Here is a 72,089-nt window from a genome sequence, read left to right as displayed (position 1 = left end):
ATAAACATTCATTCATTCATTCATTTATTTATTTATTAGATTTGTATGCCGCCTCTCTCCGGAGAACATATATCCATCCTAAGATAAAATACAGGAAATAGTATAAGGACAAACTAGATGGACCATGAGATCTTTTTCTGCTGTCAATCTATGTTTTTATGTTTCTATCTTTCAGTAGATAGAGAACACATTGGCTAAATGCTGCATCTACGAACTGGGAAGATGTTTTTCAATATATGTCAGTTGCTGGTGTGCAACACAACTTGCTCTTATGTTCTGTTTCCAGAAGCAGAGAAAAATAAAAGGCTTTGGTTATTATCTAATAAAGTCTATGGAGAATTATGCTAACAAGATAAACTTAAGTGTGATTACTCTCTGACTAAGAGAAATTTAAATGATAAAAATCAAATCACTCTAATTGGTTAAACTGAAAATGCATGCTGACTTCTGTTCCTATTCCAAAGAATTATAAACATAGCATATAAATCTAAGTGAATCCTAACTACAAAAAAGAGAAATGGAACAATGCATTAATCCACTCTATAGATTTTTTTTTAAATGCAAATGCAAGAACACTTTCTTCTTAGCTACATTTCTTGTGGCTTCTTAGATTTTCAGAGGTTGAGAATGTCATTCAGACAAAGGAGACACCTTTTCCAATTAGCACTAGCAGAGATAAAAGGGAGCTAATAACCATGATTTCAAATTCTGATTAGTACTAAAACTTACTCCCAGATGAGTTTGTGTAAAATAAACAACTTCAGTTCCTATTCAGGCTTCAATGTTGTCAGCAATTAGATGTGTTGCTTGATTCCATTTCCTAAGCTTAAAAGTACATTTGACATACATCTATAAGGTCAGCATTATGTAGTTGATGCAATATGGCTTGTCTGATTAGATGAAAAGTTAGCAAGCCAATACTGAAGTTCGGGGTGTGCTTGGACGGCCCTTGCAGGAGGACGCCGGGCATAGAAAGGTCATAGGGAACCGGTGCGGAAGTAGGGGGGAACCCCCGGTTTGTATAGCAACCTCAAAGTTCAGGGTGTGCGTGGCGGCCCTCGCAGGAGGACACTTTTTGGGCTTATTGTGGGACTCTGCTGTTAAGTGCCCCCCCCCCCCCGGATTTATGAGTTGCGGGGGTTCAAGTCGGCGTCACTCTGTGGAGGACGCTGGATGGCCCAAGGTAGGCGACATGAAAACGGTGGCCCAAGGTGGGCAGCACAAAAGCAACGTATGGAGCCAGGTTGGCGATGTGGAGGCCCACATCTGGGACTACGTGGGCCCAATGTGGGCATTACTAAGAGGGTGCACTTTGGGGTACGGGGTTTGGTACTGGCACCTCCATGACTGGAGGTACCTGCACAGTGGTGTAGGGGAGGGAAGCAGGTAAGGCTCACTTGAATGTGACCCGTTCCCTGCTGTGGCAGTAAGGGGCGGAAAACTGAAAGAAACAGCAACTGTGTGATCTCCTTTGGGCACCTTTTGGAAGGTGATGGGCCGTTCCCCGCCATGGTTACAAGGCTGGACTGACCCGGATATGGAGGCGAGATGCCCTTGGGGCTCACCCAACGCATGCCCAGAGAAGACAACCTGGGTGGGTGAGCCTTCCCACACGCATGGGCGTGGCAGGGAGCAAGGGAGGGTCAAGTTCAAGGCCAAGGTGACCCTCCTTTGCTCAGCAGAGTGCTTCGCCCTAGAGTTGCTCCAAAATATTTGAATGGTAGGTCTTTTGGTTTAAGCTCTGCAGGTCCTGATTTAAATTAATAAATATGACCCATAAATCCCAGTTATGTGTCCGTGTGCTTACTCCGCGTCCATCGCAAGAGAACGTTGGCCGCCTTATGGCCGGTGGCATTTGTGTTGATGGGGGGAGCACTCAGGACACCGGCGGCAGGACAGGGGGGGTTGCTAGGTGCGCGCATGGTATAAGAGAGGTGGAGTACCGCTCGCCTCCCCTTTCTGCTCAAATGCCACCGGCCTGGCTTGCAGGCACCCACCCGCCCTCCCTTTGCCGCAGTGTGACTAGTGGTTGCCTACGGGGTTCGAGTAGGAATTTTTGGCGGCCGTTACGCTATTAGATTTCGACCATTTTTCCGCCTACTCCACACTAGTAGCTGGGGAGGGGTCGTTTAGTTGGTCTCCAGCATCTAGTTCTATAGGTTTAGGTCAATTCGGCTGAATTGGAACATTTACTTGAGCTCATATCCCTTTGATCACGGGGAGGCGGTAAGGGGCAGAAAATTGGAAGAAACAGCAACTGTGTGATCTCCTTTGGGCAACTTTTAGAAGGTGATGGGCCGCTCCTCACCATGGTTGCAAGGCTTGACCAACCCGGATATGGAGATGAGATGCCCTTGGGGCTTACCACCGCATGCCCAGAGACAGCAACCTGGGTGGGTGAGCCTTCCCACACGCATGGATGTGGCAGCAAGCAAGGGAGGGTCAGGTTCAAGGCCAAGGTGACCCTCCTTTGCTCAGCAGGGGGCTTCGCCCTAGAGTTGCTCAGAAACGATTGAATGGTAGGTCTGCCCTCTTTCAGTTCTGCCTCTGCAGGTCCTGATTTAAATTAATAAATGTGACCCATAAATCCCAGTTATGTGTCCGTTTGCTTATTCCACGTCCACCGCAAGCCCTGGAAGAAGCTTTTGTGGGATACTACAGTCTCTTGCTGGTACAAGATTAGAACTGAAAGAAAGCCAGAGAGTAAGGCTTTTTTTTTCTCCTAAAATCCTTAGAAACTGTTTTGCAATACTTTTAAAGTTTTGAAAATTCTAAAAGATGCTGAGAAAGAAAGAGCTATAACAAGGATACCATATCTGGCCTGTGCATTTTCTATGTAGCAGCAAAGAAGTAGTGGGCTCCTTTAATCTCTTTTGTCCACGATGTTGCGGTTGTCTGGATTTTTTTGAGCCTAGCTATGGCATTCTTGGATATATGAATCAAAATGTAACTTTAAAGGAACTGCATTGAGTTAACTATAAAATCAGATGAAAACGAAGTCTGCAAATATAAGGAATCATGTACATCAAGATATTAATCTTTCCATCAAACTTTATTCATAACATCACAATTACACGGAATTGATCCAGTATACTTGTGTAGCCCACAGACATTTTCACTGGTTCCAATGAAATTCTTCTTGGATTAATTGCATCCAAGAAAATGTGAAATGGAAAATGTTCTTAATGCAATGAATGAAAATACAAAATTACATTTGGCTGAAATCTGGCTTAATTACATTCTCATTTATTTCCTGTAAGCGGGACACAAATAGAAATGTACTTTCATAGTATTTCACTTAATGGTATCATTGGAAAAAATTAGTAGAATACTTCAATAAAAGGTGCACCCATAATGATCATAATCAAGCACTGCACTCATCTATACACGTTGTCCTTGACTTATGATCACATTTAAGCCCAAACTTTCTGTGGCTAAGCAAGACAGTTGTTATGTGAGTTGTGCTACATTTTACAAGTTTTCTTGCCAATTAAGTAAATCATTATAGTTGTAAAGTCAAAAACATGATTGTAAAGTGAATCTGACTTTTCTATTGACTTTGCATAGAATTGAAAGGCTGGCATGCCTTTGCGGAAGGGGCTAGATACCGTGTTTCCCCGAAAGTAAGACAGTGTCTTACTTTCTTTTTATCCCCAAAAGCCCCACTATGTCTTACTTTCGGGGTATGTCTTATATTGGAAAAAAATTGTCGAATTTTTTGTTTTAACCATAAAATTAACATTTATTAACAACCTGAACAGTATTGTATTCACCACAAAACAGCAGATGATACCCCAGTATGCCAGTGTGTGTTTTACTGATGTATGATTAATACTGTGTGCATTACCGTATTTTAAGCAGGAGGCGGCAGTGACAAGTGCAAGGGACGGCGCGGTGACGTATGGAGAGGGGGGTGGCGCGGAAGTGGGCAGGAGGCGGCGCTCATTTGGATCAGACGGAGGCGGCAGACGCGGTGACGTATGGAGGGGGGCGGCGCGGAAGTGGGCAGGAGGCGGCGCTCATTAAGATCAGAGGGAGGTGGCAGACGCGGCGACGTATGGAGAGGGGGACGGTGCGGACGTGGGCAGGAGGCGGCGCGCAGCTAGATGAGAGGAAGGCGGCAATACCCCCGTGTTTCCCCGAAAGTAAGACATATGTCTTACTTTTGGGGTACGGCTTATATTAGCCGACCCCCCTGAAACCCCCGATACGTCTTACAATCGGGGGTGTCTTACTATCGGGGAAACAGGATAAATAGGACACCAGTTATTCAGGTGAGAGGCGATGGTGATCTTTTACAGCTGCTTGGGTACCTCCCAGTTACCTCTATGGGATCCCCTGTAAGCAAGGGGGTGGGGGGCGGTGCTAAGAGATCTATTTAAGGGATAGCACGCCACCATGCCAGTCCTTTTCCCCTTTTGCTTCGCCCCTCAAGTCGGACACCCACCCGCCCTTCACTATGTCCAGTGTGCTTGATAGGGTCACCCACTTGGGGCTGAGTAGGAATTTTTTGCAGCTGGGACACTGTCACGCCTGTTTTTTCACCTACTCCACACTGGAAAGGCAGGAATGGACTTGGTCAGGGCGTGTTACGAGTGTAAATAGTAAAAGGCCAATTAATTCTTAATTTTCTGTATGGTCACGGGGTTAGCAGAAAGGGGCGGAAAAGGGGATGCCAAATGCAACTGTGTGTTCTTCTATGGGCATTTTTTGGGAAGATGATGGACAGCCCCTCATCAGAAACCCAAGTTTTGACCTGATCAGGGGATTAGGGGAGGCTGCCCCTTGGGCTCACAAACGTCATTTCCTGTACCGGGTCAGGGTATCGGGCCCTACGGTTATACGCAACTTCCGGTTCCAGGTCATGGCTTGTGAGCCGTCCCACACGCATGGGGCGTGGCTGAAAGTTGGGTGAAGGTGAGTAATAGCTTCACACTACTTGGCACGGAGCTTCGCCCATAGTTGCCCAAGTATGTTTTGGCAGGAAATTCCACCCACTTAGCGACCTCTGCAGGTCTTTATCATAATCAATAAAAAGTGACCCATTATAACCCAGCTCTGGTGTCCGTGTGGTTGAAATCCTAGGCAAATAGAAAGCAGAATGTTATAAGCCATTTGGCAGAGTTAATTAATGAATTTTGTAGTGCACTGAATTTCTTTCTGGGTGGAAAAAAGATTCTTTGGAGCATGGGGGCCTAAGTGTAGTTCCTGTACAAAATATTTTTAAAACATCAATATCAGTGATATCAAACCAATGGAACACGTGCCACAGGTGGCCTGCAGAGCCATATCTGTGAGCACACAAGGTGTTGCCCTATGTCAGCTCTGATTTTCGGCCTTCTTTTCGGACGTTTTAGCTCTACTCATGATTCAGGAAAGACTTCCATTTGGCCCATTTGGCCATTTTTCGCTCTCCCCAGGCCTCAGGAGGCTTTCCTGAATCCTGGAAAGGATGAAAGTCCAGGGGCTTCAGTGAGGCCAGTACACATGCGTAGGGGGGAGCATGGGGTTTGTACACATGTGCAGGGGAGGGCATTGCATTTTTGGTGTGGGCTCGTGCGCACACGCTATTGTCTGTGTGTGTACTCTTTTGGCACCTGAGCCAAAAAAAGGTTTGCCATCACTGATCTATATATTGGACTAGGGACATGTGGTAGCCTCCAGATAGTCAGATGCAAGCAACCAAAATAACTCCATGAATAGGCCAAAGAAACTCTTCTATGGTTGACATTTATTTATTTATTTATTTATCTATCTAGTTAGTTAGTTAGTTAGTTAGTTAGTTAGTTAGTTAGTTAGTTAGTTAGTTAGTTAGTTAGTTATTTTATTTATTTATCAAAATATGTACAAGATAGCAGGTATTGGTATAAACATAAACAAAAACAAAGTAGGTACCGGAAATTTGGACAATAGGACAGTAAGACAGGGACAGTAGGCACAATAGTGCACTTATGCACGCCCCTTACAGACCTCTTAGGAATGGGGTGAGGTCGACTGTAGACAGTCGAAGGTTAAAGTTTTTGGAGGTTTGGGGAAGAAACCACAGAGTCAGGTAGTGCATTCCAGGCATTGATCACTCTATTGCTGAAGTGTATTTTCTTTAGTCGAGTTTTGAGCAGTTTACATTGAGTGTGAATCTATTGTGTGCTTGTGTATTGTTGCGGTTGAAGCTGAAGTATTCATTGACAGGTAGGACATTGTGGCAGATGATTTTATGAACTACATTTATATCAGATCTAAGGCGACATAGCTCTAAGATATCTAAGCCCCAAATTTCAAGTCTGGTGGAATAAGAATATTCTTGTTTACAAGAATATTGTCGGGCTGATTGTTTCCATTGTAAAACAGCAAATATAGTCTAAGGGTTTCATTTCAGGTGTTTTCTTCCCAAAAACAACTCCATGCTGGAATGTCTCTTTACTCCCCCCTAAAGCCCCCCCATCTCTTTTAGCTATTTGACTCCACCATATGTATGCAATAAGGCATAGATCCAAAATGCAACCTAACCCCATCTTGAAGTGAACCTAATAGTCATGATTTGAATCTCTAAGACGAATCAGTCTCCAGCAGTACAGTATGAGATCTAACTATCCCGTTGCCGCCAAATGGTTAAAGGAATCAACAAACTAAAGCAGATTCACTATGAAAAGAAAAAGGCAATCAGATTTTCCATTTTTTCATAGCATCCCCAGAAATGTTGTGAATAGATATACAGTGGTCCCTCGATTTACGCGTTCTCGATTAGCGCGAAATGCTGCAACGCGGTTTTTCAAAAAATATTAATTAAAAAATAAGTCCGCGTTTTTTTCCCTACACCGCGGTTTTTCCCGCCCGATGACGGCGCCCGGCCGGGATTGCCAACCTTTCCGCCGCTGCCTCTCTTAAGCTCGCCTGGGGGCGGTTGGGGGGTCGGGCCCCGCGTCTCCTGGAGGGTGGCGGCGCAGCAGCCTGCCTCCCCCGCGCTTTACTGCGGCCGCATCGGGGCGGTGACCTGAGGGGGCGCCGCGAGCGGGTTGCGGAGCGGCGGCAGCAACTCCTGAAGGGGGCTCCCGCGCGAGCCAGCCGGGAAATCCTCGCGCCTTCCGCCCGCTCTCCCGACAGGCACTAAACTTCCAACTTCTCCCCGGCGCCGGCCGTGCAATCCAACATGGCAGGGAGCGGAGGCGCGGGTGAGACCAAACGCCGCGGAAAGCAGAGGGGAGGACGCGGGGTCGAGGCGCCTCGGGCCGGCCAGCCCGCGTCGCCGCTTCTCGGCCCGGCGCCCCTCGGGTTGGACTCTCTTTCAGCCGCCGCCGGTCCGGAGAGCGTAGGCGAGGCGGCCCGCGGTTCAGCTTCGGCGCTGGTCCCAGTTGGCGAACTCGGGAGTCGTGACTTTATTTGGAACTCTTTGAGCTCATCCTCTGTGAGGGGAAGGCAATTCTCTCCCTCTTCCAAAGGCAAAGAAAGGCCATTCTGATGGCAGTTCTCCTCCCAATTTTCCTTTGGTTCTGCTGTACTGCCACCATCCACATCCTCCAGTTTGTTGTTCTCATGGCGCTCTGGCAATTCTCCATTCCTTTCGTCCTTCAGAGCTTTTAAGAATGACGGTGAGCGGGGCGAATCGGGCGGGCGGGGGGTAGCGGCAAGGAGCCCGGAAAAATCACCATTGCATTGCCAGCCTCCGAATTTGCGTCGCTCCACCTTCTGCGCATGTGCGGCCAGGGCGCGCATGCGCAGAAGGTGTTTTTACTTCCGCATCCAGTATAACGCGGAAATCGGTTAGCGCGGGAGGTCTTGGAACGTAACCCCCGCGCTAACCGAGGGATCACTGTATCCACTAAATAGTCTCTATCCCATCCCTACCTAGAACTGATGCAGCTCTCAAGCCAAAGGGTTTCAAGTTTCTAGTTTTATTGGATTTATATGCCGCCCCTCTCCGAAAACCGGGGCAGCTAACAACAATCATGAACAATATACAATAAAATCCAATACTAAAAGCAAATTAAAACCCATTAATATATAAAAACCAAACATACATACAAACATACCATGTATACAGTTGTAACGGCCAAGGGGGAGAAAAAGTCTTAATTCCCTCATGCCTGGCGGCAGAGGTGGGTTTTAAGTAGCTTACGAAAGGCAAGGAGGGTGGGGGCAATTCTAATCTCTGGGGGGAGTTGGTTCCAGAGGGCCGGGGCCGCCACAGAGAAGGCTCTTCCCCTGGGTCCCGCCAAATGGCATTGTTTAGTTGACGGGACCCGGAGAAGACCCACTCTGTGGGATCTAACTGGCCGCTGGGATTCGTGCGGCAGAAGGCAGTCCCTGAGGTTTGCCCATATTGCTTTATTTTTAATATGTCTGGAAGTACTATACATATATAAATACTGTGTTCAGTTCTGGAGACCTCACCTACATAAAGATATTGACAAAATTGAACGGGTCCAAAGATGGGCCACAAGAATGGTGGAAGGTCTTAAGCATAAAACGTATCAGGAAAGACTTAATGAACTCAATCTGTATAGTCTGGAGGACAGAAGGAAAAGGGGGGACATGATCGAAACATATTAAAGGGACATGATCGAAATATATTAAAGGGTTAAATAAGGTCCAGGAGGGAAGTGTTTTTAATAGGAAAGTGAACACAAGAACAAGGGGACACAATCTGAAGTTAGTTGGGGAAAAGATCAAAAGCAACATGAGAAAATATTATTTTACTGAAAGAGTAGTAGATCCTTGGAACAAACTTCCAGCAGACGTGGTAGATAAATCCACAGTAACTGAATTTAAACATGCCTGGGATAAACATAGATCCATCCTAAGATAAAATACAGAAAATAGTATAAGGGCAGACTAGATGGACCACGAGGTCTTTTTCTGCAGTCAGACTTCTACGTTTCTATGTAACAAACTTTTGTCTTTTTTACCATGATTTACTATGTTTTCAAAGATAGTAAATATTCTGTCTTGAATCTCTAAGAAATCTTCCAGGGCTGAGCAAGATACAAGTCACACATTTAAGGAGTGTCTGTGAGACCAGGTTATTACACATTGGAATGAGTATTATTCACTTACTCAATTCTCCCCCCCCCCCTAATTTTAGTTGGTGTTACTTTAACACTACTTAACAGTACTTTAACACTATTTTTTTTTCAAGATTTGTGTTCCCTTTAAAGAATTTTCACTCTTTTGTCTGCTAAAATTTCACCATAGTTGCAAAAATGTCCTCAAGTTACAAATATTTACACCCATTCAGCACTGTGAAAAATGCTGAATCGACATGATAGTATATACCAGTGATGGCGAACCTATGGCATGGGTACCATAGGTGGCACGCGGAGCCATATCTGATGGTACTCGAGCCGTTGCCCTAGCTCAGCTCCAACGTGCATTTGTGTGCCGGCCAGCTGATTTTTGGCCCGCACAGAGGCTCTGGGAGGGCATTTTTGGCTTCCAGAGAGCCTCGAGAAGGGGAGGGCATTTTTACTCTCCCCCAGCTCTGTTCTGCCGGGCTCTCTGATAGGAGCCTCCCAAAAATTCAAGGGTACAAATTTCAGACACACACACGTTTGAAAATTCAAAACAATGTTCTTTATCACAAAATTCAAATAAACAAAGCACTCTTTTTGTATTGCAAAGAGCACTCTTCCCAAAACAACAGGGTAGTCTGTACAATTTCCCTTAAGCAGTCATTAAGTACTTAGCTAGCTGCTGTGAAGAAACTTCACACCCCTTCTTCTTCCAACGAAGTGAGACACACACACACACACACACAGGGTGCTCTGCTTTGGTTTCAAAGGCGTGAAAAAGCAATAACGTCCAGCAACACAAGATTCCTGACGAACTCCGATCAGATATTCTTCCACAATGACCAAACCCACATGCTGCTATTTACAGCAGCAGCCCTAATTACTGGAGCCCCACCCAAACACAGGTGGCCTCCCTTATTTCCTGTAATACGTTCTTACTTGGTCTCTTCTACGCATAATTCTGCGCTTGCGTGGGTCCAAAACATCATCATCTGAATCAAAGGGAGATTGACTGCCTGGGCTGTGTGCCAAGCCCTCCTCTGCCGAGTCACTCCCACCTTCTTCTTCATCCGAGGAAACTAAACTCTGAACTGATTCTGTCGGCAATAACACAGGCCTGTGACATGTTGAATTTCCCCCTGCATCTACCTCCCCATTCCCTGGGACAGGAGCTGGGCCAGAGCCAACCACAACAAGCTCCAGGGAAGCCATTGGAGCCTGCAGAGGGCGAAACACAAGCCTACTGGGCCTACCAGAAGTTGGGAAACAGGCTGTTTCCAGCCTCCAGGAGGTCTCTGGAAGGCAGGGTAAGCTTTTTCACCCTCCCCAGTCATTGAATTATGGGTGTGGGCACTCACACATGTGTGATAGCACATGCACATACTCTTTCAGCACCCAAGGAAAAAAAGGTTCACCATCACTGGTATAGACTATTAACTTCCTTGTGGAAGCTCACTAATAGCCTACCTATTGGTCATGCTTCAAAGTCCATCATTTTTATTTAGAAAAGCACTCTGGTCCCAACAAAGGTCAGAAATGCTAAGAAACAATTGTCAGGCCAAAGCCATCATTTTGAGTTAGACTTTGGCCTACTACAAATATAAAAGAACTGTGGGAATTGGGGAGAGATGGTTGCATGAGCCACAACAAATTCTTTCCAGAAATTCAAGGTCATTCTTTGTTCAGCACCAGCTGGAAGTACAGAGGAAGATCATGGACGTTGAGAGAACCAGAGTGGTCCATGTGATGAACTTGTGGGTGTGGAGACAAGGGACAAACCTTAACCTGGGTAGAGAACTGTAGGAAAAGTTAGTATCAGGTTGACCACAGTTCATAACCAATATGGCTCTGTTGTTACATTGGAATTTGGAAGGACTCTGATTTATTTCTCTGATGTTATTTGGAACACCGACAACAATATTTTTAAGTGATTCTACCCCAGGTTTCTTTGTACGCTTAAACAAAACAGTAAACTGTAGTGATTTCAAAGGCATGTAATGAGGTAAGGAGAAATCTAATTGGTTTTGCCATAGAGGTTGTAATTGACTGATTTGCTACAACGACCATTGTGAGAATGCTCACATTATGGTTTCAAAATTTCAGATATTCTCTGAAATTTGCAATTCCCAAAGGTGTTTGATTTCTCATTAGGGATAGCAATAACTATAGAGTCTCTATGTATCCACAAATACAGTAGATTAAATCCAAGTCTTTTTGAATTTCATTGACCTTTATCTAACACAAAGATAGTGTTAGTTAACTAATCTAATTGTTAACTGAGTAGATTCTTGTGCATAGGCATGATTTAAATTGGAACTTCACATATGGTCCTGGTCTTTTGCACATGACAATAATAGCAGAATATTTGCAGATTTAGTAGAGATATACTTTATTGCAGACATTATTATTATTATTATTATTATTATTATTATTATTATTATTATTATGTCAGTACAACACAGCAAACGAGATCACTATGCTGGATTTCGTATTTCATCACCAGTCGGGCGCTTCCCAAGCACCTAGGACTGCATGATGTAGTGGCGAATTATGTTTGCCGATCCCAGTAAAGCGGTCTTTTGCAATTGACAGATGGAGATTTTGTCAATTCTGATGGTTTTCAAATGTCCGCTGAGATCCTTTGGCACTGCGCCCAGCATGCCAAGTATCACTGGGATCACTTTCACGGACTTATGCCAGAGTCGTTGCAGCTCGATTTTTAGATCTTCGTATTTCACTAATTTTTCTAGCTGCTTCTCCTCAATTCTGCTGTCCCCTGGGATTGCGATGTCGATGATCCATACTTTCTTTTTCTCCACAATCAGGATGTCTGGTGTGTTATACTTCAGAATTCGGTCAGTCTGAAGTCTGAAATCCCACAGTAGTTTTGCTTGCTCATTTTCGACCATTTTTTCGGGCTTATGATCCCACCAGTTCTTTGCCACTGGTAAATGGTAGTTCCGGCACAAGTTCCAGTGGAACTTGTTGTTGTTGTTGTTGTTGTTGTTGTTGTTGTTGTTGTTGTTGTTGTTATTATTTATATTTATATGCCACCCCTCTCCGTATGTAGACAGAAGATCTGGCTATTGAAGAACACAAAATTTAACTTCCAATAGATTAACCTAGGTCAGTGATGGCAAACCTTTTTTGATTTGTGTGCCAAAGGAGGGCAGTATGGTCCACGTGCAGCTATGGGTGACCGACACGCGAACATGTCAGAACGAGATTTTGCTTTGTTTGGTGTGAGATTACAGCTGGGCAGATTCAATAGAAGCAATTGAGAAATTTCCTAGCATGGATACCTGAGAGGAGTTCAAGACAATTAATCCCATGGATGTAGACAGATCCTTTACTGCTCTGAGCTCTGCCACCTAGCTGGTCAAGATCTCCTAGGAAGTAGCATTTGATTGGGGTCCAAGCATTGGTAAATGCCAATGTATGAAAATAAGTAGTCCTGCCTTGTAGAGGATATAATAATGGGGCTTTAGTGTTTTTAAATTATTAGATTTGTTCTTACATTGTCTTTGTTATTCTTATGAGCCGCCCCGAGTCTACAGAGAGGGGCGGCATACAAATCTAATAAATAATAATAATAATAATAATAATAATAATAATAATAATAATAATAATAATAATATAGGGAATGGTCCTGCTGGAAAGGACAAAGAGCTGCTACCCAAGCAGTTACTTTTCTCTGCCTTATTGCTATATCACTGGTAAGGCATCTAGCTGAGATAAAGTTCTCCTTAAAGTCATCAGCCTCATTTTCTTTGGGCACCATAATATTATTAAGTAAAATGATATTTTTATGTGCAAGTTAAATATTTCCTTAACTTGAGCAAGTACAATGCCATCATAGAGTCCAAGCACCTTGATAACAACATAACTAAAATTCATCTTTTGGCCCAAGTAAAGCAATCTTTATCCTGAATTATCAAAGTGGTCAAATTCAATTAAGGAAACTATTATATGAGATTGAAATTTAAAAACACTGATCTATACTCTATATTTTTCTGTAGTTCACATTCTTAAAGCTGTTTCAAATATGGGTTGATCTTTAATGACATCCTTCTAAAAAGTGCTTATTTAAAATATCCGAAAAAGCAATTTCAATTTCATATGAAGGGCTGACAATTTGTCATTTTTCTGAATTGCTGAAACATTCATGGTAAGAATAATACAAATACAACTTTCTGGATCTGATCAGATGGATAAATGTATGAATTTATCGCAAATCTTGATTAGGATAACCACATGATTTTTACTTTACTTTCAGCTTTTACTAACCCTAACCCTTCTTGATATTCCTTTCTCATGCTAAATCTAATCAATGTTCCACAATGCAGCCTCATTGTCATTATCATGAGACTGAGACTAATCAGTTCTTTGCTTTCTTGTCCATTAACCCAAAACCACAAAGCATAATAAAAACTGAAATGGCTCTGCAAACTGAAGTAAGTTCATTTGTATTTTGTATTTGTATTTATTAGATTTGTATGTCACCCCTCTCCGAAGACTTGGGGCGGCTAACAACAATATAAAAAGACAATGTAAACAAATCTAATATTAAAAAACAATCTAAAAAACCCCAATTTAAAGAACCACTCATACATACAAGCATACCATGTATAAATTCTATAAGCCTAGGGGGAAGGGAAATTTCAATTCCCCCATGCCTGACGACAGAGGTGGGTTTTAAGGAGCTTGCGAAAGGCAAGGAGGGTGGGGGCAACTCTGATATCTGGAGGGAGCTGGTTCCAGAGGGTCGGGGCCGCCACAAAGAAGGCTCTTCTCCTGAGTCCCACCAAACGACATTGCTTAATTGACGGGACCCGGAGAAGGCCAACTCTGTGGGACCTAACCGGTCGCTGGGATTCGTGCGGCAGAAGGCGGTCCCGGAGATATTCTGGTCTGATGTCATGAAGGGCTTTGTAGGTCATAACCAACACTTTGATTTGTGACTGGAAATTGATCGGCAACCAATGCAGACTGCGGAGTGTTGGTGTAACATGGGCATACCTTGGGAAGCCCATGGTTGCTCTCGCAGCTGCATTCTGCACGATCTGAAGTTTCCGAACACTTTTCAAAGGTAGCCCCATGTAGAGTGAGATATTTTATAGAGTGAGATATTCAAGCCAAATCTCTCCTGCCTCTCCTTTTTAAATAAACTGCAGCATTTCAGAATCAAAATCTGATAAACCAGTTGGTCAATCCAATTCAATACTTGAAAAGATATTACTCAAATGTGATTTTCTTTCATGGCTTGCCTGAAAAGCAGTAGAACAATTTGCTCTTGTCCAGCCCCCCTCAATGGTTAAGTGTAAATATGCCTTGCTTTCACCATAGTGATTATTGCAAAGTGTTTCTTTACCACCTGCTTTTTTTTAGCACCCAAGATGCTGGCCACATATTCATTTGAAGTGGTTTTTCCACTCTTCAACAGCCTCAGTCAGAATGGCTTGCTCATTCTTAGAGGTAGGAGTTCAAAATGTGATTCCCCACTTGCTACCCTGGTGTTTAGTTCTCTCAAATGCAGGCAAATGTAAATAGACATGGATTTTTACACCTCTTCATGCATCTTAATTCCATGTAACACTTAGCTAGTAACAAGAATGAAAAGTCCATTTGCATAAAAGGCATTTTGTTTCTTTACATATGGTGTAACATTAGCAGCCAGCATATGTCTCTATCACTATAAACAAAGCAGTTACATACAGAATAGACACTGAATAAATAATACTTATTTTCAAGATGTTATTTCATTCCCGTTTGAGTAAAGAATGTCTAAAAATGAGGGTTGAAAAAAGCTGAAAAAGAAAGAGATATTAAATGTGAGATGACAATGTTTATTGTGAAGCTTTCAATTCTCTGAAGTTTAATTCTAGGTAAGAGAATAGTACTGTAACATGAAATCTGACAAAGGATGGAATTCTGAATTTCTTGATTTAGGTGTTATTAACAGGTAAATAAAATTGTATACTTTTAAATTATTTTCTTCTTTATATAATTTTTTAAATGCATTCTTATAATATCATCTTAGATTAGAATGAAACTTTTTGATGATGAGAGAATTTGTTGAACAGATAGATCTGTTTATTTTCCAGCAATTAAAGGGAAGCAAATCAGGCAATTAAAATTGGCTTTGTTCCAGTTTAAGTGCAAATAATCCTTGACTTACAACCATTAATTTAGCAACTATTCAAAGCTACAACAACCCTGGGTAAAGTGTGATGACCAGTGCTTGCACTTATCACCATTCACAGCATCTCCTTGGTCATATGATCAAAATATGGCCACCTGGCAACAAGCATATATATACAATAGTTATACCTTCTCTTGCTATCTCTCTCTTTCTTTCTTTCTTTCTTTCTTTCTTTCTTTCTTTCTTTCTCTCTCTCTTTTTTGCTTTCTCTCCCCCCTCTCTCTCCCTCTCTTGCTATCTCTTTCTCTCTCTTACTATCTCTCTCTTTTTTGCTTTCTCTCTCTCTTTTTGCTTTCTCTCTTTCTCTCCCCCTCTCTCTCTCCCTCTTGCTATCTCTTTCTCTTGCTATCTCTCTTTCTCTCTTTTTTGCTTTCTCTCTCTCTCTTTTTGCTTTCTCTCTTTCTCTCCCCCCTCTCTCTCTCTCTCTTGCTATCTCTTTCTCTCTCTTGCTATCTCTCTTTCTCTCTTTTTTGCTTTCTCTCTCTCTCTTTTTGCTTTCTCTCTCTCTCTCTTTTTCTTTCTCTCTCTTTCTCTCTCCCCCTCTCTCTCCCTCTCTCTTTAAACCTCATTCTGGGTTTATCTGTTTGCACTTAGATTTTCCCAACCAGCTTCTGCCAAGCAAAGTCAGTGGGAGAAGCCAGATTCACTTAATGAGCTCATAACTTACTTAACAGCTGAAGTGATTCATTTAACAACCATGGCAAAAAGGCTGTAAAATCAGCCCTAGTGCATTTAAAAACCACTTGAGATTTGCTCAATTTTTACTGGCCATTTTAAGGGCTTGCAAATATGTCTGTTTACGTCATGCTGCTCTCTATGGCCATGTTGGTTTGGATTGTGAAGAGACTGGACTACTGGTTTCTACTGAGACTTACCCAAGTAATACCTAATAAGTGCTTCCAAAAGTAATTGTCAGATATTATGTGGGCCTCTAATATATTTGGCCTTAGCACTGTTATGAAAGTGAACTAGAGTTGTATTTAAAAATCAGAATTAGCTTTCTTTTTTAGAAAGGACTAATCTTAATGTTGCACAAACATAGAATAGAAATAGAATAGAATAGAATTTTATTGGCCAAGTGTGATTGGACACACAAGGAATTTGTCTTGGTGCATATGCTCTCAACGTACATAAAATAAAATATACATTTGCCAAGAATCATGTGGTACGACACTTAATGATTGTCATAGGGGTCAAATAAGACTGGCGCTATATTGCTATTTTATAAATAATGAGTACTTTACAGTTTTTCTACTGGTTCTGCTGAGAAGATATTTCCCATGATTGCACTTTTTTTCTGTTTTTTATTACCTTGAAGAGAGGTTATTCCTATGCCGTATTGCTTGCTTCTGGGTGCTGTGAGATATAACTACTTACTATGACCACATGCTACAGTAACTGTCATTTCTTTTCAGCACAAGCCAAAGAAAGAGCTTACTATTCTTCTCTCTCCCACTTCACTGTAACCCTCTCTTTCATACCTGGGATTTGTCATTTGGGCTATTTTTGGATATGGGTTTAACACTCTTTCTGAAGAGTGCTAGATGTGTGTTTAAATATTGTTTGATTGTCACATAAGAGGCGTAGGGCAAGGCAAGCAGTTTGGCAGATGGCTAAGGCACCTGTTCTGAGCACCTGCCTACCTTTGTTCATTCTTGTATCAACACATATTAAGGGAGGTATTCGATGGGTGATTGTCAAAAGGTGCTTTTGGTAACAAAGTCAGAGGAATTCACAGGTCATTTCTCTTAGATTGTCTCATATTAAAGACTGAGGAAGCTTCATTCATTGGTCTGGTTTCCCAGGCAGAAATATAATCAGCCACAAGGGCAGTGAAACGACTGCGAATGTATTTTATTTCCAGCTATTTGTTTGTTTGTTTGTTTGTCAAACATGTATTGTATGTATAAGCATAACATAAGTAAAAAATAACAATAAAATAGGACAAGGACGGTAGGCACAATGGTGTGCTTAGGCAAGCCCCTTATAGAAATAATAATAATAATAATAATAATAATAATAAGAAGAAGAAGAAGAAGAAGAAGAAGAAGAAGAAGAAGAACAACAACAACAACAACAATAATAACAACAACAATAGAGTTTGAAGGGACCTTGGAGATCTTCTAGTCCAACCCCCTGCTTAGGCAGGAAACCCTGCACCACTTCAGACAAAAGACCTCTTAGAAACGGGGAGAGGTCAACTGTAGACAGTCTAAGGTTAAAGTTTTTGGAGTTTGGGGAAGAAACCACAGAGTCAGTTAGTGCATTCCAGGCATTGATCACACTATTGCTGAAGTTGTATCTCCTGCAGTCGGGTTTGGAGCAGTTTATATTTTGTTTTAATCTATTATGTGCTTGCGTATTGCTGCAGTTGAAGGTGAAGTAGTTAATAACAAGAAGGACATTTTGGTATATGATTTTAGGAACTACATTTAGATTAGATCAGAGGCAACATAGTTGTAAATTGTCTAATCCCAGTATTTCAAGTCTGGTGGTATAAGGTATTTTGTTGCGTTCGTGAAGGACTCTTCTTGTGAAATATTTATGGACTCTCTCGATTGTATTAATGTCTGACATGCATTGCAGGTTCCAGACAGATGAACTGTATTTCAGAATTGGTCTGAAATTAGTAGTATAATATTGCCAGAGAAAAAGCTACGTAAGATTAGATTAACAACTTTTAGTGCCTTTTTGACAATGTTGTTACAGTGAGCATTAGCACTTAGGGCGTTGGATATGAGTACTCCAAGGTCTTTGACAGAGTGAGGGTCACCTACAAGTTTGTTTCCTCTAAATTTATATTTTGTATTCTGATTTTTTTGCCAATGTGTAAGACAGCATTTGTTGGTTGAGATTTGAAGTTGCCAATAGTTTGATATTGTGCTACTTGATCAAGTTATTTTTGAATGGTAGCAGTATTATTGATGTTAAATAGTTTAACATCATCAGTAAAGAGAACACAGTTGTTTTTAATATTATCAAAAAGATCATCTATATAGAGTATGAAGAGGGTTAGTCCTAGGACACTGCCTTGAGGGACACCACTATTGTCAGGAGCAGGATTTGATATGGCACTTCCTATTTTGACCACTTGTTGCCTGTTAGACATGGATGCAGTTATCCAATCATGTAGGGCAGTGATTTTCAACCTTTTTTGAGCCGCGGCATTTTTTACATTTACGAAACCCTGGGGCACATTGAGTGGGGTGGGGGGTGGGGGTGGGGGGCTAAAAAAAGTTTGGACAAAAAAATTCTCTCTCTTCCTCCCTTTCGCTCTATTTCTCTCTCCCTTTCTCTCCCTTCCTTCCTCTTTCTTTCTCTTCCTTCCTTCCTCTCTTTTTTGCTCTCTTTCTCTCTCCCTCCCTACCTCCCTCTATGTCTTTCTCTCCCTCTCCTTCCCTCCCTCTCTTTCTCTCTCTCTCTTGCTTTCTTTCTCGTTCTTTCTTTCTCTCTCTCTCGCTCTTTCACTCTCTTGCTTTCTCTCTCTCTCTCTCTCTCTTTCTCTGAGCTTCGCGGCACACCTGACCATGTCCCGCGGCACACTGGTTGAAAAACACTGATGTAGGGGTCCAGAAATGCCATCGGATTTTAAATTTCAGAAGTACTTTGTCATGTACTCCTGAATCAAAGGCTTTATAAAAATCTATGTAAATTGTGTCTATTCTTTTACCCTGATCAAATTGAGTGGTTCGTATGTTTTTGCAGCGTAAGAGTTGCAGATTACAAGATATTTTTTTTCTGAAACCAAACTGTTTGTTGGAGAGTAGCACTTTAAATTGACAATCTAAGTATATTCTCTGTTTGAACTAGTGTCTTGGCCTCCTCATATAAGAACAGTCTTCCTCTGTTTTATTTGTGAAATATCTAAATACTTATTTCTAAATATTATTTAAATCTAAAAAGTTCTTTCTCATACAGTGTACAGATCCTCCCTGCTTTACTTAACTCTGAATTGCTCTGACTTTTTGAGACATTGATTGACTTTACCAGCCTGAAGTTTAAAAGCTCCTTCTCTATCTCAAAGACTAAATACTATTCCTTCTCTAAGTTGCTGTTTAGAAGGAGGAATATCTCCTGCACATGTTTAACTTATAGTACAATTCCAAAATATTAACAATGGGCATAACATCTACATTGTTACCAATACAGCAACCCCCAGGAAAATAATACAAATGGAACTAGAGCCAATTTTATGTTTGATTGCTTAATACTATTTTATGCATCCTATATGAAGATAATGTGAAGTGAAAGGGAGAAAAGAATTGGCAAGGGGCCGATACTCTCTTGGAGAAATCTTAACCTTTATTTCCTGAACTTGTAGTAAACTATGGAAAATACACAATACACTGGTGTTATTGAAAAATCGGTGGAATTTGGCTATATGCTAAGGTTAAAATTATGTCCATAAATGATTTAATGGTATAATTTTATAATTAAAAAAACACATGAAACCAAAATTAAATTTTGTATGCCAATTCCAAGCATTCATGGACCATGCCTTTTGCTGTCTTTTATAAGTTTATCACCTCACATTTGGTCTACTGTAACTAACTGTATATAGGGCTGCCCTTGATAACTATTCAGAAGTTTCACTGGTTCAACACATGGCAAATCACATAATTATGAGAATATTACTCATGTAACACCATTTCTACATGAGTTACTTTGTCTGCCAATTAGTTTCTGGCACAAGACAAGGAGTTGGTTGTCATATTTAATACCCCGCATGGGTCAGGACCTGGAGACCATCTTTTCCAGGTTGAATCTTGGTATTCCTAACTACTTCTTTACTTTGGCACCGCTAATCCTGACAGGGAAGAATGGCTGTCACTTTTATGACCTTCCAGAAAATAGCCATAATGTAGCTTTTGTAGAAAGGATTTGGTAATTAGCAGCTAAGAAAAATCCACATCATTATTGTCAGTAATTGCTGTCAAAGTTTTTTTTTAAATTACATCTTTGTATTGTTTCATGCTGTGTATTCTCTCTTTTAAACAGCATTGCCTGAACATTAAAGCTAAAGTTAGCTTGAGGAATAATATCAGGAAATTGATAAACTACATGTAGGGATCTCAACCATCTACATTGTGTACATCAGCTTTGGTCCTGAGCGTCTCTGCAGCAGAATAGTTGCTTCAGTGTCAGACACTTCTGCACTTAGCTAGCAATACTGCACTCCAATCCCTTTTAGGTCAATTCCCAAAGGCTCTGAGCAGTTATTATTGAGTTTTTAAAAATAAGTATAAACTTTGTTTGTTTGTTTGTTTGTTTGGATTTATATGCCGCCCCTGTCCGGGGACTCGGGACAGCTTACAGCATATAAAATAACAATATAAAATATCCTAAATCCAATTTTTAAACTAAAACAATATAAATGTAATGTGTCGCAAAGTGACATCTTTTATTTGATTTTGAGAATACAGTGGTACCTCAAGATACAAACCCCTCGTCTTACGAACAACTCGTGATACGAACCCGGGGTTCAGAAAATTTTTGCCTCTTCTTACGAACTTTTTTCGAGTTACAAACCGGCGTTCGGAGACTGCTGGGAAGCCGCGCGGCTGTTTTAAAAGGTGACAGCCGGGCGGCGGGGCTTCCGAGAAGCCTCCCGAACGCCGGTTCGTAACTCGAACAAAGTTCGTAAGAAGAGGCAAAATTTTTCTGAACCCCGGGTTCGGTTCGGGAGGTTGCTGGGAAGCCCCCCAGCCCGGCTGTCACCTTTTAAAACAGCCGTGCCGCTTCCCAGCTGTCTCCCGAAGCCGAACGCGGAAGTTCGGCTTTGGCGTTCGGCTTCAGGAGACAGCTGGGAAGCGGCGCGGCTGTTTTAAAAGGTTGCAGCCGGCCTGGAGGGCTTCCCAGCACCCCGCCGAACCCAGGTTCGGGGTTCAGGGGGTGCTGGAAAGCCCCCCAGGCCGGCTGCGACCTTTTAAAACAGCCGCGCCGCTTCCCATCTGTCTCCTGAAGCCGAACGCGGAAGTTCGGCTTTGGTGTTCGGCTTCAGGAGACAGCTGGGAAGCGGCGCGGTTGTTTTAAAAGGTCGCAGCCGGCCTGGGGGGCTTCCCAGTACCCCCCCGAACCCCGAACCCGGGTTTGGGGGGATGCTGGGAAGCCCCCCAGGCCGGCTGTCACCTTTTAAAACAGCCGCGCGGCTTCCCAGCAGTCGCCGAAAGCCGGTTTTTTGCGGAGTTTTTTGGTTGCACGGATTAATTGACTTTACATTGTTTCCTATGGGAAACAATGTTTCGTCTTACGAACCTTTCGTCATACGAACCTCCTCCTTGCACCAATTAAGTTCGTATCATGAGGTATTACTGTATTTGTTTTTGCTATAAAGTTGTTCCGAGATCTAAATTAGTGGGTTCATTGCATATGTCCATTCAGAAGATGTTGAAGATCGTTCTCTTGCTTAGTTCACTCAGCTTCTGCTGCTATTTTTCTCATGATCTCAGGTTGGACAATGGCAGTGAAAGAACATATTTTCTCAATTGGTGTAAGTTGGAGACAACTTGTCATTAAGCATGCTGCTTCATTGATGGTGATATCAACTTGTTTTGCATTTCTGCCAGCAGCCAACAGTTCAATCCTGACCGGTTCAAAGTTGACTCAGCCTTCTATCCTTCCAAAGTTGCTAAAATGAGGACCCAGATTGTTAGGGACAATATGCTGATTCTGTAATCCTCTGACTACGAAATTATTTATTTATTCATTCATTCATTCATTCATTCATTCATTCATTCATTCCAATACACAGTGAGAGTTTTAGTGGAGATATATATATATATATATATATATATATATATATATATATATATATATATATATATATATACACATACATACATACATACATACAGTGATCCCTCGATTTTCGCGGGTTCAAACTTCGTGAAACGGCTATACCATAGTTTTTTAAAAAATATTAATTAAAAAATACTCCGCGTTTTTTTTTCTATACCACGGTTTTTCCCGCCCGATGACGTCATACGTCATCACCAAACTTTCATCTGCCATTGCTGATTGGCCTAAATGCTATTGCGAAGAGGTATTGCTAAATAGAAGCTGCAGTAGAAAGTAAATTAACCAAAGTTTAATGGAGAAGTCAATGGCTTAGAATGTTCTTCACATTCTAGCCAATGGCATTCTTTAAGAGTCAAAAGCACTGCATTAAGAGGGCTTAACAAGGACAGATAGTTCTCAACGTACAACAATTTGTTAAATGACCAGTACTGAATGGCACTGAAAAAAATTATTTATGACCATTTTTCACATTTTACAACAGTTGCATTGTTGTCATGGAACCTAATCAAAATTCAGATGCTTAGCAACTGGTTCATACATATTTATGACAATTGCAGTATCCCAGGGTGATGTAATCATCTTTTACGACTTTCTGATGGGCAAAGTCAATGGGGGAAGCCAGATTCACTTAACAACTGTGTTACTAACTTAACAACTGCAGTGATTCACTTAACAAGAATGACAAACTGGTCATAAAACAGGGCATTATTCACTTAAATATTTTGCTTAGCAACAGAAATTCTGGGATCAATTATGGTCACAAATCGAAGACTATATGTAGTACCGAAGTTTATTAAAATAAATTAATGAATTCATAGACTCTTATCAACAGAGAAATGTAGACCACTGGCTATAATGATCATTTTAGGCTAGGGTTAGGCTGCCCTAGCCTAAAATGATCACTATAGCCAGTGGTCTACACTGATATTAGTCTGTCATCTTCATGACCCAAGTCAGAGTTTTTCCCTACCAGCCTCTGCTGCCATTATTTCACTAATATTTTAAATCAATCTTCATAGACAGCTAAAGAATTGGCTGTCTTCAAATCCCCAGTACAGCCATGAGAAATAAGAGTCCTTTTAGTCTACTTTGTATTAAATTTCTTCTTAGGCCTAACCATATAATTCTGACTGTACACGCACTGGAATATTCATTCATAAAAAGTAATATCGTTAAACAGAATACAGTAACTACTGTTCATTCTAAAAAGGAATTTGGATTTTAGAGAATTTTTTTTTAAAAGTTCTGTGGTTTGTACTCTTTTTATTGTGAACCTTTTTGTTCCTGCATTATATGCAAACCCAATCACGTAGATTTCTTTTACTCATATCAATATGCTGTGACAAGCCTGACCTGATGAATTGCTAGCTGTCAAGTCATAAGTAGAAGTACTGCAAATGTGACCAGAAACAAAAGTGACAAGGTACAATTGATCCTGTCTTCTTCAAGGAGTATTTTTTTTCTTCTTCCATTCAATCGTGTTTGACTTGAGTGGAAACTGCCTTGAAATGTCACTACAGTTTAATTGGCAAGGGTTTTCAGATATGGTTTGCCATTGTTTGCTTGCTAGGGCTGAGAGAAAGTGACTGGCCTAAAATCACCTAGCTGTCTTTATTCCTAAGGCAGGAGTAGAACTCCCATTGCACCGGATGCAGAATAAGAACGCGGACACAAAGAGCTAGAAGTAACGGGTCACTTTATTTATTAACAAGATTAAATTAACTGATTATTTACTAATAATCAAGACCTGCAGAGGCCAATCATAAAGCAGGGTGGAAATTCCTGATGGTAAACCTTCCTGGGCAACTATGGGCATAGTTGCCACTCAAGGTGAGGGGACAAATCCATCACCATGCTCTAGGCCACGCGCACAAAGCGTGTGTGTGTGTGGGGGGGCTCACTGTCCAATTCCCATCCATTTGCTCAGGCAGGTTCCTGCCCGGAGTTCCTGGCGAGGGCCGCCCATCACCTTCCAAAAGATGCCCTAAAGGAGAACGCGCAGTTGCTACTGCTGCCCATTTCCGCACTTTATCTGCTAAATCCCAGTGTCCAAAGCAATTATAACCAGATTGAAACTAATCTGTGCCACACCCCCTAACCTGTCCATCCTCGCTCTCCAGTGTGAAGTAAGCAAAAAAACAGCCACAATAAAGGTTGAAACCATAAAAAAAATCCTACTTGGCTCCTGAAAGGCAACCCCTAGAGGCACACTGCAAAATAGAGGAGGGCGGGCAGGTTTTCGCTCTTGCTGTGACAGCCAGGGCGAAAAGATTAGATTAGATTAGATTTATTGGATTTATATGCCGCCCATCTCCACAGACTTGGGGCGGCTCACAGCAATGGTAAAAAAACAGTACATAGTAACAATCTAATATTTAAAAATATAAATTACAGTTTTAGATTAAAAAGTCCAAAAAAGAAACCCCAATATATGAAAAAAACAACAACACACAATCGACTCATACACAAAAACTACATGGGCACGCAGCGCACGCCCCTAGCTGTCAAAAAAGCCTCGGCAGATCACCGAGGCAATGGGAAGATCTTGCATGATCTCGGGGATCTATCCCTCATTCCGGCGACAACGCCGGAAGTTGTGCTCTCCCGGCTCCGTCGCAACCTTCGGCCGGCCATTTATTTGGCCAACCGTTCATTTCTCACAGTTTCTAGCCTGATGCCTTAACTTCTCTAACAATGGTTTCCAACCATTTTTTGGTGATGGCCCACCTAAATATCTCAAAAATCCTGAGGCTCCCCCCTCCCATGACATATAATTCTTATTATTCAAAAAGTGAACTACACATGTGGAGGAAGCCTAAAAGGCCATTAACTAGGTTTAAACAAAGTTCCAATTGCCCCATTAAAAATGAAATTGCTCCCCTGTGGGGCATGGAGGCTCTATACCAAACTGGACTCTCTTTCAACAATTTAACTTATTTTTCCGTTTTTCCTTTTAGTCTAAATGATATAATAACCTAAAAAACAAACAATTCTAGGCAGGGGGAGATTCTAACTTACCTCGCTGCCAGTTTGCTTCCTTCCGTGCCACGTGGCCACACCTCATGTACAGTACCAAAAAAATTGAAAAAATCTCCCCCCACAAAACCCCGAAAACAAGATGGTGCCACATGCTCAGTGCCAGAAGCTCAGCTTTTGCACATATGCAGAAGAAAAAAAACTCAAAAAAATTCAAAAAAATATCATAAAAAGGTGGTGGCCTCCACGGACTGGTGCTGACCGATCCAGTACTGAGGCATCATCACCAGTGGGTTGCTACTGATTCAGGCGAACCGGTACGAACCGGGAGGAACCCACCTCTGATTCCATGTTGTATGATGCACATGTTCAGCTTTGTTCTCACAATTTTTTAACAGACAGCACAGGAAATGTCTAGAGCCAAATGACAAATTTCAGCATATACAAAAGGGCTCTCTGGGCAAGTAATACCAGCCAAGCTTACAAGAAAAGCCAAATTTCTGAAACTGCACTCCTCTGTTGCACCCTGCCTTTCAGACATCCTATTGAAGAATAACAAAGAAACAAAAATACATCCTTCTGGGTAAAAGCAGCCACAACAATCGTGCCATTAGCCCCGACCTGTCACATTAGTAACTTTCAAGTGGGAATCAACTACAGCCCTTTCCCCCAGCTGGGAAAAGCTTTATTTAATGAGTAACAATAGGAACATGCATATTTGTCTGCTTTTAGTGCATCCAAGAACTTCTAAGCTCACATGAAAACAACTGCCATATTTTTAGTTTCTATTTGCTGTTCCCTTGAATGTAGCCACTAAGGCTAGTTCTGCATATATACTGTAGTAGTAGGGGATAACCATTTGCAATCTGTTCAGTCCCACAGAACATTGCATATCTCCAATGCTTAGCCATTTCAATCTAAGGCAATGGATTCTTTTTAGATATTTTACACAACCCAGGCATTTATAGTGAACTGTTAAAGCTCTTAATAATAGACAAAACACTCTAGGGAGAATCCTAAAAGACAGCGTCCTGAAGCTTTCCACTTGTAGACATGACAAGCACTTTCAAGCACAATGGTAGACTTGCTTTCTTCATGCCATATTATATCTTGTGTCAGTGCTTACAGCACTTCAAAACAAATGGGTATTCTCTGTTCATCACTTTGAAGGGTCATTTTATTTTCTACTGTACCAACGTATTTAATTATGACGTTGCTATATCATATGACATTCGGTTCTATTTATTCCATCCATATAACTATTTGTCTCACACATATACCTTGTAGAGTGATACCTCGTCTTACGAACCCCTCTCCATACGAACTTTTCATGATACAAACCCAGTGTTTAAGATTTTTTTGCCTCTTATTCCAAACTATTTTCACCTTACGAACCCGAGCAGCTGCCGGGATTTCCCTGAGGCTCCTCGATTCCCTTCGTTTTTCCCAGCACTGCTTTGAATCCCAGCGACAAACTGCATGGGGAAAAGACTCATGGAGCTCAAGAGAGGAGAAAGGTGTGGGAGAAATGAGCAGAATGGGGTGGGCAAAAACGGGAAGGAAAGACTCATGGAGCTCAAGAGAGGAGAAAGGTGTGGGGAAAATGAGCAGAACGGGGTGGGCAAAATCGGGAGGGACCCATGGAGCTCAAGAGGAGAAAGGTGTGGGGAAAATGAGGAGAAAGGGGTGGGCAAAAATGGGAGGGACTTATGGAGCTCAAGAGGAGAAAGGTGTGGGGAAAATGAGCAGGACAGGGTGGGCAAAAACGGGAGGGACCCATGGAGCTCAAGAGGAGAAAGGTGTGGGGAAAATGAGCAGAACGGGGTGGGCAAAAATGGGAGGGACCCATGGAGCTCAAGAGGGGAAAGGTGTGGGGAAAATGAGGAGAAAGGGGTGGGCAAAAATGGGAGGGACTCATGGAGCTCAAGAGGAGAAAGGTGTGGGGAAAATGAGCAGGACAGGGTGGGCAAAAACGGGAAAGACCCATGGAGCTCAAGAGAGGCTCTTTTCGCCTAGCTTCGTTGGGACTACCACCTCTTGCCACCTCTCGCTGTCCCTCCCCCCACTTCCGTTCACCTCAGCTTAGTTTGCACCCCTAGCCCCGCTTTTTTTTTTTAAAGCCTTAATGCTTTGGATTTTCCTAATGCGCTTGCACGCATTATTGGCTTTTCCATTGATTCCTATGGGAAACATTGTTTCATCTTACAAACTTTTCACCTTACGAACCTCCTCCCAGAACCAATTAAGTTCGTAAGACGAGGTATTACTGTACTGTATTGAGTTCTCTCTCTCTCTTTTTTCTCTCTCTCCCTCTCCGCCTCCCTCCCACCCACCTCTCTTCTTTTTCCGTTATTCTTTCAATCATGATTGTTTCTCTATAACTGAGAAGTTTACCTCACAGTGGGTTGCTCCCAGTTCAGCCTGCTTCTGCCATCCACTTGAGATGCTTCTGCGCATGCGCTAAGTGGTAGCAACGGGTTTAGAACCCACTACTACCTCAAATCACACAGTTATATCAATTTTAAATGAAAAACCTCATGGGAACAAAACCAATATGACATTTATATTTTGTGTTAGGTATAAAATCTCACAAGAATTATTTACCTGATAGGAAGCAACATATTATACTGATTTATTCATGTCTTACAAAATACACAAACAAAATAATTTGGTATCGCATATGTATTTCCATAAAGGAGAGGTTTTGAGAATATATGAACCTCGGCAAACAAAATATACATCTCATGATAAATTTATTGTATAAAAATATTGTCTTTGTAATGCTGGGTAACATACCCATGTTTACTTATTTAATAAATAACTAAATTTTTCTAACCAACTCTGCTGGATGGAACCAAGTACTTTTTAGAAATACATTCAGGCAGGTTAAAAAAGCCTATTATACACATACATGATCCCTTTTAAGAGTAAATGGAATTATGCAGAGAACAGAAACACAGTAAGAAATGCTAAATAAAAGAAATGAAAGGGCAGAGATAAGAAAAACTAAATGACCAAACCATCTATTTTGTATTGGTTGCTTACTTTTTTTATTTAATCTAAATGCATTGATAACTCCAATTATTCTTAACACTATCTCTCGTTGTTTTACTACATAAGCTTCTTAAATAAGCCATTTCCATAGTATTTAAATTTACTATTATGATTTTTCTAACATCTCTTTCACTTCCATATTATAAACTGACCAGAATCTTTATTTAGTACACAGCTATTTTTAGTATATTACACAATCTAACTAAACTGAGATCTACAAAACCACCCACTGAAAATTCAGGGAAAACACTAACTCATTAAGTGCATGACCTTCATTGCTTATAAATCATCTTCAGAGTAATAGAAGAGGAATTGCACTACAAGTTTAAAATATGCATATTTTCACGGAAACTTGAGGAAATTGAGTTGATGGCATTCTGTAGGTCTGGTCTACTGATGGAGTGGGATCGGGGATGGGGAGAGGGGATGACTCCAAATTTGGCATCTTTTTGACTTGTGGTCTTTAACTAACAGAATTTCTCAACCAGTATGTTGGCTGAGTTGAAGACCAGAAGTCTTAAAGTTGCCAAGTTTGGAGACCTGTAGCCAGTAATGGGCAGTCAAAATTTTTACTGCCACACTGTGCGTGTGGCTTATTTTGTGGGTGTGGTTTAATGGTCATGTGACTGGGTAGGAGTGGCTTACAACCTTACTAGTGTTGCTCGCTGGGGTGACAATTTGCTTTGCGTTTCCTACGCTCTCCTTCCTGGGTCGCCCCCCTCCCTGCCTCAGGCTGGGTAGCTAGGCAAACGGCTGCTGCCAGAAGCATAAATGCTACCAGCGCTGCTTCCACCCACGCCTTCTGCTTACACCTCAGGTGGGAGTTGGCCGTGAGGCTGCAGGGGAGGCGGGCAGGAGAGAGGGAAGCTCATCCAAGGCCAGGAAGGAGGAAAGAGGAAAAAAGCAAGGAGCCCAGACGCAGCAGCAGAGGAAAAAAGGAGAGCCCTGCTAAGACCAGTAATCCAGGAATGACAGCCGCCGATCAGCTGGAGTTGCGCATGCAGCTTCATTTCCGCCGGTGGGACCGTGTTCCACCCCGTCCTGCCTGCTGCCCACCCCTGCCTGTAGCCTACTGTAAAACTGTAAAACTAAGCTATGAAGTTTTAAAGTAGCAAATCTACGTGAGTGAGATTCTTTGGCAGTTGTTTAAACTGAAAATAAATCCTTTCCGAGCAGAATTTTCAGAGAAATATTTAGCAAACTTTATTGAAATGAATGGTATGGGTTAGAAGAATTTCAGCAAACTATTTTTAAATTTAGAATCAGAATATATGTCCATGTAATCAGGATAAATAGTTTCTGACTTTCCAACAGCCTTCCAATGAACTGAACTTCCAATGAAATGAGATAGGTCCCTTCTAATAGGAAGGTTTATTGTGATTGTTTCACTTAATTACTTCCTTAAGGTCTATCAAACAGTTTTCCTTCTCCAAAAATGCATTAGATGAGGCAAATCTAAACAGGGAAGGTATTCATGCATTCTTCCATATAGTCACTGGATATCTTTAAGTTCTTTATTATCTCATGTCTTAAGTATACAACATAAACATTAGTGAGCTAACCAAATTGGACTCGTAAAATTATAAACAGTGATATCAAACTGAAGATCAGTCCAGCTGTGAGGTCAGGAAACACCATTGTAGAAAGTTTCAAGTGAACAACTTGTTCTTAAGAAAGCCCTGAAGCTTCCTCAGCTCAACTACTCCACCTATTCCTGTCTAAGGGCCATAGTTACTGGGTGCAATACTTCTAAAATTCTGAGTGGTAGATCATTAGTCATTGTATGTCTGGAACTTAAAGTATCAGGAAAACTGTCCGGTGCTGCGCATATATTATTTATTTATTATTTATTAATTTGACTTCTATGCCACCCAATCCTGAAGGACTTAGGGCAGCTTACAACAGTAATAAACCACAAGACAATAAAAAGAAGTCAAATATAAAACTAGGTCATAAAACATAAATTAAAACCCTAATAAACATAATAAACTAAACCAACATGCATACTAAACTTTCATAGAATTTGGACATTGATGTTGTTGGTTCATGGGCCCCAGGCCTGTCGGCAAAGCCAGGTCTTCATGGCCTTACAGAAGGCCAATAGGGTGGTATAGATATCCACGAGGAGTTGATTCCATAGAGCCGGGGCGGCAACAGAGAAGGCCCACCCCCGCGACCCTGCCAGCCTGCATTGTTTGGCTGACAGGACCTGGAGGAGGCCAACTCTGTGTGTTCTTTTTGGTCTCTGAGAGGTATGTGGTAAGAGGCGGTCCGGTAGATAATCTGGCCTTGAGTCATACAAAGCTTTACAGGTAATAATCAACACCTTGAATTGTGCCCAGAGGAAGACAGTGCAGTTCATGGAATGTAGGTGACAGCTCTCATGGCTGCATTCTGGACAATTTGGAGTCTCTGAACACTCTTTAAGGGTAGCCCCATGTAGAGCGCATTGCAATAATCAAGACGGGAGGTGATGAGGGCCTGAGCGACTGTGAACAGAGCCTCCTGGTCCATGTAGGGCCACAACTGGTGAACCAGACGAACCTAAGCGAAGGTCCCCCTGGCCACAGCTGAGAGGTGATGGTCAAGGTTCAGCTGTGGATCCAGGAGGACACCCAAGTTGTGGACCCTATCTGAGTAGATCAATGTTTCTCCCCGCAGCACAATGGACAGACAGATTGAATAGTCCTTAGGAGGAAATGCCCACATCTACTCAATATTGTCTGGGTTGAGCCTGTTGGCCCCCATCCAGATCCTTACAGCTTCCAGGCACCGGCATATCAGATCCACCGCTTCACTGAATTGGCATGGGGTGGAGATGTATAACATGGGGTGGAGATGTATATTATCAGCGTACTGATGATACCTCACCCCATACCGGCGGATGATCTCACTGATTACAGAATCTATGATCACAGATTTCCAAAGTCACTCGTTTTTTGGTTATTCATTTCATTTTTTCAGCACTGGGATTGCAACTCATTCATTTTTCCATCTCAGAGCTTTAGCTTTTTCAGGGAATCAAAGTCATGCCTGACAGATCCATGACTACAATCACGCCAACAAGAGAGGAAGAGTAGTCTTTTGCAAATGGCATTTGAGAGTTTACCCAAACTACTATGCACAATTTCTACATTCCAGGTTCTTCTCAACCAGCAGATCTTAAAGATAAGATTGTGTTCCTTGTTAGAGTAAATGAAATTGGTTTGCATTAGCATATCATCTAACAATTGACTTAATGAGCAGAAAAAAAGAAAGGAAAAAAAATTATGTTCCTTTTCCCAGGCTGCAAAATGCTCAGTAAAGGAACTATTCAGCTAGAGTTTAATTTCTTTCTGAAGAAAATAAGTGGCTATAAACAATCAGGAAAAATGGTTATAATTACTGGCATTAATTTAAACAGTTGTCTACGAATGTTTCTGCCCAGGAATGTACCTCAGATTTACATGATAAGAGAGAAAAAATTACCTTTTTTATTTCCCATTTGTTTTTATATATGAAATTGTGCAGAAAAATCATATGAATAATTAGCCTACTTCAGACAAAATGGACCTGATTCCACAATAGACTCCTTTTACAAGGAATATGCAAAGTAAAGATTGCTTTCCCACTTAACCTCTCACTATTTCTGCATGCTGAAAACTTTTGTGTGCTACACAGATCTCATTGAAATTATTGACTGCACAAACATTAACTAGCTTTAGTGTATGAATCAGAGTGTATTGTGTTCCTGCTATTACTTAGAAAAAGGTACTGCTGTTGTTATGGAAGAAGAGAACCTAAATGTAGATTTAAGCCAATATTTAGTATACAGTAATACCTCGTCTTACGAACTTAATTGGTTCCCGGAGGAGGTTCGTAAGGCAAAAAGTTCGTAAGACGAAACATTGTTTCCCATAGGAAACAATGTAAAATGAATTAATGCGTGCAAGAAAAAACAAAGCAAAAAAACGCCGCCACCCGGCTGTCACCTTTTGAAACAGCCGGGCGCTTCTCAGCGTTTTTCCAATGCTGAGCCCGGAAGTTCGGCAAAGGTTCGGGTTCGGGTGGCCACCGAGAAGCCCTGCCGGCTGTCACCTTTTGAAACAGCCGGGGGGCTTCTCGGCGTCCTCCCAAACCTGAACGCCAAACCTGAACTTTTGCCAAACTTCCGGGTTCGGCGTTTGGGAGGCCGCCGAGAAGCCCCACCGGCCAGGAAGGACGTCTTTGTGATGTCAAAGCTCCGCCCATGGAATTCCCTATTGGGATTCCCCATCTCCTTTCCAGCCTCCCGACTGGCCCGACAGCTCCGTGTCTCTTTTGAAAAGCTAACAGCTGGGCGGCAGAGCTTCTCAGCATCCTCCTGAACCCGAACGCCGAACCCGGAAGTTAGGCAAAAGTTTGGGTTTGGCGTTCGGGTTCGGGATGATGCCAAGAAGCCCCCCGGCTGTTTCAAAAAGCGACAGCAGGGCGGTGGGGCTTCTCGGCGGCCACCCGAACCCGAACTTTTGCCGAACTACCGGGTTCAGCGTTCGGGCGGCGGGTTCGTAAGACAGAAAAAGTTCGGAAGAAGAGGCAAAAAATTTCCAAACCCCGGGTTCATATCTCGGATTGTTCATATGGCGAGGAGTTCGTATCACGAGGTACCACTGTATATGGAAATCGCTATGGGTGTGGGAAGAAATTAAAGTGACAATTGTATACTTTTCCCTGAGGGTCAAGCCAATCACATTGCCCCAAAATCCTGGCAAAGACCTTAGGCAGCAATGGAAAGTGCCTGAGTTTAAGTCCAGACACTTCATAAGTCTATGCCTGCTTGTTCTGGAGAATTAAAAATTATGCACAAAAGACAAATAGCAATGGGGATGTGCTTCAGTCTCACAACCATCTGGGAAGACTAGACTATTGGCAAATAAATCCAATAAACTTAAACTTAAAGTATATTCAGGAGACCCTGATCTAGAGAATAAAGGTATTTGATCATGGGCAGTAACTGCAAAACCAGCCCTAATGTTTGGGAGTACTTTATTTATTTATTAACTAGATTTGTATGCCGCCCCTCTCCGTAGACTAGGGGCGACTAACAACAGTAAAAAGACAATATGAACAAATCTAATATTAAAAGTAATGTAAAAAACACCAATTTAAGAAACCAATCATACATACAGACATACCATGCATAAATTTTATAAGCCTAGGGAGAAGGGAATATCTCAATTCCTCCACGCCTGACGACAGAGGTGGGTTTTAAGGAGCTTACGAAAGGCAAGGAGGATGGGGGCAACTCTGATATCTGGGGGGAGTTGGTTCCAGAGGGTCGGGGCGGCCACAGAGAAGGCTCTTTCCCTGGGTCCCGCCAAACGACATTGTTTAGTCGACGGGACCCGGACAAGGACAACTCTGTGGGACCTAACTGGTCCCTGGGATTCGTGCGGCAGAAGACGGTCCTGGAGATATTCTGGTCCGATGCACACTTTCTTGACATGAAAAGCTTTATGAGTTAGGATCTTCATGAGGCATTAGCTCAACTTGTGGCTAGTTTAGCAACTATACTGTCTGTTGTAAATCCTCCTATTAATGATTGTGAAATCATTTCCCAAAATTTATTACATTCTGTTTTCTATTATTCTACTCATTCTCAGTTACGGAGCACTTCTCTAGAAAGGCTCACATATTCTTCTCCAGTACGGAATGGGACGTTTAGCCTCCTCCACTTGGCCGAGCCTGTTCCGTCCCCAGCCTTCCGCCCCCCAGCCATTAGTTGCTGCCTTTTCTCCCTGGCCCTTTCGCCGAACAGGTCTCAAAAGCACATTCACCCTGACCTTTTGGACGCAGGGTGACACTTGACCACTGGCCAATAAGAGGATTTGTTACTTTTCATTGCCTTCCACTCTGCCTGCTTTTTTTGGGAGCGGGAGTTTTATATTTTAATGTAATCTCGGCCGTATTTCATTGACTTCCCCTGCTCCTCCTTTCTTTTTTTCCAGTTTTTCCCCCACTCAATGTGTCCATGCTTGCCTTTCCCCCCCACCCCAAAACAATCTCTTCCCAACAGGTTTCCCTTCTTTATGAGCTCAATGTGTCCTTGCCTTCCTTTTTACCCTACCCCAAAACGATCTCTTCCAAACAGCTTTTTTTCTTTATGAGTTCAATGTATCCTTGCCTTCCTTTTTAAAGGAGAGAAAGCTGTTTGGAAGAGATCGTTTTGGGGTGGGGGAAAAGGAAGGCAAGGACACATTGAGCTCATAAAGAAGAGAAAGCTGTTGGGAAGAGATCGTTTTGGGGTGGGGAAAAAGGCAGGCATGGACACATTGAGTGGGGGGGGAACCTGGAAAAAAAGAAAGGAGGAGCAGGGGAAGTCAATGAAATATGGCCGAGATTACATTAAAATATAAAATTCCCGCTCCTTCTTTTAAAAAGCAGGCAGAGTGGAAGGCAATGAAAAGTAACAAATCCTCTTATTGGCCAGTGGCCAAGTGTCCCCTGCGTCCAAATGGTCAGAGCGAATATGCTTTTGAGTCCCATTTGGCGAAAGGGCCAGGGAGAAAAGGCAGCAACCAATGGCTGGGGGGTGGAAGGCTGGGGACGGAACAGGCTCGGCCAAGTGGAGGAGGCTAAACATCCTGAACCCTCTCTGGTAATATCACACTACTAACCAGAGCATACAAAACATTTGCCAGACCAATCTTTGAATATAGCTCCTCTGTCTGGAACCCACACCGCATATTGGACATAAGTACATTAGAAAGTGTCCAGAAATACTTTACGAGAAGAGCCCTCCATTCCTCTACTCGCAACAGAATGCCTTATGCAATCAGACTTGAAATGCTAGGCGTAGAAAGCTTAGAACTACAGCGCCTTCAGCACAACCTAAACATAGCTAATAAAATCATCTGCTGCAACGTCCTTCCTCTCAATTACTACTTCAGCTTCAACCACAACAATACACGAGCACATAACAGATAGAGACTCAAAGTGAACCGTTCCAAACATGACTGTAGAAAATATAACTTTAGCAGCAAGCGGTTAATGCCTGGAATTCACTACCTGACTCTGTAGTTACAAAAAATTGAAGTAAAAAGATAGCGGTGCCCATACGATTGGCATTGGCCACACACAAATTGCGCAATCTGGTGGCCGCTAGCATTTCACCGTCCCCTATTATACCAGTAGCAACCCACTACTGACTGAGCTGCATGCTTCTATCATGGCATTGGACCAGATTACCTCCGGAACCGCCTGCTACCGCCCAAATCCCAGCGACCGATAAGGTCCCACAGAGTTGGCTTTCTCCGGGTCCCGTCGACTAAACAATGTCGTTTGGCGGGCCCCAGGGGAAGAGCCTTCTCTGTGGCGGCCCCGGCCCTCTGGAACCAACTCCCCCCAGAGATTAGAACTGCCCCCACCCTCCCTGTCTTTCGTAAACTACTCAAGGCATGGGGGAGTTAAGATATTCCTTCCCCCTAGGCCATTACAAGTTATGCATGGTATGTTTGTGTGTATGTTTGGTTTTATAATAAGGGTTTTTAGTTGTTTTATTAATTGGATTGTTACATGCTGTTTTATCATTGTTGTTAGCCACCCCGAGTCTGCGGAGAGGGGCGGCATACAAATCCAATAAATAATAATAATAAAATAATAATAATCAATGAGGAGAATTCTCAAGACTATCAACAGATCTTTTAATTTCCTTCTTAAAATTGAATAGATATATGGTTTTCATGAAGATCTCCTCTGAAAACAGCAGTTTTAACTCAGTCAAAGCTGGGAATGAAAGAACAAGAACATTGCACAATAAATGAAGTTCTGGAGAAAATATGGGAGGCCTGACCATTTTCAGAAAACAGTAAAGGAGAATTCTAATTTTAGAATAAAACTCTGAACTGATGCCAAGATCCTGTCATTGAGGAAACTGCATGCATGTCTCAGAACAAAACATTAATACACAGAAGTGTGGGATGTTCCCAAATGTACATTATTTCAGAAATCAAGTCAAATCAGTGCAGAAGTGAATTAATACTTTAATGCACAGACTTACAAGGTTGTCTGAAAAATTGAGTACAGAGGGGAAAAGGTTTATTCCATTTACAGAAGCAAAAGTCTATTGGGGTCAGTGCTGGTTATCTGGAATGGCTGTAATGCCATTGATCCTTTTCTATCCTTGACCTCACTTTTCATTCTTTATAAATTCCTACTTCTGTTAAAATGTATATTGATTCCAAAGCTAAAACTGAAGTGTGAGTGTAGGATTTTTGCTGTCAATTTAGGGACAAAATTTGTTTGAAATGCTAATTTGTATGAGATGTGGATTCAATAACCCTGTCTTAATGGCCAAACTACATCGTGTTACACTCATAATTCAAAACATTAATACTATAGTTTATAGTATAGTTATCAATTCTTTTACCTAGGTCAGTGTTTCCCAACCTTGGCAACTTGGAGATATCTGGACTTCAACTCCCAGAATTCCCCAGCCAGCATTGGCCAAGGTTGGGAAACACTGACCTAGGTGTTAGATATTTGCCTGGGTGACCTACCCAGACAGGGTAAAAGTCAAAAGTTCAGATTTGTTTATTGCATGTTGATTGGTTGCCTTCTTTTGGTGCTTAAAATGTATCTTTGTAAAACTGCCCTGTTGCTGGCCTAGATTGTATAAATAGGAGAACTGTCATTGTATAGAGCTCTCAATACTCCATTGCTTCTTCACTGAATTGACTTCCTTGTCCTGTTAACAAAATAAACCTTGTTTGATTCAACCTTGCTTTGAGAGTTATTACATTGGCGACGAGGAAACCGACCCTCCGTGTGCTATCATGGCTACTCCATCGGTAGTCCAGCCACCTGAATTCTTTGACCCAGAAAGAATGACCTGGACAGCCTACATGGCGAAGTTTGAAATATTTGAGATGTAATTTATTATTGTAGGACAGTGATGGCAAACTTTTTTTCCCTCGGGTGCTGAAAAAGCGTGGGCGTGCGCTATCGCGCATCCGCAAGTGCCCACACCCATAAATGCCTGAAGAGAACAAAAACAGCTTCCCCCACTCCCCGGAGGCACTCTGGAGGCCGGAACTGGCCTGCTTCCCAACTTCTGGTGGGCCCAGTAGACTCGTATTTCACCTTTCCTAGGCTCCAAAGGCATCCTTGGCGCTGGGGGCAGGTAAAAATGCCCTCACCCATATCCCCCAGAGGCCCTCTGGAAGCCCAAAACACCCTGCCAGAGCCTCTCTGCAATCCAAAAATCAGCTGGCAGGCATACACATACACGTTGGAGCTGAGCTAGGGCAATGGCTTGGGTGCCAGCAGATATGGCTCCGCCTGCCACCAGTGGCACCCATGCCATAGGTTCGCCATCACTGTTGTATGATAAAAGAACCTTAAAAGCCTACTAAAGTTCTCTTCTCATCGCCCACCCCATCCTTTATAGCAAACAAAATCAAGGCAGAGTCTGAACCAGGGATACTGTTGGAAAAAAAACAGGCTGAGATTGATACTTTGCTTTGCCCCATGCTAGAGCCTTGTTATATTTTTAACTAAAGGATATCTATGTGAGTGACATAGGGGAAGGTTTGGTAGGGAAGTTTTGCCTATTTGCGGATGACTCTAAAGTGTGCAATAGGGTTGATATTCCTGGAGGGGTCTGTAATATGGTAAATGATTTAGCTTTACTAGATAAATGGTCAAAGCAATGGAAACTGCAGTTTAATGTTTCCAAATGTAAAATAATGCACTTGGGGAAAAGGAATCCTCAATCTGAGTATTGCATTGGCAGTTCTGTGTTATCAAAAACTTCAGAAGAGAAGGATTTAGGGATAGTGATTTCTGACAGTCTTAAAATGGGTGAGCAGTGTGGTTGGGCAGTAGGAAAAGCAAGTAGGATGCTTGGCTGCATAGCTAGAGGTATAACAAGCAGGAAGAGGGAGATTGTGATCTCCTTATATAGAGCGCTGGTGAGACCACATTTGGAATACTGTGTTCAGTTCTGGAGACCTCACCTACAAAAAGATATTGACAAAATTGAACGGGTCCAAAGACAGGCTACAAGAATGGTGGAAGGTCTTAAGCATAAAATGTATCAGGAAAGACTTAATGAACTCAATCTGTATAGTCTGGAGGACAGAAGGAAAAGGGGGGACATGATCGAAACATTTAAATATGTTAAAGGGTTAAATAAGGTTCAGGAGGGAAGTGTTTTTAATAGGAAAGTGAACACAAGAACAAGGGGACACAATCTGAAGTTAGTTGGGGGAAAGATCAAAAGCAACGTGAGAAAATATTATTTCACTGAAAGAGTAGTAGATCCTTGGAACAAACTTCCAGCAGACGTGGTTGGTAAATCCACAGTAACTGAATTTAAACATACCTGGGATAAACATATCCATCCTAAGATAAAATACAAGAAATAGTATAAGGGCAGACTAGATGGACCATGAAGTCTTTTTCTGCCGTCAGTCTTCTATGTTTCTATGTGGCTATTAAATAGAGCAAGTTTGGAAATTATCAAGGAAATGTTTTTAGGCATTAGAAGACAAGCAGCCGTTCAGCCACATCTAAAACCTCAATGTGAAAAACACCCCTTAAATTTTGCTTGAAAAACAATTGGCAACAGGTACAGGTTTACTCAAATGCATCACTTAGCAACCTGTCTCTCACATTTGCATCAATTGGAGCAGCATCAGTAACTACTTAGTGAGTCTTTTTGCCCTCACTGTCTGTTTGTTATTTTTCCTGGAGACAAATAATATTTGCTGAAATCCTGAAAAGTCAAACAGAAATATTTTGCTCTCCACATGGCAAAATAGATAACACCTTACTAAGTGGCTAGAGGCATAGCATGCTTAATTACCTAATTATAAAAGAAGCTTCTCCAGACAGAGTCAAACTTGTGCCTGTGTTTATGCGTAAGAACTCACACATGGGAAAGTTTACAACTTAAGGTGTTTCTCAACCTTTCTAATGCCGCAACCCCTTAATAGAGTTCCTCATATTGTGGTGACCCCCAACCATAAGTCTAGTGCCAATTCTCCCAACAGAGCTTTAAGCTGATTGGCAGGAAGGTCAAAGGGACACCCCCACTGTAAACGCCTGATTGGCCAGGTTGTAAAAATATGTTCCAAGACACCAGAATAGAAGTTTTAGTTCCTAACACCATGTAAAATTTGTCTTTTCCCATGGTCTTAGGCGACCCCTGTGAAACAGTCATTCGACCCCCAAAGGGGTCCCGACCCCCAGGTTGAGAACCACTGGTCTAGAATATCAAGAAAGAAGCAAGGATACCTATTAGATTTCATTATTTAGAAATGAGATGGGAGGACTGTAACTAGCATCATTATTCCCTACAAATTCAATCATTTTTAAAGTTAGAGCAGGGGTATCAACTCACAGCCTGCAGGCCAGATGTATCATGTGCTGGCCACACCCATCCCATTTTAACCAAGTCACAATACATCATGTGACGACAAAGTGGTGAAGGATATCCTTTAATCAAGTGGTCCTAGCTCAACATTCAAACCACTTCATATGCTTAAGGAAGGCATGCAACAAGCGAATCTCCCTTTATTTATTTATTTATTTATTTTATTTATTTGTTCGATTTTTATGCCGCCCTTCTCCTCAGACTCTGAGCGGCTCACAACATGTTAGCAATAGCGCTGTTTAACAGAGCCAGCCTATTGCCCCCACAATCTGGGTCCTCATTTTACCCACCTCGCAAGCATGGAAGGCTGAGTCAACCTTGAGCCGGTTATGAGATTTGAACCGCTGACCTACAGATCAACAGTCAGCTTCAGTGGCCTGCAGTACAGCACTCTACCTGCTGCGCCACCCCTTTGTATATAGAAAGAGGAAATAGAAAGTGCTGTGTTTGCTTAGAAACAGCCGGCCGGTTAGAGCTGTGCGATTGGCGTCCCTATCCAAGGTTCTGATAGGGCGCGTTCCATAGTTACTTTGTAAGCGGGAAAGCTACTGTGTATATGATTGGTTCCTGCCTCAGCCAAGGCTTGCTATATAACTCTGTTTGTGTTGTTGGATTTCTTTAAGCCTGTACCTGCCTGTCTGGCATGCATTCCGTATTAAAGTGATCTTTACACAGGGCCTCCTCTGTTTTACTGGCGACGAGGATTCTCGCCATTTCTTCAGGAATTCTATGCTTGGACTTTGGACGTAAGTGACAATGTCAGTGCAGCTTACTTTCGCCCCCTTCAATCCCCAAGGGGAGACATGGGATTCCTATGTTGCCCGTTTCGATTGCTTCTTAATTTCCAACGGGTACACGGAGATTTCCGGTGACAGGAAAAGATCTTATTTCCTGGGGTTTTGTGGCCCCGAGATGTTCGAAACGGCCCGAGCATTGTTTGCCCCTACTTCAATCCACGATGTGTCCTGGGAAGACTTTCTAAAAACCTTGCAGGATCATTATGCCCCGGCTCCGTCTCGGTGTGCGAGGCGCTATAAATTTTACCAGCGGAACCAAGCTGAGGGGGAATCTATAAATGACTATGTGGCCGCCCTGCGCCGAGCGGCACTTTATTGCGAGTTTGCAGACCTGAATGATTATCTCCTAGACAGGCTTGTAATAGGGGTAAGAGACGGTCGGCTTAAACGGCGTCTCCTGGCCATTAGGGATTTGACATTTCAAGCGGCGCTAGCGGAGGCTCGTGCGTTTGAGCTGTCAACGCAGTCGCTGGCAGCCATGGACAGCACCGTCAATGTTACCCGAAAGACTACGGTACCCACTGATAAGGCCACCGTTCCCCCAGAAGAGGATGGCAGTCATGAAGCAGAGGAGAAGGAGGTGTGTAAATTGGCAGTGAATAGGAGCCGGGACGCTCCTGTCACCCGTCCCAGGCCACCCCTGGCACCTTGTCAGGGCTGTGGGGGCAACCATCTGAGGTCCTCCTGCCCTTCCCGTGATGCCGTGTGTTGGCATTGTGGTGCCAAAGGGCACCTTTCCAGGGTCTGCCGTTCACGCAGAGTTTCTACAGCCACTAGCCGAGAGCAACGGGAGCCCCAGAGTTTTATTCCCCGATGGCAGAAAAAATTTCCCTCCAACCGGCGTGAGGATTGCAACGCTATCTATAGTCGGCCACGTTTGGCTACCACTTTCGTGAAGGAGATGTCCAGTTCAGCGGAGAAGATCTCGTTGGAGGTCCAGTTGGGCACTTCGAGGTGCCCTATGCAAGTGGACACTGGATCTGCCCATTCCTTAATTTCCTGGGCAACATTGAAGCGCTGTTTTCCAGCTGTCAGCAGAGGTCGCCTGTCTCCATGCTCTGTGCAACTCAAAGACTATCAAGGGACACCAATACCTATTGTGGGGGAGGGCCGTTTTCCAGTCCGTTACAAAACTTTCGTGGGCAAATTGCCTCTTATTGTTATTAATGGGCCTTTCTCTAATCTTTTAGGTTTGGACTGGTTCAAGGCTTTGGGACTCTCTGTGACTGGGGTAAATGCTGTAAATGACATGGGGAGGTTTGAGATTTTGGCGCGGGAGTTTCCTACCGTATTTGATGGTCAGTTGGGCTGTTATAAGGGAACCCCGATATCATTCGGTTTAAACCCACAAGAACCGGCGGTTCGTTTGAAAGCCCGCAGGGTGCCCATTCCCCTCCGGCCGAAAGTTGATGAGGAACTGGACAAACTGATCGCCCAGGGGGTGCTGGAGCCGGTGGATCAGGCTAAATGGGAAACCCCGGTAGTCATTGCATTTAAAGGGGATGGGGGAATTAGGCTGTGTGGGGACTACAAATGTTCCATTAACAAAGCGTTGGCACACCATTCATATCCGTTGCCAGTGGTGCAACAGCTGCTGCACACCTTGGGAAAGGGTCGGGTGTTCGCGAAGCTGGATTTATCTCAGGCTTATCAGCAGCTTCCCGTTGACCCCCTGGCTGCAGAGGCGCAATCAATCATCACCCATCGGGGGGTTTTTAAGTGTCACCGTTTACAATTTGGGGTCTCTATTGCCCCAGGACTATTCCAAGGCCTGATGGAGAGGTTGCTATATGGGCTCGATGGCACGGTGCCATACTTCGATGACGTCCTGGTGTCGGGGAGTTCCACGGACGAGTTGATGGAACGAGTAAGGAAGGTTTTGTCCAAGTTCAGGGACGCGGGGCTGAAGCTAAAGGAAAAGAAATGTGTTTTCGGTGTCCCAAGGGTGGAATTCCTGGGCTTTATTGTTGATGGGGAGGGAATTCACCCCACCCCTGAAAAGACACGGGCGATTAGGGATGCCCCCAGGCCACGATCCAAGGCTGAGCTACAAGCCTTTTTAGGACTTTTAAATTTTTACGCGGTATTCATCCCACATAAGGCGTCGGTGGCCGAACCTTTGCACCGGCTTTTGGACAAGCACTCGAACTGGCATTGGGGAGGAAGGGAGGAATCGGCATTTAATGGGGTCAAGGACTTACTGCTGTCCAATAATGTGCTGGCCCAATACTCTCCAGGTTTACCTTTAATCTTGACCTGTGATGCTTCACAACATGGGGTGGGCGCTGTCCTTAGTCACAGGCTGCCCAATGGAGCCGAAGCCCCTCTGGCATTTTTCTCTCGCACATTGGCGCCAGCTGAAAGAAATTATGGTCATATAGACAAGGAGGCGCTGGCACTTATTGCGGGGGTCAAGCGGTTCCACGATTATTTATATGGAAGACAGTTCGAATTGGTCACAGACCACCAACCACTGCTGGGGCTTTTATCCGGAAACCGTCAGAGTCCAGTAGTCCTGTCACCAAGGATGTCACGCTGGATCATCTTTCTAGCGAACTATAGTTATACATTGACCTATAAGCCAGGACGCCACATAGCACACGCTGATGCCCTGAGCAGATGTCCGCTGCCTGATGTTCTCGTCGACCCTGCTCCGACGTGCTCCGTGTTTGCTCTATCTGAGAGTAGAATTCCCATCTCTGCAACCGAAGTGGCTGGAGTGACCGGCCGGGATGCCATTCTGTCCCAAATAAGGCAATGGGTTTTAAGAGGATGGCCAGCCACAGCCCCTGCTGATGTGTTTGTTCCATTTTTTAGATGTCAGTCAGAGCTCTCTGTAGAAAAGGGGGTGGTGCTGCGAGGAAGCAGGGTGGTAATTCCGGAAACCTTGCGGGGCCAGGTGCTGGCAATGTTGCACAGAAGTCACCCTGGTATCGTGCGCATGAAGAGTTTAGCTCGGGACTATGTGTGGTGGCCTGGGTTGGATAAGGCGGTGGAGCTAAGGGTCGCTGGGTGTGCAGTTTGCCAGGAAAGTCGCCCTTTCCCTCCTCGAGCCGAGCCGCTGGCATGGGAGCCGCCTGCTGGTCCCTGGGCTCGCATACACATTGACTTAGCCGGTCCCTTTATGGGACAGACCTTCTTAATCGTTGTGGATGCCCATTCGAAATGGGTGGAGGTTGTCCTGCTCAGATCTACCTGCGCTCAAGCTGTCATAGACGCCCTACTGACTTTGTTTGCTACTCATGGGTTCCCCGACCTTCTCGTTTCGGACAACGGTCCCCAGTTCACAGCAGTGCACTTTGAGTCATTCCTGGCATCTGCTGGCATCAGACATGCATTAAGCTCGCCTTGGCATCCGGCCAGTAATGGCCAGGCGGAACGGGCAGTTAGGTCTGTAAAAGACGCCCTTAAGAGGATGCCACAGGGTTCCTGGCAGGAAAGGCTAGCAGATTTGTTGCTAGCGCAACATTCCACCCCGTGTGTGGCTACAGGTAAAACCCCAGCCGAACTGTTGATGGGTCGCAAGCTCCGCATCATTCTTGACAGACTGCACCCATGGTATTCTCAAACGGTGCAGTGGCCAGTAACCCCAACCCGACAGGTGAAAATGGGTAACACTGTGTTTGTTAGGGCTTACTCAGGAAGTCAGAATTGGGAAAGGGGAACCGTAAGGAGAGAGCTGGGGCCTCGATCTTTTGAAATCGAACTGGAAGATGGAAGGGTTTGGAAGAGGCATTTAGACCAGATCCGGATTGACAGGGCGAGCGATGGTCAAAAGGAAGGAGAGGAGGAGCAGTCTGGATCGTTTCTCAGTCCGTTGCAGCTGCCCGTCAGACTGTCAGGGGAAAACGCATCTTCGGAATCTTTAAGGGGTGAGGAAGTTCGGATTTCTGATGAGGGAATGCAAGATTCAAATTTGGAAAGGATTTCCGAGCAGGCGGGCATGCCCCGGCGCTCAGAGAGAGTGCGCTACAAACCGGCATATTTAAAAGACTATGTATGTGTCAATCAAGGGGTTAGGAGTGCTGTGTTTGCTTAGAAACAGCCGGCCGGTTAGAGCCGTGCGATTGGCGTCCCTATCCAAGGTTCTGATAGGGCGCGTTCCATAGTTACTTTGTAAGCGGGAAAGCTACTGTGTATATGATTGGTTCCTGCCTCAGCCAAGGCTTGCTATATAACTCTGTTTGTGTTGTTGGATTTCTTTAAGCCTGTACCTGCCTGTCTGGCATGCATTCCGTATTAAAGTGATCTTTACACAGGGCCTCCTCTGTTTTAGAAAGTAAATCAGAACGTAACACCTGCAGAAAACATGATAAATGAGAAGAAGCAAACTAATATACATAAGCATCTTTAGCAGAAGGATCCCAAGACATTCAAAACAATTATTTGCCTTAGAGGAATTATTTTTAAGTACTATTTTAATAACTAAATTAATTTCTCTAGGTATCTGGGCTAAATAACCTGTAATCTTTTAAGCTATTCCCCAGAAGCAATATTTGTCAGAAAAATCACACAAATCCTTACTTTAAAGTCCCGTCCCCCCCGTACTTTGGAGGAAAGACAAGTGAATACAAATTTTTTTCTTTCAAATATTTCTGCCTTCCTTTTCCTAGGATAGGAATGGCAAACCTTCTTTCATGCATGAGCGCTATTGCGGATGCGCAAGTGTCCACACCCATAATTAAAGGCCTGGGGAAGGCGAAATGGCCTCCCACACCCCCTGGAGGCCCTCTGGAGGCCCATTTTCACCCTCACCTAGCTCTAAAGGCTTTCCTGGAGCCTGGGGAGGAAATAAACACCCTCTCTACCACCCCCTGAAGACCTTATGGAGGCAGAAAATGCCCTCCCAGAGCCTCTGTATGAGCTGAAAATCAGCTGACCGTGTACACATTCGTGCTGGAGCTGAGCTAGGGCAACGGCTCGCGTGCTGGCAAATATGCCACCTGTGGTCCCCGTGCCATAGCTTCACCATCACTGTCCTAGGATATACTTTAAAAATTCTTGGAGTAATGGGATTGGATGAGAAAGTAGAAGAAATAGGCTCAAATATAGATTTTTATTGAATGGAAAATTATGAATAGGAGTTCTACAGCTTGGCAGAAGACATGGTTTCAAAACTCAGTCTCAAAATTCACTAGATGACTTTGGATCGGTTACGATCTCTTAATCTAAACTGTGTCTTAGAGGAATGGTTGATCTATACTGTACAGTGATACCTCTACCTAAGAATGCCTGTACTTATGAAGTTTTCTAGATAAGAACTGGGTGTTCAAGATTTTATTGCCTCTTCTCAAGAACCATTTTTCACTTACAAACCCAAGCCTCCATAACTGTAACTAGAAAAGGCAGGAAGAAGCCTCCGTGGGGCCTCTCTGGGAATCTCCTGGGAGGAAACAGGGCTGGAAAAGGCAGGGGAAAGCCTCCATGGGGCCTCTCTAGGAATCTCCTGGGAGGAAACAGGGCCTCCACCCTCCCCAATCGCACGCATTGTTTGCTTTTACATTGATTCCTATGCGAAAAATTGCTTCTTACAAACTTTTCTACTTAAGAACCTGGTCACAGAACGAATTAAGTTCGTACGTAGAGGTACCACTGTATTCAGAAATTGCAATTAAAACAGAATGCGGATTTAAAAGAAACAGAAAACAAAAACAAAGTTGAGTAGAATTGAGTAGTCTAGAAGATCTTATTGCTCAGACAAACCTAAATTATTCATTCCAGTTAAATAGGTATTAATGAGCAATCTATTAATCAAGATGAAGATACTAACTTTCCTGAATCAAGGAAGATTCTGAAAACTAGATCTTTGTCACAAAAGGCAGTGTATATACTGTAGATCAAAAGCTATTTGAGCATCACTTGGAAGTACAATAAATAAATGTGACAGGTTAGGAGCTATTTTAGGATAGAAATAAATGGATATGTTTTTTATGAGTAATCTTCTGTTAAAAAAACTAGCAGTTGCTGCAAAAAGCTCAGAAGTGTTTACCACTTTAGGAATGTTTATTTCACCCTCTGGTGGATTAGACTTTTTGTGGTATTATTCTATAGTCCAACAGTTTTCATTTTAAAAAGAGTTCAGAATCCCTTTGTATTCTTAAAAAATATTAATGATCCCAAATAAGTTTTGCATAAATGGAGTTATGTTTATATGGGATTGATAGTTATTGTTAAAATTTAACTTGGAGATTAAAACTATTTTGAAATTAGAAATTTTAAATTTTAAACATTTTTAATTCAGCTTTTAAAGTTTTTTCATCTTAATGAAAAAGCTATATTTTCTAAAACAAACAAATACAGTAGTGAGAAGAATGGTATTGTTTTACATTTTTACAAATCTCTTTACATGAAGGCTTCTACTTTCTTATATCTGTTTCTGCATATATGTTATCATATGTTGTTTTAATTGAAGTATACAAAGAAAACCGAGCCACATACAAATATGCTATTCGAAAAGGATTATTTTAACAATCTTCTTAGATTATTGTAAATTTTCTTATTTGATACTACAGTAAAACTTGACAAGTGATAGTTTCTTAAAGATTAGTTGCACTATAAAATTGCAAACCATATCAATGAGCTTTTCATATTGTTACATTAAAATCCATTGGAATATTTTGCATTTTGAGTTAATCATTTACTCAAGCAAGCTTTTTTTTTTAAAAAAAAAATCATGTCCTGGTCATATGGAACCTACTGAATTATATAACCATGAAGAAAGAACCTTGAAAATCTTCTTGTCCAACTCTCTGTCCAAAGCACTCCAGACAAATGGTTGTCCAATTTGTTCTTGAAAACCTCCGGCAATGGAGCACCCACAACTGTGGGAGGGGAGCTGTTTCACTGATTAATTGTTCTCATTGTCAAGAAATTTCTCTCTGGTTCCAGGTTGGATCTTTCTTTAATAAGCTTTGACCCATTATTTCTTGTCCTGTCCTTAGATGCTTGAGAGAATAAGTCAACCCACTTTTCTCTATGAGAGCTTTTCAAGTACCAAAAGACAGCTATCATGTGACCCCCTAATCCTTCTCTTCACTAGGCTAGATATACCTACCGTATTTTTCAGAGTATAAGACGTACCGGAATATAAGAGGCACCTTAGTTTTTGGGGAGGAAAATAGGTAAAAGAATCTGCTTACCAGGTATTCATCTGACTAGTGCCCTTAGTTTGGTCAGCTTCAGCACATTATTTTATCCCCTGGTTAAGGGCTTAAAAAAATTATTCTGGAAGAGTAATAATGAAAGAGTTGGTAAGCCGGTAAGAGCTGGGAACATCATTAGCACCTGGTTAGGGCTGGAAAGAAACATTTGGAGCAAGTTAGACCAATGGGGAAAAAACCCTGCAAAGACTTAGGGCTTGGAAAACATTCTTCAGAGAGAGTAACAATGAAAGAGCTTGGGTACATTAATAGCACATGGTTAGGTCTGGAAAGAAATATCTGGAGCAAGTAAAACAATGAAACCCCCTCCCACCCACCCCACACACAAAGACAGGGTTTGGAATACATTCTTGGCAGAGAGTAACAATGAAAGAGCTCATAGGCCAGTAAAAGCTGGGAACATTGTTAGCAGCTGGTTAGGGCTGGAAAGAAACATTTGGAGCAAATAGAGAATGAAAAAAAAAATCAAAGACAGGGTTTGGAAAACATTCTTCACAGAAAGTATCAGTGAAAGAGCTTGCAAGCCAGTAAGAGCTGGGAACATCGTTAGCACCTGGTTAGGGCTAGAGAGAAACTTACTCAGAGTCTGTTAGAGTAATGAAAAAAATCCTGCAAAGACTTAGGGCTTGGAAAAGATTCTTTGCAGAGAGAAACAATGAAAGAGCCTGCAAGGTAAGAGCTGGGAAGATCATTAGCAACTAGTTAGGGCTGGGGAAAAATCTAAATGTATATTTTATTTTTTGTACGCTGAAAGCATATGCACCAAGACAAATTCCTTGTGTGTCCAATCACACTTGGCCAATAAAATTCTATTCTATTCTATTCTATTGTTTGGCTTGGAATCCTGTTGGGATTCCAGGCCAAACAACAGAGCTTGGTTGATGGGATCCAAAATTGGTAATTTCCATTGAAATGATTGGAACAGGTCCCATTGGGATACCCTCAGATATCCTGAATAGATGAAATAAAGAGCTTTAAAGGTAATGACCAACACCTTAATTGGATCTGGAAGCAAATTGACATCTGAGTGACCACCAGAACTGTCTATGCTACTGCAATCTCTACCACCAGTAGCTTTCAAATACTCTTTTATTTATCATTAATTTATTTATCACATTTATTTGCTACTCATCTTGAGTTCACGTGATTCTGAGTGGGTAACCCATGTAGAAAGTGATGCAGAGGGCCTTTCCACTTCATCATGCAGAATATTAAAAAGGGTCACAATTTCATAAAATCCGTCATTTTCACTGTTTTATCAAGAACATTCTTAAATGAAATTAATGCATGGCAGTGAAGAATGCAATGATTACCAGTACAATTTTATTTATTTTTATTTATTCATTTGTCCAATACACAAATACATAGGAAGAAAAATAGACATGTGATAATATAAAAGAGGGTGAAGGTGAACTTAGAGGAGAGGATATATGAAAGGAAGAGAATATATAAGATAGGTGAAAGAAAGGAAAGACGACTTCCGGTTTGGTGGAGATCGCGGCGGGACGTGTCTGGCAGGGCTCTGCCAGGCGATCCCTTCTACCCCCTCCGAAGGTCGCATCTGCGATCGGATCGGGCCCGGATGGCCCGATCCATGAACAGGGGGCTCTCCTCTGCCCGAGTACCCATCGCCAGGACTCCGGAGGCAGCGGTTCGCCCCGCAGCTTCGGAGACGGGAGAACCGCTCCTCTTTGCTTAAGAGGACCGGCCAGCGCCTTCTCCCCTCACCCAGCGGGAAGAAGAAAAAATTTAAGAAGTGAAAGTACAAAATATCTTCATTGAAAAAGAATATAGCAGAGAAAGGACCTAAGGTAAAAATTTCCATTGTGTTTCGTGTTCAAAAGCAGAAGATCGTGAAAGTTTTAAGTAAAAGTCTTTTTTTCTTCAGGGCGAAAGTGAAAGTTTTTCCCTGTTTGAACTCATCCGCAAATAACAGCCGGACCTAATTTTTTTTACTTTTACTTTTCCATCTTGAACGTGAACTTTGGAACCTATAAAATAATTTCCTGACTTTATAGTTTAACAAAATAGCTTAAATCTGACATGACTATTTAGAAAATTTTAACTGCTAAAGGAAATTCCTAGTGATGATCAGAATTTGTTTTTGATAGACTCTTAAAATCATAATGTTCTGGGCTTAAATTTTGAAGCGGAGGAACACAGTCTTGCTGCCTTTTTTTTCTTTTTCTTGTTGCTCTTTTTCACAACATGAAATAATTTAATAACTATGAACTAAATGGAATCTAGAAGAGATTGAAATCACTTCTTTTTTGGATTACTTATTGTTGGATTAACCTATTTGGATTACTTGCTGAGCCTTTCTGGATTATTTGCTGACTCCTTTTGGATTATTTCTTGAGAATTCTTTTGTTTAACATCTGCCCTGCTGCACGGAAATTAACTTGACTCCATCTTGGGATCTGTTTCTTTGTTCCTGCCTTGAATTTGGAAAATAAACTGACTTCATTTCGAATACAAGCAAGCCTTTGATTTGTCTTACTCTTTGAACCCTGAATTGAAATCAAATACAACTTCACCCTCTGAGACTTGGATCTTCATCTCTACTCTCTAGCAAAATTACAGGATTTATAAGAAGAACTTAAGTATACAATATTGTTATTGTGTCTTTGAATAATTATTTGTTTTCTTCCTGACTTCCCTTTGACTTTCTTTTCTATTCCTGGGTATTTTTATTATTAGAAGAAGTTTAGTTTGAACTATATGCATTGTTAATAACCCTTGGGTTCCTGCTCTATTTTAAATAGTTGAATTAAAATATTACCCTCCTTCTTTCCCCTTTGAACAACTCTTTTCACTTTATTTTTTTTCCCCCTTATCCTCTTCCTTCCCTCCTCCCAAAGTTTCCCCTCCAATGCTTTTCCTTCTGTTTTCTACATATAGCTGATATTCCTTCCCTTCTTTTATTTCTTGTCTCTCTCTTATTTGCAAAGGTTAATACCTGTTCTTTTTTCCTGTGGCACTAAATAATAATATTTTTTTTTCTCTTTTGAATTATGTTATTAATTGAATTGCTATTGAATTGGTATAGTTATATTATAAGGGAATTTCTCTTTTTAACAAAATACACTGAACAGATTTGGAATTTATAGTAATTTTTTTCTTTTTCACTATATATAAATTGAAATCAATTTTAAAATTTGAAATAGTGGATTCTAATTTGATAATGTCCCATACTTCAACCCTTGTTAAAACAGCAAAAAAACAAACTACACCAACTACCCTCTCTCCACAAGTGTCACCGCATTCTTCTCCCTCGCACCAGGTGTTAACCATGTCCACCAAAGATAAAGACAAAGACAAAACAATGCAGTCTAACCTTGCAACTATACACGAGACTTTAAATACTTTGAAGGACTTCATGGTTAAATCACAAGAAGACGCCACTCAACAAAGAGAGGCCATAAAGGAGGAGGCAACACAACAAAGAGAAGCCATAAAGGAGGAGGCAACACAACAAAGAGAAGCCATAAAAGCTGACTTGGCAGAATTTAAAGTGGAGATGGCCCAAATGAAAGCTGACATGGGCGAGATGAAAGACCAGATAAAGCAGATCCAACAAACACTCCAAGAAAGTGATGACCGAGTTAAAAAAGTTGAAGAGCAATCTGATAAAAATGAGAAAAGAATGGACTATCTTGAAGGGAGAGCTGATGAAAGATACAGAAGATATGATGAATCAATCATCCAGCTGGAGATGCAACGAGCTTCGTACGGACTTCGATTTCAGAATATAAAAGAGGAAAAAGATGAAGATTTAAAAATGACTATGGCGGAAATTATTGGAGCTATACTCCAAGAGGACCCTATAGCCTTACTGAAAGAAATCGATGAAGTATACAGAATCTCGAATAGCTATATCCGTCGACACAACCTCCCAAGAGAGATACATATTAAGTTTACAAGAAAAGCGTTGCGAGATGAGATACTTCATTATTCAAGAAACTCCCCGCCCCAACGACATGGAGTAGAAATAAAGATACTAAAACAAGTTCCAAGAAGTGTCAGAGAAAACAGAAGAGATTATCACTTTTTAACTAAAATTTTGATCAAAGAAAATATCACTTACCGTTGGCTTATTCCACAAGGACTTTCTCTGACATGGCGCTCTACAAGGTACAAATTGGAAAACGTAGAACAAGCCATGTACTTTCTTGAAAAGAGTGGCATTGGCCACTCCGATCACACAAGTAAGCAACAAGTGGTCCAACTACAACCAGCTCAACAGCAACCAGGGGAAAAATTACCAACTCAGCAAGAAGAAGATCGGGGGGCTACTGCTCAAGTAATAGAGCAGGACCAAGGTCCTAGAACAGTTCAACCTCAGCGAGAAACCAAAAAACCCATTAAATGACAACAAATAAAGACTTAAAAATCTTTTCCGTAAATGTCAATGGACTTAATGAACCAAGAAAAAGGAAGCAAATTTTTTCTAAAATTAGAAATCAAAATGTTCAGATTGCAATACTACAAGAAGTTCATATTAAAAAAGATAACCAAAAATTACTGTTGAATCCCAAAATTGGAAAAATGTACGCTGCATTAGCAGACCAAAAAAAAAGAGGTGTAGTGATGTATGTTAAGAATTCTATAAATTCCAAACAAATATATAAGGATAAAGAGGGTAGGATACTGATTGTACAAGTTGATATTGAACCTAGACCTCTAGTGGTTGTCTCTATTTATGCTCCCAATGAAGATCAAATGACATTTTATAAAAATTTACACCAAATAATAATAGATTTAGCTATTGACAATGTATTGATAATAGGTGACTTCAATGCTATCGCGAATAGACAATTAGACCATTCAGGAGGGGGAGGTAATAAAAAAAGGGGAAAAGGTAAAAAAACAAGAAGGAATTTGCTACCTAGTACTTTTCAAAAAATGAAAGCGGAATTATTACTAAGTGACATTTGGAGGGAAAGACACCCTCACAAAAGGCAATTTACCTTCTACTCCAACCCTCACAAAATTTGGACGAGAATTGACATGTTATGGGCACCAAAAACGGTGGCAGAACAAATAAGAGAGGTCGAGATAGACGTTAATACATGGGCTGATCATAACCCAATAGTGGTCTATATGACGATGAATAATAAACAGAACAACTGGCGGATGAATAGGTATATATTAAATGATAAGAAATATAAGGATTGGATTGAAAAGGAATTAAAAATATTTTTTGAAATTAATAAAACATCAGACACTACTCCACAGAATTTATGGGACACAGTTAAAGCGTATATAAGAGGTTTAACAATATCTTATACAGCAAAACATAATAAGGAAAAGAAATTAGAGTACTTACAATTAACAAACGAACTAAAACAATTAGAATCTTTATCGCAGCAACATATCAAGAACAGAGATCTAAAGACAGAAATGAATGTAATTAAACATAAAATTAGAGTTATAGAACAAAACCAACTAACTGAAAAGATCAAAAGAGCAAAGCAACAATATTTTGAACACGCAAATAAACCCGGCAGATGGCTAGCGTATAAACTTAGAAAACAGAGTCAATCAAAATTAATCCAAAAACTAGAAGACAAAGATGGTATAATAAAATATGATACAGAAGGTAAGGCAGACATTGTGTATAATTTTTATAAAGAGTTATATGCTAAAGATCATGTTATTGAAGATGAAGTTTTTAACTATTTAAAAGCTTCAAATTTACCACAAATAACAGAAGACCAACAGGCCACCATGGATGGACCAATAACAATGGAGGAACTCCTAACAACAATTAAAAAACAGAAAAGTAATAAGGCCACAGGTCCAGATGCCATACCTGCAGAATGGTATAAGATAGACAATGAAACAATAAGAAACCATATGTTAGAAACCTTTAATTTATGTAGACTTGAGGGAAAAATCCCCAAATCTTGGTCAAAATCACTGACAACCTTAATACAGTGATCCCCCGCTCGTTGCGAGGGTTCCGTTCCAGGAGCCCCCGCAACGAGCGGGTTTTCGCGAAGTAGCGATGCGGAAGTAAAAACACCATCTGCGCATGTGCAGACGGTGTTTTTACTCCCACAGCGCTAGCGAGGAGCCGAAGATTGGGGGCGGCGCGGCTGTTTGCCGCCGGCATGGGGGGCTTCCTAGCAGCCCCCCAAACCCGGGTTGGGGGTCCGGGGGGGCGCTGTCTCTCGGGGCTTTCGTGCTGAGTCCGGGAGCGAACTCGCTCCCCGACTCAGCTGGAAAGCGCCGAGAGACAGCGTGGACAGGCCCGTTCCTTGGCGCTGTCTCTCGGTGCTTTCGTGCTGAGTCCGGGAGCGAACTCGCTCCCCGACTCAGCTGGAAAGCGCCGAGAGACAGCGTGGACAGGCCCGTTCCTTGGCGCTGTCTCTCGGCGCTTTCGTGCTGAGTCCGGGAGCGAACTCGCTCCCCGACTCAGCTGGAAAGCGCCGAGAGACAGCGTGGACAGGCCCGTTCCTTGGCGCTGTCTCTCGGCGCTTTCGTGCTGAGTCCGGGAGCGAACTCGCTCCCCGACTCAGCTGGAAAGCGCCGAGAGACAGCGTGGACAGGCCCGTTCCTTGGCGCTGTCTCTCGGCGCTTTCGTGCTGAGTCCGGGAGCGAACTCGCTCCCCGACTCAGCTGGAAAGCGCCGAGAGACAGCGTGGACAGGCCCGTTCCTTGGCGCTGTCTCTCGGCGCTTTCGTGCTGAGTCCGGGAGCGAACTCGCTCCCCGACTCAGCTGGAAAGCGCCGAGAGACAGCGTGGACAGGCCCGTTCCTTGGCGCTGTCTCTCGGGGCTTTCGTGCTGAGTCCGGGAGCGAACTCGCTCCCCGACTCAGCTGGAAAGCGCCGAGAGACAGCGTGGACAGGCCCGTTCCTTGGCGCTGTCTCTCGGGGCTTTCGTGCTGAGTCCGGGAGCGAACTCGCTCCCAGACTCAGCTGGAAAGCGCCGAGAGACAGCGTGGACAGGCCCGTTCCTTGGCGCTGTCTCTCGGGGCTTTCGTGCTGAGTCCGGGAGCGAACTCGCTCCCCGACTCAGCTGGAAAGCGCCGAGAGACAGCGTGGACAGGCCCGTTCCTTGGCGCTGTCTCTCGGGGCTTTCGTGCTGAGTCCGGGAGCGAACTCGCTCCCCGACTCAGCTGGAAAGCGCCGAGAGACAGCGTGGACAGGCCCGTTCCTTGGCGCTGTCTCTCGGGGCTTTCGTGCTGAGTCCGGGAGCGAACTCGCTCCCCGACTCAGCTGGAAAGCGCCGAGAGACAGCGTGGACAGGCCCGTGCGGCGAGAATGAACGGCGTGGGCGGGCGAATGGCGGGCGGCAGCGAGGAGTTTGCGTGGGCGGTGGGGAAACTCCTCGCTGACGCCAGCAAGAGGGGGAAGACTCAGGGAAGCCGCCCAGCAGCTGATCTCCCGGTTGCCATCTACGCATGCGTGCCCACGGGCACGCATGCGTAGATGGTATTTTGACTTCCGGGTTGAAAAATAGCGAAGTACCCTGTTCGCAATGGTTGGGGACGCAATAAACGGGGGATCACTGTACATAAACAGGGTACAGAACCAGAAAAAATTAAAAACTATAGGCCTATATCATTATTAAATGTAGACTATAAGATTTTTATTGCCATTTACGCAGAGAGACTCAAAAGAGTTATAAATGGAATAATACACCAAGACCAAAATGGGTTTCTTCCAGGGAGACAAATTAAAAATAATATTAGAACTGTAATAAATATACTAGAGTACTATGAACAACACCCAGACAAGATGGCATCTTTAATGTTTCTAGATGCTCAAAAGGCCTTCGACAACGTTAATTGGATATTTATAAAAATGCAATTAAATAAAATGAGATTTGGCCCAAAATTTGTTAACCTAATAGATACCATATATTCAAAACAAACAACGAATATAATACTGAATAACAGTCAATTACCAACACTTGATATAAACAAGGGAGTTCGCCAAGGATGTCCTATATCACCATTGTTATTTATCATGACTCTTGAAACTTTATTAATTAAAATAAGAGCGGACCCTAAAATAAAAGGTTTAACCGTAGGAGATGAAACCTATAAACTCCAGGCCTTTGCAGATGATCTAATGTTCATAATTGAAGAACCGACTACAACAGTTCCTACTTTACTACAAACCATTGAACAATATGGAAACGTAGCAGGTTTAAAGATAAATAAAAGCAAAACACATTTCTTGACCAAAAATATGAATAAAATACTAGAAACTAAATTAGAAAGTATTTCTGGAATAAAAACTGTAAAAAAAGTAAAATATTTAGGAATAAATTTAACAGCGAAAACAATAACATTAAAAAATGATAATTATATAAAATTACTAGCAGAAATTAAAAAAGATTTAGCAATGTGGAATAATTTGAAAATATCTTTTTTAGGAAGAATTGCAACAATTAAGATGAATATTTTACCCAAGGTTTTATTTCTTTTTCAGGTAATACCAATAAACCCAGGGGGAATCTTTTTAAAAACTTTAACAAACCTAGTTAAAAAATTTATATGGCAAGGGAAAAAAGCAAGGATAAAAATGAATTGCTTAGAAGATATTAAAGAAAGAGGAGGATTTGGCCTTCCAAATTGGAAACTATATTATCAGGCCGCTGCATTAACATGGCTTAGAGATTGGATAATCTTAGATAACAAAAGAACACTTAACCTAGAAGGACATGATTTAATGCTTGGATGGCATGCATTTTTATGGTATGATAAGGACAAAAACCATTCATATTTTAAAAGGCATACATTAAGGAAATACTTATTAGAAGTATGGAAAGACATAAAGAAAAATCATTTTTTAAGTATCCCTGAATGGCTAGCTCCTTTAGAAGCAATAACGCATCCAAAGTCTATAAAGGACAAGAAAATAACTCATAGATATAAAGAACTATTAAATGATCAGATGAAGCTTAAATCTAGAATTGAACTACAAGAAGAAGGGATAATAATAGACTGGTGGCACTACGCCCAGATCCGATCTAGATATCAGAAGGATAAAACTCTTTACATTTTTAATAAAAGTAAGAATCCTTTAACTACTTTAATTACCACCAATTCAACAAAAATGATAGGGAAAATATATAAATTACTTATCGCTCATAAAAATATAGAGTTGACTTTAAAAGATACTATGATAAGATGGTGTAGAAATATTGGCAAGGAAATAGATATAGATACATGGGAGAAAGTGTGGATTAATAATTGGAAAATGACTAAATCAGTTTCACTAAAAGAAAACCAAATTAAAATGTTTTATAGATGGCATCTCCCACCAAATAGGATAGCAAAAATGTTTCCCAAAACATCCCCAATATGCTGGAAATGTAAGAAGGATATAGGAACTTATTATCACCAATGGTGGACATGTGGTAAAGCAAAAACATATTGGAAGATGATTGAAAAAATATTAAAAGAAATAATAAAGCAAGATATAGATAATACCCCGGAATTTTACTTACTAGGTGTTACAAACCAGACCTACAAGAAAGAAATTTTTTATTTAATTATACACATATTAACCGCGGCTAGAATAATATATGCGCAGAATTGGAAAGGGGAGGAAATCCCCAAGGAAGAAGAGGTTATAGCCAAAATATTAGATTGCGCTGAAATGGACATGATGACAAGAAGATTAAACGATCAAGAGGATACTAAATTTTATGAAACATGGAACAATGTTTATAAATGGATAGATAAGAAAAAATAAGACATATAGATTGATTTTTAGTTGTTTTTTTTTGTATTAGTTTTTACCTAGGTGATAACAATATTAATATTAGTTTAAAAGTACTTTTTGACGATTATGATATAGTAGTGTATGTACAAGTATAAGCAACATACCAAGATCTTTGATGTATAATAGTTGAAATTAGCTTAATTGTTTGGATTGAAGGTTTGATATTATTTTACTATAGTAACTACGATTATATTAAAGGTATTTTTCGGCAATTATGTTATACTAACCCTATTTGATACCTACATCGAAATTAAGATTTGTAAAACTTTAACTCAAATTTATTAACTTTTTTTCTATAATAGTTAACATATATTTAATTATGTATTCTTTTTCTACATTTGAATGTATACTTTCATAAGAAGCGGGGGAAATACACCCCCACTTTATGTTTATTGTTTGTATGTATTTGTTTGTTTTTATGAAAATTAATAAAAAAATTATAATAGAAAGAAAGGAAAGACAATTGGACAGGGGACGAAAGGCACTCCAGTGCACTTATGTACGCCCCTTACTGGCCTCTTAGGAACCTGGAGAGGTCAATCATGGAGAGTCTAAGGGAGAAGTGTTGGGGGTTAGGGGTTGATACAATTGAGTCAGGTAATGAGTTCCACGCTTCGATAATTTGATTGTTGAAATAATATTTTTTACAGTCAAGTTTGGCGCAGTTCGTTTTAAGTTTGAATCTGTTGCGTGCTCTTGTGTTATTGCGGTTGAAGCTGAAGTAGTCATTGACTGGTAGGACGTTGCAGCATATGATCTTCTGGGCTTAAAGTGCCCACAGTTTCACCCACTTTTGCAGATCCAGGATATCCATGAAATTCAAAAACCTTTTCCCATTGCCTTGAATATTTTAACACTACTTGTTTTTACTCCCAAGCATTCATGTAAAAAAATCTTTAATAATTAATTGGTGCTGCTATCAATGAAACACAAGCAAAACAGAAAATCCAACTATGTCTGGCAATTGGTGTTTTTGTAAGGCAAAAGTACATTTCTGCAGATGAGATATTAACTCAGTCATGTTTGCAGCTAAATCTTTAATTCATTCAGTTAATGAATCATTGGAAAGTGGCACTGAGATGACGTTTTTTTTACTGACTTTTCTTCCTCATTGAGGAATGTCAAGGGTATCAGGTTTTATTAGTCTGTCAACTATTGTACAGATTCTCCAGCCACTGCAAGATAATAACTTATTTTGTAAGATGCTTCAGTGGCTTTTCATGTCCAGTTTGAAAAGCTGTAACAAATGGTCTTTAGCGTTTAAAGAGCAGATCATATCTACATTTAAAACATTCTTCATTTTTCTTTAAATTCTGATCTCAAAATGACATCTCAAATTAACTAGCACCATTATATGCGTTGAAGATGTTTTGTTATGCATGAGACATAATAAAGTGAATTACGAAAATCAACAAAACTATGGGCAATATAGCTTTCATGATATTTTTTGTGTCTTGTTTATAAACACAGAAACATAGAAGATTGACGGTAGAAAAAGACCTCATGGTCCATCTAGTCTGCCCTTATATTATTTCCTGTATTTCATCTTAGGATGTGTTCTGCCGGCGTGTCCCAGCCACCCGTAATTACAGACAGACACACACCACACGATAGAAGGAAAACTAAAAGTCTTTATCAACAGAAAAGCAGAAAAAACTCGCTTTTTAAATGTCAAAGGGATTTTCTGGTACATACAAGGCACAGGTTAAGTGCAATCCAATGTCTCATCCAGTAACTGGGAAATTGAGTCCAATTCCAAAGTCCAGAAAGTCCACACACAGTCTTGAACAGGGAAACAACAAAACCACGATCTTGACGAAACGCTGAATCAGATAAACTTCCACAAGGCTAAACCAGCACGCTGCTCTTTTTATCTGTAGCACTAATTAAAGCAGCCCCACCCAACCACAGGTGGCCTCACTTATCTCCTGTAATAATCCTTCAGTTGTTCTTTCCTATGCATCACTCTACGCATGTGTGGGTCCGTCATACGTTCTTGTTCAGAATCCAGGGATGATAAGGGGCAGGAGCTGGGCCAGAGCCAACCACAACAGGATGGATATATGTTTATCCCAGGCATGTTTAAATTCAGTTACTGTGGATTTACCAACAATGTCTGCTGGAAGTTTGTTCCAAGCATCTACTACTCTTTCAGTAAAATAATAATTTCTCACGTTGCTTCTGATCTTTCCCCCAACTAACCTCAGATTGTGCCCCCTTGTTCTTGTATTCACTTTCCTATTAAAAACACTTCCCTCCTCAATCTTATTTAACCCTTTAACATATTTAAATGTTTCGATCATGTCCCCCACTTTCCCTTCTGTCCTCCAGACTATACATATTGAGTTCATTAAGTCTTTCCTGATAAATTTTATGCTTAAGACCTTCCACCACTTTTGTAGACCATCTTTGGCCACATTCAATTTTATCAATATATTTTTGTAGGTGAGGTCTCCAGAACTGAACACAGTATTCCAAATGTGGTCTCACCAGCACTCTATACAGAGGATCACAATCTCCTTCTTCCTGCTTGTTATACCTCTAGCTATGCAGCCAAGCATTCTATTTGTTTTCTATATCGCCTGACCGCACTGTTCACCCATTTTGAGACTGTCAGAAATCACTACCTCTAAATCCTTCTCTTCTGAAGTTTTTCTAACACAGAACTGCCAATACAATACTCAGATTGAGTATTTCCTTTTCCCCAAGTGCATTATTTTACATTTGGAAACATTAAACTGCAGTTTCCATTGCTTTGACCATTTATCTAGTAAAGCTAAATCTGCCATATTTTATTTATTATTTATTATTTGGATTTGTACGCCGCCCCTCTCCGAAAACTCGGGGCGGCATACAAATATTACAGACGCCTCCAGGAATATCAACCCTATTGCACTTTAGAGTCATCGGCAAAGAGGCAAACCTTCCCTACCAAACCTATCCCTATGTCACTCACAAACATATTAAAAAGAATAGAACCCAGAACAGACCCTTTTGGCACACCGCTTCTAACCAGGCTCTGCTCAGAATATTCGCCATTAACAACAACCCTCTGATATCTACACTTAAGCCAGCTGCAAATCCACTGAACTATCCAAGGATTAAGTTCAATCTTCACTAACTTATCTATCAGCTCTTTATATGGAACCGTATCAAAGGCTTTGCTTAAGTCCAGATAGGCAATATCCACAGCACCACCTTCATCCAACACCTTTGTGACAAAATCAAAGAAATCAATGAGATTAGTCTGACATGGTTTGCCCTCAGTAAAGCCATGCTGGTTTGTGTCCAATAGGTTTTTTAGTTTTTAGGTGCTGATTTATCCTCTTTTTGAGTAGAGTCTCCATCATTTTAACTATAACTGATGTCAAGCTAACTGACCTGTAGTTACCAGCTTCTTCTTTACTGCGCTTCTTGTGGATAGGCACAACACTGGCCATTCTCCAATCATCAGGAACATCTCCTGTTAAAAGGGATTGGTAAAACAAATCAGTCAGGGGGGTAGCAATCACAGATCTGAGTTCTTTAAGAACTGGAGTGGATGCCATCTGGACCCATTACATTATTATTATTATTATTATCATTATTATTATTATTATTATTATTATTATTATTATTATTATTATTAATTAGATTTGTATGCTGCCCCTTTCCGAAGATTCGGAGCGGCTCACAGCAACAGAACAGTACAAATCCAATTATTAAAACAATTTTAAACCCTTAATATAAAAGCAATCATATTTATATTTAATCATTCAAGTTCTACTAAGACATCAGCCTCTGAGATCACTTGAGATGAATCCCTACAGCTGGAAGCAATGCTATATCCATCCATAGTATTATATTGTAAGCTGTCTTCTGAGAAAATCAGGTAACTTACTTCTGAAAAAATAAGTTCCTCCCAGTTTTAACAGTAGATTTCTTCTTTCCATGAGTCAGAGATCTCTCTGATATATCAGTTTCATTTTTGTCGGTATTGTGAGACATAGATTGTACAGCTGTGGGCAAGAAAGTGAATTTTCTGATCTATCTTTTCTATGCCAACAATACATCCTTAAATATAAGAAAAATATAAATTTTAGTATTATTTAGTCAATTAAATGATTAATTTATTTTAATATTAGTTAATAATATTTGTATAGTTGCTTTGGATAAGTAAGATAGGCACCGTATCAGTTCAATAAATGAATGCTTATATATGTTTTAGAAATATATATTTTTGAAAACAATGGAATTTTTTCTTATACTATTGCAAAATAAGGCAACAAAGTATTCATATTTTGTTGTGTTTCGGTCAACCCCATCAGGTAGACCAAACCAAGGATCAACTTCAGAGGAAATTTAGACTATATTTATCGAGACTGGCTATAATACCAAAATGTTGCAATTGTGTTGTGCTGGGAATCATTCCCTTCATATATCCATGTAACTAGGGAGGTAACTGTCTGAGCCACTTACACAGATTTTATACTTCCATTCATCATAAGGTATGTTTTTCTAATTGTTGCTCTTGTAGCATATCTGGCATATCTCTTTCAAGATCATCTTCCTTACTTTCAACAGTTTTTGTATGGATACAAAAAAAGGGGGGATTTCAAAATTGGGATACAGTGTTCCCTCGATTTTCGCGGGTTCGAACTTCGCGAAAAGTCTATACCACGGTTTTTCAAAAATATTAATTAAAAAATACTTTGCGGTTTCCCCCCCCCCTATAACAAGGTTTTTCCCGTCCGATGATGTCATATGTCATCGCCAAACTTTAATCTGCCTTTAATAAATATTTTTTTAAATAAAGTTTAATAAAATAAACATGGTGAGTAATAATCTAAATGGTTGCTAAGGGAATGGGAAATTGCAATTTAGGGATTTAAAGTGTTAAGGGAAGGCTTGTGATACTGTTCATAGCCAAAAATAGTGTATTTACTTCCGCATCTCTACTTCGCGGAAATTCGACTTTTGCAGGCGGTCTCGGAACGCATCCCCCCGCGAAAATCGAGGGAACACTGTATTCATATTTTGTTGTGTTTCGGTCAACCCCATCAGGTAGACCAAACCAAGTGTCAACTTCAGAGGAAATTTAGACTATATTTATCGAGAATGACTATACTGTAATACCAAAATGTTGCAATTGTGTTGTGCAATTGTGTTGTGCTGTGTTGTAACTAGGGAGGTAACTGCCTGAGCCACTTACACAGATTTTATGCTTCCTGTCATCATAAGGTATGTTTTTCTAATTGTTGCTCTTGTAGCATATCTGGCATATCTCTTTCAAGATCATCTTCCTTACTTTCAACAGTTTTTGTGTGGATACAAAAAAAGGAGGGATTTCAAAATGGGGATATATTTATTTATTTATTTATTTATTTCTTTCTTTCTTTCTTTTCTTTCTTTCTTTCTTTATTAAATTTGTATGCCGCCCCTCTCCGTAGACTCGTAGATATATACCCTGTTTCCCCGATAGTAAGACACCCCCGATTGTAAGACGTATCGGGGGTTTCAGGGGGGTCGGCTAATATAAGCCGTACCCCGAAAGTAAGACATATGTCTTACTTTCGGGGAAACACGGGGGGTATTGCCGCCTCCCTCTCATCTAGCTGCGCGCCGCCTCCTGCCCACGTCCGCACCGTCCCCCTCTCCATACGTCGCCGCTCCGTCCCCTGCACTTGTCACTGCCGCCTCTGCAAATTTACTCAGGCACGTCCCTACTCCAAAGAAACCTCCCCCCCCGCCCATCACAGAAGGTAAAATGCATATACACTAAAAAAACACATTTTACACAGGTTTTTTAGCTGTCAGTGCCCCTTTAACAATATAAGACATACCCCGAAAGTAAGACATAGTGGGGCTTTTGGGGATAAAAAGAAAGTAAGACACTGTCTTACTTTCGGGGAAACACGGTACTATGATCATAGGTTTATTGAGATTACATCAGCGATAATAGAAGCTAGCAAGTAAGAGCACGGTAGAAGTACTGATAACAAACTTAATAAATCCTGAAAATGTGCATATTTATACCCTAAAATAATATACATTAGGAAAATTCTAGAAAACATAAAAGACATGAACAAGTATTTCATTAACTGCCATGGCCTCAGAGTTAGACTCAGCTGAACATGGACTGCTTCAGGCAGTCACTTGCCCTCCTGGCAATTCCTCCAGGAATCTCTGCACTCTGTTAAAGCAAATGACTCATGAACAAGACCCTAAACTAACTTAAGGAAAGATTGGCAACAGCTGTGCATGTTAAGCAGGAAGCCAATTTAAACTTCAGAAACAGCTTTCTGTTGGTAAAAGGAACTTAGGTATCAGGCTCTGGGTATTGTGATCCTCTTGGATCCATTTATTCACTATTACTATCCAGTTATTACTGTCATTCTGGTGCCCAAGAAACCCCCCATCAAGGAGATGAATGACTACAGACCAATCCCCTTGATATCTGTAGTTATGAAAACCTTCAAAAGTTAGTGCTGGGCCACCTGAAAGCCATCACAGATTTGCCTACCATGCAAAGAGAAATGGCAATTAGACTTATATGCTGCTTAGTGCTTTTACAGTTCTCTCTAGCAGTTTACAGAATCAGCATATTGCCCCCACCAATCTGGGTCCTCATTTTACCCACCTCGGGAAGGATGAAAGTCTGAATCAACCTTGAGCCGGTGGTGAGATTTGAACTGCTGAACTATAGCTAGCATTTAGCTGAAGTACCCTGCAGTGCTGCACTCTAACCACTACCTCACCCCCACTCATTATTGGTAGATAATGCTGTCAACATGGCATTGCACTACATCTTACATCATCTTGAATTCCTAAAGAACTATGCAAGGGTCCTCTTGGTAGACTTCATTCTACATTGAACACCACCATTCCTGAAATCCTCCTCTTTAACTGAGTCATCTAGTTGTGCCTGACCACACTTTTAGATGATGGATTATAAACTTTTCAACCAATAGGAAGCAGCAGAGAATCAAGGGAAAATCACACTGAATATCCATTCAATTAGCACAGGAGGCCCCCAATGCTGTGTGCTATCTCCCTTACTTTTCTCTCTATATATCAATGACTGCATCTTGAAGGATCTTTCTGTTAAAATTCTGAAGTTTTTAGTTGATAGAACTGTCATTGGTTTCATTCGAGATGATGAGTCTGGGTCCCGTCGACTAAGCAATGTCGTTTGGCGGGACCCAGGAGAAGAGCCTTCTCTGTGGCGGCCCCGACCCTCTGGAACCAGCTCCCCCCAGATATCAGAGTTGCCCCCACCCTCCTTGCCTTTCGCAAGCTCTTTAAAACCCACCTCTGTCGTCAGGCATGGGGGAATTGAAATTTACCTTCCCCCTAGGCTTATAGAATTTATACATGGTATGCTTGTATGTATGAGTGGTTCTTTAAATTGGGGTTTTTAGATTATTTTTAATATTAGATTTGTTTACATTGTCGTTTTATTGTTGTTAGCCGCCCCGAGTCTTCGGAGAGGGGCGGCATACAAATCAAATCAAATAAATAAATAAGCACTCTTAAAACAGAAGAGATAATGGTAGATTTTAGAAGAAGTTCTCCTCTTCTATTACCACTTACAATATTAGGCAACACAGTATCAACAGTAGAGACCTTCAAGTTTCTAGGTTGTATTATCTCCAAGGACTTGAAATGGACCCCTTAGAACAATTATTTAAAAGGTGCAACAAAGAATGTTCTTCCTGCGTCAACTCAGAAAGCTCAGATTGTCTGAGGGTCTGCTGATACAGTTCTATAAAGGAATTACTGAGGCTGTCATTTGTACCACAGTAACTGTCTGGTTTGGAACAACAACCAAATGGGATAAGTACAGACTTCAACAGTTAGAACTGCAGAGAGAAAAACCCCGCAACCAGCCTGCCTTCCATTGAAGGTCTTATTGCACGAACCAGAAAGAAGCTGAGAAAATATATTCAGACCCCTCACATCCTGCACATAATCTATTTCAACTTTCCCCCGCAGGATGGCGTTATAGAACATTGCATGCCAAAGCAACTAGACGGAAAGATCCTTTTTTCCCCCTCGTGCCATCACTCTGGTGAAAACTTAATTCCCATAGCACTGGCTTATTTCCCAGCTTCTCATCTTTCCTACTATCTTTTTTATTGGTTTCTTACGATTATCAGTTGTTTCTAACAAATGATTAATGATTGCAATTATGATTTATGACCTATGACATATTACTTGCTGTTTATAAGTACACTGTGAATTTATCCACCACAGACAAATCCCTTGTGTGTCTAATCACACTTGGCCAATGAAGAATCCTATCCTATCCTATCCATGACCATGACTTGTTAACTGACTAAGACTTCGTGCCTCCTTTTGGCATTGTAAATTTTTGGCTTAACTTGAACTGCCTGATTTGGAATTTGCCTTTGCCCAGCTAAGTTCTTATCTGTAGTTATTTGCTGCTTCCCAGCTTCTGCCGCACGAATCCCAGCGACCAGTTAGGTCCCACAGAGTTGGCTTTCTCCGGGTCACGTCGACTAAACAATGTCATTTGGCGGGACCTAGGGGAAGAGCCTTCTCTGTGGCGGCCCCGACCCTTTGGAACCAGCACCCCCCAGAGATCAGAATTGCCCCCACCCTCCTTGCCTTTCGTAAGCTCCTTAAAACCCTCCTCTGTTGTCAGGCATGGGGGAATTGAGATATTCTTTTCCCCCCAGGCCTAAACAAGTTATGCATGGTATATTTGTGTGTATGTTTGGTTTTTAATAAGGGTTTCTTAATTATTTTAATATTAGATTTGTCATATGCTGTTTTATTATTGCTGTTAGCCGCCCCGAGTCTATGGAGAGGGGCGGCATACAAATCTAATAAATAAATAAATGAATGAATGAATAAATAAATAAACAAACAAACAAACTGTTGCTGCCTTGCTTTCAGTACTTGTAGCAAAAAGTCTTCCCCTTAATACTCGGTGTACCTAGAAACTAGGTATAAATAAGGGTTTCTTAATTATTTTAATATTAGATTTGTCATATGCTGTTTTATTATTGTTGTTATCCGCCCCAACTCTATGGAGAGGGGTGGCATACAAATCAAATCAAATCAAATCAATCAATCAATCAATCAATCAATAAAAACTGTTGCTGCCTTGCTTTCAGTACTTGTAGAAAAAAGTCTTCCCCTTAATACTCGGTGTACCTAGAAACTGGGTTTGGTCCTGAAGAGGTGCTAAGAAAACTGGGATGTGAAATTAGTTGTCAGAGAGATAATTTTACCACATGCCATAAAGCAGTGATGGTGAACCCTTTTTGGTTCAAGTGCCCAAAGGGTGCCTGTGTGCACAACAGCGTGTGCATGCCTGCCCACACCCATAATACAATGCACCCCCCGCACATACATACAACCCCTTCTCTGCCCCCGTGCCTGCAGACAACACCCCCCCCGCACTGCCCTCCCTATGCATGCGCAGAGGCCTCACCGAAGCTTCCGACCTTCCGGTAGGCCCACGATAAGGTCCCACAGAGTTGGCCTTCTCCAGGTCCCGTCGACAAAACAATGTCGTTTGGCGGGCCCCAGGGGAAGAGCCTTCTCTGTGGCGGCCCTGGCCCTCTGGAATCAACTCCCCCCGGAGATCAGAACTGCTCCCACCCTCCTTGTCTTTCACAAATTACTCATTACTATATCGCCAGGCATGGGGAAACTGAGACACCTCCCTAGGCTTTTATATTTTATGATTGGTATGTATATGTTGTTTGGTTTTAAATGAGGGGTTTTATATGTGTTTCTTTTTAATATTAGATTTGTTCTTTGACATTGTTTTTACTACGAGTCTTCGGAGAGGGGCAGTATACAAATCTAACAAACAAATAAAATAATAATAATAATAATAATAATAATAATAATAATAATAATAATAATAATATGATCCACTGGAACTTGTGCCAGAACTACCGTTTACCAGTGGCAAAGAACTAGTGGGATCATAAGCTCGAAAAAGTGGTCGAAAATGAGCAAGCAAAACTACTGTGGGACTTCCGACTTCAGACTGACCGAATTCTGAAGCATAACACACCAGACATTGTGATCGTGGAGAAAAAGAAAGTATGGATCATCAACATCGCAATCCCAGGAGACAGCAGAATTGAGGAGAAGCAGCTAGAGAAATTAGTGAAAAATGAAGATCTAAAAATCGAGCTGCAACAACACTGCCATAAGCCCGTGAAAGTGGTCCCAGTGGTACTTGGCACGCTGGGCGCAGTGCCAAAGGATCTCAGCAGACATTTGAAAACCATTGGAATTAACAAAATCTCCATCTGTCAATTGCAAAAGGCCGCTTTACTAGGATCGGCAAACATAATTCGCCACTACATCACGCAGTCCTAGGTGCTTGGGAAGCGCCCGACTGGTGATGAAATACGAAATCCAGCATAGTGATCTCGTTTGCTGTGTTGTACTGACATAATGATAAAGATGATGATGATGATGATGATGATGATGATGATGATAATAATAATAATAATAATAATAATAATAATAATAATAATATTGCCCTTCCCAGGGTTCAGGAAAGCCTCCTGAAGCCTGAGGCCAGGGAAAAATGGCCCAATGGAACTACCAGAAGTTCATTTCCAAATTTTCGGTTGGGCCATTTTCTGCCGTTCCCAGGCTTCAAGAAGCTTTCCTGAATCCTGGAAAGAGTAAAAATGGCTGAAAATCAGCTGTCTTGCGTGCCCTCAGATATGGCTCTGCGTGCCACCCATGGCACACCTGCCATATGTTCGCCATCAGTGTCATAACATCTATGGAAAACTCCACTGTACACATGTGGGAGAATGAGAGTGAAAAACTCAATACGTTAATATGAAAACAGTTTTAAGATTACAGACCTCTTAAGGATCTCAGGGACCCTCAAGGGCGTGCAGACTGTAATTTAAGAACCGCTATTATAGTTCAATCCAACAGCTTTGTGATTTTATACCATTCACATTTGAGTCTTGAGGGTGACGGATATTGTTACCGGTACATTTTTGGTCTTAGCAAGCATTGCTGCTCTTTTCAAGAAAATCAATTTTAATTTAGCCTCACTCTGCTATGTATTTATGACAGTATATGAGATTTCAATGTAGGTCAAGTCATTAACGTTGGCTAGGATAACTATGCAACATTTGCTATGAAAGGTAAGAATAAGGGAACTAAAGCCTTTATAAAGGAATATTAACCCTTTATAATAATGTAACAGGAAGCAAAGTGGGGGGAAATTAACATTTACATAATTTATTTTTTTAACAAGGTAAATGAGTTTTTAGAAATCTTTTTAATCTGAAACAGAATAACAGAGTTGGAACGTCACAACTTCTGGAGGCAAGTTGTTCCATTTATTAATTATTCTGTCAGAAAATTTCTCTTTAGTTACAGGTTGCTTCTCTCCTTGATTAGTTTCCACCCATTTGTTTCTTGTCCTGCCCTCAGATGCGTTGGAGAATATCTTGACACTCTCTTCTTTGTGGCAGCCCGAGATATTGAAACATTGTTAGCATGTCACCTCTAATCCTTCTTTTCATTAAACTGGACATACCCAGTTCCTGAAGCTGTTCTTTATTAATCGTATTTGTTGCTCTTCTCTGCACTCTTTCTAGAGTGTCTCCATCTTTTTTATACCAGTGACCAAAACTGGATGCAGTATTCGAAATGTGGCCTTACCAAGGCATTATAAAGTAGCATTAATACTTCACATGAGGTGTATAAAAGTAGCATTAATACTTCACATGAGGTGTATAAAATGAGACAGAAGGAGGCGAAACAGATAATATATGCTGCTAAAGCCTCAAAAGAGGAAGAAATTGCCAAATCTGTAAAGAAGGGGGATAAAACCTTCTTCAGATATATTAGTGATAAGAAGAAGAAAAACTGTGGCATCACGAAACTTAGTACCTGGAATAATACATGCATTAATGGGAATAAGGAGATCGCTGACCATTTCAATAGCTACTTCTGTTCAGTTTTCTCAAAAGACACCGTACAAAATAATACTATAGAGGGATATAGCATTGCTTCAAGGTGTACGGATTCAGCTCCAGTGATCTTAGAAGCCGATGTCTTAGAAGAACTTGAACGATTAAAGATGAATAAGGCAATGGGTCCAGATGGCATCCACCCCAGAGTTCTTAAAGAACTCAGATCTGTCATTACTACCCCCCTGACTGATTTGTTTAACCAATCCTTGTTAACAGGAGAAGTTCCTGAGGATTGGAGAATGGCCAGTGGTGTGCCTATTCACAAGAAGGGCAGTAGAGAAGAAGCTGGTAACTACAGGCCAGTTAGCTTGACATCAGTTGTAGTTAAAATGATGGAGACTCTACTCAAAAAGAGGATAAATCAGCACATAAAAAACAATAACTTATTGGACCCAAATCAGCATGGCTTTACTGAAGGCAAATCATGTCAGACTAATCTCATTGATTTCTTTGATTTTGTCACAAAGGTGTTGGATGAAGGTGGTGCCGTGGATATTGCCTACCTGGACTTCAGCAAAGCCTTTGATAAGGTTCCACATAAAGAGCTGATAGATAAATTAGTGAAGATTGGACTTAATCCCTGGATAGTTCAATGGATTTGCAGCTGGCTGAAGCATAGACATCAGAGAGTTATTGTTAATGGCGAGTATTCTGAGCAGAGTCAGGTTACAAGCGGTGTGCCACAAGGGTCTGTTGTGGGTTCTATTCTTTTTAATATGTTTGTGAGTGACATAGGGGAAGGTTTGGTAGGGAAAGTTTGCCTATTTGCCGATGACTCTAAAGTGTGCAATAGGGTTGATATTCCTGGAGGGGTCTGTAATATGGTAAATGATTTAGCTTTACTAGATAAATGGTCAAAGCAATGGAAACTGCAGTTTAATGTTTCCAAATGTAAAATAATGCACTTGGGGAAAAGGAATCCTCAATCTGAGTATTGTATTGGCAGTTCTGTGTTAGCAAATACTTCAAAAGAAAAGGATTTAGGGGTAATGATTTCTGACAGTCTCAAAATGGGTGAACAGTGCAGTCAGGCGGTAGGGAAAGCAAGTAGGATGCTTGGCTGCATAGCTAGAGGTATAACAAGCAGGAAGAGGGAGATTATGATCCCGCTATATAGAATGCTGGTGAGACCACATTTGGAATACTGTGTTCAGTTCTGGAGACCTCACCTACAAAAAGATATTGATAAAATTGAACGGGTCCAAAGACGGGCTACAAGAATGGTGGAAGGTCTTAAGCATAAAACGTATCAGGAAAGACTTAATGAACTCAATCTGTATAGTCTGGAGGACAGAAGGAAAAGGGGGGACATGATCGAAACATTTAAATATATTGAAGGGTTAAATAAGGTTCAGGAGGGAAGTGTTTTTAATAGGAAAGTGAACACAAGAACAAGGGGACACAATCTGAAATTTGTTGGGGGAAAGATCAAAAGCAACATGAGAAAATATTATTTTACTGAAAGAGTAGTAGATCCTTGGAACAAACTTCCAGCAGACGTGGTAGATAAATCCACAGTAACTGAATTTAAACATGCCTGGGATAAACATATACCGTATATACTCGAGTATAAGCCGAGTTTTTTAGCCCCAAAAATGGGCTGAAAAACACAGCCTCGGCTTATATTCGGGTCATTGACAAAGTCACCACACGAAGGCGCCATTGCTTGAGCCAGAGCGAGGAGGCACCAGCTTTTGTCCCCTCTGGCACGCCGTAGTTCCTCTCCCTAGCTCAAGCAAAGAAGGCAGCCATTTGCAATGGTGAGTCGGATTAAAAAGGCCCCCTGCTGTCAGATTCTCCTCCCCCTCCTTTGAAAGGATTTAAACTGTTTAAAAAATGGTATTTTGTGGTAGTTGCTGTCCTTGCTTGGATAGGATCTAATAATGTGTTATGAGGCAGAGCTAGACAGGAATTCTTTTTCTATCTGTCTATCTTTCTATCTATTTTTCTATCTATCTATTTTTCTATCTATCTATCTATCTATCTATCTGTATCTATTTCTTTCTATCTATCTATCTATCTATTTTTCTATCTGTCTGTCTATCTTTATATCTATCTGTCTATCTATCTATCTATCTATCTATCTATCATCTATCTATCATCTATCTATCATCTATCTATCTATCTGTATCTATTTCTATCTATCTATTTTTCTATCTAACTATTTTTCTTTCTATCTATCTATCTATCTATCTATCTGTATCTATTTCTATCTATCTATCTATCTATCTATTTTTCTATCTGTCTGTCTGTCTGTCTATCTATCTTTCTATCTATATCTATCTATCTATCTATCTATCTATCTATTTTTCTATCTGTCTGTCTGTCTGTCTATCTATCTTTCTATCTATATCTATCTATCTATCTATCTATTTCTATCTATCTATCTATCTATCTATCTATCTATTTTTCTGTCTGTCTGTCTATCTATCTTTCTATCTATATCTATCTATCTATCTATCTATTTCTATCTATCTATCTATCTATCTATCTATTTATTTTTCTGTCTGTCTGTCTATCTTTCTATCTATATCTATCTATCTATCTATCTATCTATCTATTTGTTTTTCTATGCTGATAACCTCACAGCAGCTAATGCTGAAGCTCTTCTTTGGATACACTTATTTGTTTGTTTGTTTGTTTGTTTGTTTGTTTGTTTATTTAATTGGATTTGTATGCAATCCCTCTCCAAGGACTCAGGGTGGCTCACAGCATATATAAAAACAGAACAATAATGTAAATCCAATTAATGATGAGAAGGAATCCAGTTTTGAAGGATTTTAACTCTTAGGTTTTAGCTTTGTTCCTGATCGAGCTACTTTTTTTACTTTTTAATTTATTGTTAATATTGTTAATTTGTTTACCCTCTTTTAAATTTACAGAGCTAGTTTACTGGTTTTCTTTAAAATAAATATTCTAAAACATGTCTCAATTAATGTAATTTTATTGTTTTCCATTTTTATAAGTTACCAGTAGCCAC

This window comes from Erythrolamprus reginae, chromosome 7, assembly GCF_031021105.1.
Source record: "Erythrolamprus reginae isolate rEryReg1 chromosome 7, rEryReg1.hap1, whole genome shotgun sequence".
Lineage (NCBI taxonomy): Eukaryota > Metazoa > Chordata > Lepidosauria > Squamata > Dipsadidae > Erythrolamprus > Erythrolamprus reginae.
The sequence above is the reverse complement of the archived record's forward strand: the minus strand, read 5'-3'. Positions refer to the sequence as shown.